This window comes from Jaculus jaculus, chromosome 7, assembly GCF_020740685.1.
Source record: "Jaculus jaculus isolate mJacJac1 chromosome 7, mJacJac1.mat.Y.cur, whole genome shotgun sequence".
NCBI lineage: Eukaryota > Metazoa > Chordata > Mammalia > Rodentia > Dipodidae > Jaculus > Jaculus jaculus.
This window is the reverse complement of record NC_059108.1, coordinates 61,138,147-61,210,235: the sequence shown is the minus strand read 5'-3', so window position 1 is coordinate 61,210,235 and position 72,089 is coordinate 61,138,147. Positions and strand designations below refer to the sequence as shown.

The 72,089-nt window shown below is 38.1% G+C and overlaps 1 non-coding gene across 1 annotated transcript; it reads left to right on the top strand.

Annotated features, from left to right (window-relative positions):
* Positions 1-45,220: 45,220 nt before the first annotated feature.
* LOC123462608 lies at positions 45,221-45,384 on the top strand. The gene has a single exon (XR_006638400.1). It is a non-coding gene; the product is annotated as a U1 spliceosomal RNA (small nuclear RNA).
* The last annotated feature ends 26,705 nt before the right edge of the window (positions 45,385-72,089 follow it).

Sequence of the window (72,089 nt, the reverse complement as noted above, 5' to 3'; positions counted from 1 at the left end):
TCTCAACCCAACAAAGGCTATATATATAAAGTACATAAAGCCCAAATAGTTCTTAATGGGGAAATGCTCAAGGAATTCCCACTGAGATTGGGAACAAGACAGGGAAGCCCACCATCACCATTGCTCTTCAATGTCATACTAGAAGTACTATCCCAAACAATAAGAAAGGAGAAATAAATAAAAGGGATTCCAATTGGAAAGGAAGAAGTAAAGATAGGCCTATTTGCCAATGACATGATCCTGTACATTAATGACCTGAAAGTCCCCATCGCAAAACTTCTAAAGGTGATTAATTCATTCAGTAAGGTGGCAGATACAAAATCAATACAGAAAAATCAGTAGCATTCCTACATTCAAAGGACAAATATGTGAGAAAGAAATCAGTGAGGGTTTCCCAGTTTCAATAGCAACAAAATTTTTTAAATACCTTGGAATAACACTAACCAATGATGTGAAAGACCTGTATAATTAAAATATTTTTAAAAATCTCAAGTAAGAAATTGAGGAAGACTTGAGAATATGGAAAGACCACCCATGCTCCTGGATAAGTAGAATTTGTATTATGAAAATGGAAATTCTATCAAAAGCAATATACAGATTTAATGTAATACCAAGAAAAATACAAAAATTATTCTCCACAGAGATTGAAAATATTATCTCAAAATTTATATGGAATGTCAGCAGGTCTTGCATATTCCAACATAAACTCTGCAGAAAAAGAAATCACCTTTGATGGTATTGTCATACCTGATCTAAAGCTAAACTATAAAGCCATAGTAACAAAAATAGCATGGTACTGGAATAAAAACAGAATCATAGACCAATGGAACAAAATTGAAGACCCAGACCTTAGGTCAAGCTTAGGTCAAGTGACTACAGCTACTTGACATTTGACAAAGGTTTCAATCCTGCAGACTGTATAAAAGACAGCATCTTCAGCAAATGTTGGATATATTGGATGACCATATGTAGATAAATGAAATTAGACCTACTCATTTCTCCATGCCCCAAAATCAAGTCCAAATGGATTAAAGACCTCCATATAAGACCTGAAACTCTTCAACTACTGGAAGAAAAAAAAAGGAGGCATGCTCCACTATATAGGACTGGAAAAATATTTCCTGAACAAAACCCCAGTAGCCCAGGAAATTAAACAAGCTCTCAACCAATGTGATCTTGTAAATCTAAAAGGCTTTTGCACAAACACACCATAAGCAGAGCCAATAGATTGCCCACTGAATGGGAGAAAATCTGTGCCAGATATGCCACTGACAGAAGCCTAATATCTAGAATCTACAAAGAACTCAAAATAACTAAACAATTTAAAAAAACAAGCAGCCCACTCCAAAAAACAGGGCAGAGGACAAAATAGAAAGTTCTCAGTGGAAAAATTACAAATGGCTAACACACACATGAGAAAATGTCAACATCCCTAACCATTAGTGAAATGCAAAATAACAACTATGAGATTACACCTTACGCCAGTAAGGATAGCAATCATTAAAAAATCAAATGGAAGCAAATGTTAGCAAGGCTGTGGAGAAATAGAAACATTCATTCACTTTTGGTGGGAATGTAAGCTGGTATAAGTGCTATAGAAATCAATATGGAGACTCCTGAAAAGATGAATATAGGGTAACCAACAAACCCAGTTATTCCCTTACTTGGTCTTTACCTTAAAAGTGCCACATCTCAGTTCAGAGATATTTGTTCAACAATGTTTATAGCTGCTCAATTCATAATTGCTAATAAATGGAATTAACTCAAGTGGCTATCATTGGAAGAATGGATAACCAAGATACGGTAGATCTACAGAATGGAATTCTACTCAGCAGCAAGAAAAACTGACACAATGAAATTTGTAGAAACATGGTCAAAATTGGAAGAGATTGGAAGCAAAGTCACACAATCATGGAAAGACAACTGTCACATGGTTTCACTCATCTGAGGTTCCTAACCCATATCAGCCCAAGTTGCTGACATACCTGAATGGCATCGTGAGGCTTGGACAATAGGGAGGGTAGGGCTTGGGGGAAGGTGAAGCATGGGGGAGTGGGGACACAAAACTAAATCCAAATTGAACTGGTACCATAGAAAGCTATATTCTGGAAGTTAGACTAAATCTTTGAACCCTCAACATGCCCTTGGGGAAGCACCTGAATTGAAGGGCACTGGAGAGGGTGAGATGAAGCTTAACATTAAATTTCTCCTTTTTCTCTCTCTTTTTTTTTTTTTTTTTTTGTCTTTTTCTTTTCCCTTGGTTCTGGCCAATAATTCCCTATACTAGGAGGTAGTTAACATCTGCAATGAGCTGTTGATCAGGGAAGGTCTCCCAAAACAAACAAGACAGTCTTCTGTCAGAGCACTCAATTACCACCAGAAGTTAAGGGTAAACCCTACTGCTGAAGGCACCATATGCTGACAGAATGGACCATGGCAAGACCTGATTGGAATCCACAAGTGATCTAGGCCCCTGTTAGCCCATCTAGTGGTGGAAGGCACTAAATGAGTTACCAGGCGAATGTGGGCAATATCAGTCTGAGAAACTCAAAGTCTAAGCTTCTCAGAAGCATATTACCCGACTTGATGCTCACACAAGTGCAACAGTGGCACACAGCCATGTGGGTAACTAACTGCTCTTGTATTGGCTAATGAATCTCCTCAGTGGAAAGCAAACTATATCTGGAACTGGGAAACAAGTCAGAATCATACTCAGATAATAATTTTTCTTTTCAATGTCAAGTCCCCACTAATTTGGGGCTATAAGAGGGTCTATACCCTTTAAATTTTCACTAAATTAATAATCATTATCGCATTTAACCAGTTATGACTTTAATCTCTTTTAGAGATTCTGCTTCTCTTTTTCAGATTGGAGCAGAACCTGAGGAGATAAACAACCCAGTGCACTTTACCGTGGGCCCAAGTTGAAACCACACAGGAATTGGGGAAATGACCAAGAATACTGCTTTCTCAGTCAACCTGATATCAGCACATGCATGAAGGAGATAGACACTGAAAACACTAAATACCTACCAAAGCAGAGATCCAGAATCTCTTAAGAACCCATCACTGAAGTAGATTTAAAATGCACCCAACATGCTGGAGAGGGGGCATAATGATTGTTAGAGCCACAAGTTAGGACATATGAACAGAGACATTGTCTCTGCCCCATTAGTGAATTCTGCACCCACAATGCATGACCCACAATCCCCATGGGATCGGCCTGCATCCCCTATGAGGAGGGCCTCTTCAGAAAAGGGACACACATGAGGGAAATAATGGTACCAACATGTGTTGTTTACATACTAAGTATGTCCATACCTAATAAAAATAAATTTAAAAAAATGACTTTAATTCCAGCACTTGGAAGGCATAAGTAAGAGGATTGCCACAATTTCAAGGCTGTCCTGAGGGTACATAGTGAATTGCAGGTCAGCATGGGCCACACTACCTCAAAAAACAATACAAAACAAAACAAAATAACCAAAAACTAGGGGCTAAGCTCCTCAAATCAAAACCCTGTCAAAATGTACATACAAGTGCAATAGTAGCACTCAGCCTTAGTGAGTAACCAATAGCTTTCTGATTGACTAAAATATCTGCTCAGTGGAAAAGAACTCATCTGGAGGTGGAAACCAATCATAATACTATGAAGACAAAAATTCTGCTCTCCAATGTCAAGTTCCCACTAGTCTTTGGTCAAAACATGGTCTAGGACTTCAGGTTAAGATGGCGTGAGGTGTATAGGAAATTGATATGGCAGAGGAGAAGTAGAAGACATCCAGAGAATCCAGAGCCTGCACAGGCCGGCAAAAGTGGCCCCAGCCAGTCCACCAACCGTGGCAGCGACGTAACAGAAAGCTGCCAGGCTCAGCTTGATCCACAGGAAAAGCCAGGTGAGGGGAGCTTTGACTCACACCAGAGCTCTCCACAACTCAAGAAACGTGAAGGGAGAGCAGCAGTGAACAACGGAGGAGCAGACCACGAGGTAGAAGAACACATGGAACAGTGAGAGAACTAGAGAAGCTTCAGCTCCCTCCTCTCCCCCACCACCTGAGCCCAGCTCGAGTGAACAGAGCAGTGGTCAAGGGACCTGGCCTCGCCAACTTGAGCCAACAGCAGGACCCAAGCAGGAGCAGGGTCAGGAGCAACATCAGCAGTTCTGGCACCAGCAATAGCGGCCCCAGCAGTGGTGGATCCAGTAGCAGCAGCTTCAGAGGCAGCAGCAGCAGATCCAGCAGCTTCAACACTCCACTCTAATCAATTGACAGGTCATCACGAGAAAAAATAAACAGAGAGACATCTGGACTAAATGAGGTCATAGAAGGAATGGACCTAACAGATATACACAGGACATTTCATCCAAATGCTGCAGAATATACATTCTTTTCAGCAGCACATGGAACATTCTCTAAAATAGACCATATATTAGGAAACAAAGCAAATCTTAACAAATTCAGGAAAATTGAAATAATTCCTTGCATTCTACCTGACCACAATGGAATTAAACTACAAATCAGTAGCAAGAAAGACTATAGAGCATACACACAATCATGGAAACTAAACAATACACTACTAAATGATGAATGGGTCAATTAAGAAATCAAGAAGGAAATCAAAAAATTTATAGAGTCAAACAATAATGAGAACACAACATAGCAAAATCTCTGGGACACAATGAAGGCAATTCTAAGAGCTAAATTTATAGCCATAAGTGCCTATATTAAGAAATTAGAAAGATCGATAGCAAACAACCTAATGCTTCACCTTAAAGCCTTGGAAAAAGAAGAACAAGGCAAACCAAAAATCAGGAGATGGGAAGAAATAATAACGATTAGGGCAGAAATTAATGAAATAGAAACAACAAAAAAATCCAAAGAACTAATGAAACAAAGAGGTGGTTCTTTGAAAGAATAAACAAGATTGATAAACCCTTAACAAATCTGACCATAAGAAAGAGAGAAGAGACACAAATTAATAAAATCACAGATGAAAGAGTAACATCACAACAGATTCCAGAGAAATTCAAAAAATCATGGGGACTTACTATAAAAGCATATACTTCACAAAATATGAAAATCTGAAAGAAATGCATTATTTCCTTGATTTATATGACCTACCTAAATGAAATCAAGATGAGATTAATCACTTAAATAGACCTATAACAAGCGTGAAGATCTGAACAGTTATCAATAATCTCCCAACTAAAAAAAGCCCAGGCCCAATTGGATTCACTCCTGAATTTTACCAGACCTTTAAGGATGGGCTAACACCATTGCTTCTTAAGCTTTTTCAGGAAATAGAAAAAGAAGAACTTCTACCAAATCCCTTCTATGAAGCCAACATCACTCTGATACCAAAACCAGGCAAAGGTGGAACAAAAAAATAAAATTACAGACCAATCTCCCTCATGAATATAGATGAAAAAATTCTCAACAAAATACTGGCAAACAGAATACAAGCATATATCAAAAAGATCATTCACCCTGACCAAGTAGGCTTTATCCCAGAGATTCAGGGATGGTTCAATAAATACAAATCTGTAAATGTACTACATTATATAAATGGGTTGAAGGACAAAAATCACATCATCATATCATTAGATGCAGAGAAAGCATTCGACAAAATCCAACATCCCTTCATTATAAAATCCTACAGAGACTGGGAATAGAAGGAACATATCTCAATATAATAAAGGCTATTTATGACAAGCCTACAGCCAACATATTACTAAATGGGGAAAAACTGGAAGCTTTTTCACTAAAATCAGGTACAAGACAAGGGTGTCCACTGTCCCCACTTTTATTTAATATAGTTTTGGAAGTCTTAGCCATAGCAATAAGGCAAGAGACACATATAAAATGGATACAGATTGGAAAGGAAGAGATCAAGTTATCATTATTTGCAGATGACATGATTCTATACATAAAGGACTCTAAAGACTCCACTAGCAAACTGTTAGATAAAAACCTACAGCCACGTAGCGTGATACAAAATAAATACACAGAAATCAGTAGCCTTCATATATGCTAACAATAAACACACAGAAGATGAAATCAGAGAATCATTCCCATTCACAATTGCATAAAAAAAAAAAAATAATGTGCCTTGGAATAAACATAACCAAGGAAGTAGAGAATCTCTACAATGAGAACTTTAAAACACTTAAGCGAGAAATTGCAGAAGACACTAGAAAGTGGAGGAACACCCCTTGTTCCTGGATTGGAAGAATCAATATTGTGCAAATGGCAATCTTACCAAAAGCAATCTACACATTTAATACAATCCTTATCAAAATTTCCAAAGTCATTTTTCATGGAAAGAGATAAAACAATCCAAAAATTCATTTGGAATCACAAAAGACCTCGAATATCTAAAATAATACTGAGCAACAAAAGTAAGGGTGGTGGTATCACCATACCTGATTTTATCCTGTACTACAGAGCCATCATAACAAAAACAGCATGGTACTGGCACAAAAACAGACATGTAGATCAATGGAACAGAATAGAGGACCCAGATGTAAGTCCAGGTAGCTATAGCCACCTGATATTTGATAAAAGTGCCAAAAATACTCATTGGAGAAAAGACAGCCTCTTCAGCAACTGGTGTTGAGAAAACTGGATATATATCTGTAGAAGGATGAAAATAGATTCTTCTCTCTCTCCATGAACAAGAATTAAGTCCAAATGGATTAAGGACCTTAACATCACACCTGAAACTCTGAAACTGCTAGAGGCAAAAGTAGGGGAAACCCTTCAACATATTGGTCTTGGCAAAGACTTTCTGAATACAACCCCAATTGCTCAGGCAATAAAACCACAGATTAATCACTGGGACCTCATGAAATTACAAAGATTTTGTACTTGCAAAGGACACAGTGCAAAAAGCACAGAGGTAACCTACAGAATGGGAAAAAATCTTCACCAGCTATATAACTGATAGAGGATTAATATCTAGGATATACAGAGAACTCAAAAAGCTAAATAATAATCAAACAAGCCAATCAAAAATCGGGCTATGGATCTAAATAGAGCATTCTCAATGGAAGAAATACAAATGGCATATAAGCATCTAAAAAGATGTTCTATGTCACTAGTCACCATGGAAATGCAGATTAAAACTACATTAAGACTCCATCTCACTTCTGTCAGATTGGCAAACATCATGAAAACAAATGATCATAAATGCTGGCGGTTTTATGGAAAAAGGGGAACCTTTCTACATTGCTGGTGGGAATGCAATCTGGTCCAGCCATTGTGCACATCATTGTGGAGGTTCCTAAAGCAGCTAAAGATTGATCTACCGTATGACCCAGCTATTGCACTCCTAGGCATATATCCTAAGGACTCATCTCATTTTCTTAGAAGTACTTGCTCAACCATGTTTATAGCTGGGAAATGGAACCAGCCTAGATGACCCTCAACTGATGAGTGGATAATGAAAATGTGGCAGGCACACTTATACAATGGAGTTCTACTCAGTGGTAAAGAAAAATGAAGTTATGAAATTTTCAGAAAAATGAATGGATCTGGAAAGGATTATACTAAGTGAGGTAACCCAGGCCCAGAAAGCCAAGTGCCACATGTTCTCCTTCATATGTGGATCCTAGTCACAGATGATTGGGCTTCTGCGTGAGAAGGAAAATACTTAGTAGCAGAGGCCAGTAAGTTAAAAAGGAGATATAAAGGGAAGAGAAAGGAAGGGAGGAGGGGACTTAATAGGTTTGTATTGCATATATGTAAGTACAATGATTGAGATGGGGAGGTAATATGAGGAAGAATGGAATTTCAAAGGGGAAAGTGTGGGGGGGTGGTATTACCATGGGATTTTTTTAATAATTATGGAAAATGTTAATAAAAATTGTGAAAATAAAAAAAAAAACTTGGTTTACATTCATCAAATTCTTACTAAATTAATAATGCTTATCCCATTTAACCTGTCCTGACTTGACTCACTGTTGGAGAATCTGCTGTCCTTTTTCAGAAGGTAGCAAGACCAGAGGAGAAAAACTACCCTTGAACTTCAGCTAGGTCCCAGCTGAGACCACAGAAGAATTGGGGAGAAGAAAAAAAAATACGAAAACAGGTGATTTTCGAAAAACAAATTAGAATACACATTTTAAAATTTTATTTATCCTAAAAGTATGTATAATTCATTTATTAGGAAAGTTAAATTGGGCTAGAGAGATGGCTTAGTCATTAAGGCATTTGCCTCTGAAGCCTAAGCACCCAGGTTCAATTCTCAATACCCACGTAAAGCCAGATGCATAAGATGGTGCATGCATCTTGAGTTCATGTGGGAATGTTACAACCATTCTCTCTCTCTCATTCTGTATGCTTCTTTCTGTCCTTCTCTCTCTCCCAAATAAACAAAGTATTTGAAATAAAAGGAAAGCAAGTTTGAATACCTCTTTTTCAGGTTAATAACATTTATCACAACCTTCCACTTCATGAGTAGTTTTCAAACATCATTTTAATTGATGCAATGTACTTATAAATTGAATTAAACAAATGAATGTTTTTATTAAAATTAGTGTTTATAAATATATTTTATTTATTTATTTGAGACAGAATGAGGCAGATAGAGAGAAAATAGTCATGCTACGGCCTCCAACCATTGCAAACAAACTCCATATGCATCTGCCGCCTTCTGCATTTGCCTTTCATGGGTACTGGGGAATCTAACCTGGGTCCTTAGGCTTCACAAGCAAGTGCCTGCTAAGACATCTCTCCAGCCCTATAAACAGAATTTTTTTAAAGGAAGGCTTCTGAAGTGTTCAGGTGTGCTTCCTGTATCAACTGGAAAGTATTAGAAAATGTTTTATGTTTTCTTTTTGTTGTTGCTGGTGGTGTTGGTGGTGGTGATGGCTTTTGTTATACTTTTTGAAATAGGGTCTCATTCATGTTGATCCTACTACCTCAGTCCCCTGAGTACTGGGATTAAAGGTGTGAGCCACCATATGTGACTGACAGAAAATCTTTATGCAAATATAACTGCATGCAAATTATATATTGTTTGTTCAGCAGAACTGCATGAAATATTTTAAGTTACTGATTTATAGTCTTAGCAACACATGAAGAAATACATAGGTACTTTTAAAAAAAAATATTTATTTGACAGAAAGAAGGAAGGAGGGAGAGAGAGAAAGGGACAGATAGAGAATGGCATGCCAGGGCCCATAGCCATTGCAAGCAAACCCCAGACCCATGAGCTACCTTGTGCATCTGGCTTACATGGGTACTGGGGAATTGAACAGTGGTCCTTAGGCTTTGCAGGCAAGTGCCTTAGCCAGTAAGCCATCTGTCCAGACCCACCATAAGTATTTTCTCAGCATTCTTCTGTGATTAATAATTATAGAATAATTTTACTTACTGACTGATGCACAGAGAAATATGTTGCTGTCTGAACATCACAGACAAATCCTTCATGGAGTTATAAGGAGGTTGATATGCCAAATGATATAAGATGGCATCCTCGGATATGCTTTGTTGTGCACCCTGCTTGTGTGCTTGTGAATGCCTCCATGATGTGACATACTACTTAGGCACTTTTCAGTAAAGACAGTAGACATAGAACTGTCCACGTGGAAAATATCTATCTCTTCTTCTGAGAGAATATTAAAAGCTGATGAAATAATTTTGGTAGAATGATTTAATATAATTGTAGCATCTAGTTTAATGTAAAGGAAAGGGAGACACCAAATGTATAAGAGGAGTTCTGGGTTGCTCATGATTAGACAAACTTGAGATTTCTTTAAATGGGTCAGATTCTTCATTTTGTCTTTTAGGCATATGTTTGAGGTTTCTGTACTGAAAAAAGAATAAATATTGTGTAACACATATTACTTGCTTAGAATTAGTTTTGTAAAGTGGCTATAATTTTACTTCCAGTTTCTGAGAACTAAATTTTGGTTATATTAAAAAATAATAAATCTCAGTTTGTAAGGCAAATCCTGAAAAAAATAAGTTTTCCCTGACATATATCTAGGTACAATTTTCCATCTCTATTATATATAGATAAGATCATCTGAGGCACTCATGAATATTTGGCCATTCCTGTGGAAGTCTGACATTTCAGTGTTTCCTTCTGCACTCAAGAAGAAAGCATTTCAAAAAAATATTAAAATAGTGATAGGCAAAAACTTCATTAACTATATAGTCTATTGCATTTCCAGGTCCTGTACTTTAAATTTTCCTATTTTATCTAATATTAATTTTCAAGTATCATGAAACATTTGAAGTCTGAAAAAAAAGAGAGATGAAGTTAAAGACAAGATAGGGAAAGAAAAAAAGGACTTTATCTATAGTACATCTCTTCTCTACAGATCACTTCCCCTTTATTTAATAATTAATACCAGCTACACCAGCATGTTTAAATCCTCAACAGAAAAGAAATCATTATGCTAACATCACTTGAAATGATGTGTAACATCTCAATAAGTGAGAACCTTTTTTTTAATCTTAAAAATATTTTATTTTATTTATTTTTTTAAAATTTTTATTAACATTTTCCATGATTACAAAATATATCCCATGGTAATTCCCTCCCTCCCCACCCCCACACTTTCCCATTTGAAATTCCATTCTCCATCATATTACCTCCCCATTACAATCATTGTAATTACATATATACAATATCAACCTATTAAGTATCCTCCTCCCTTCCTTTCTCTTCCCTTTATGTCTCCTTTTCAACTTACTGGCCTCTGCTACTAAGAATTTTCACTGTCACACAGAAGCCCAATCATCTGTAGCTAGGATCCACATATGAGGGAGAACATGTGGCGCTTGGCTTTCTGGGCCTGGGTAACCATAAGTGAGAACTTTTAAGTGGTATCAGTGAGAATTAAATTATTGGAAGCAGCACGGTAGGACCATTTTATTTTTCATGGAAAGTTAAAGGCACAGTCACACACATGCAAGAAATACTGCACTTCAGTGAAACTGTTGTATCTTCTGCTAATACATGTCATGCTGCTGTCAGTAATGTAAGAATGCTCAGGGGCACACAGATACTAACCACCTGCATTTTGCTCTTCTAAACTTGAAAAATAGACATTTTTATGGACATTATACCTCCCCTCACCTTAACAATTCTGTCAATAAGAAATTGTTTGGGTGAAATAAAAAAGTTTAATAGTTCCAATACTACTTTCAGAGCTGAAGGAGAGTAAAGAAATCTGCCTCCCATTCTCGCCCTCACATTCTCTTCTCTTTTACATTTATTCAAATGCTGGAGAAATCTCTCCCTCTCAGGTCATGTTCATATGTGTGTACACACGTATATTTCTTTTACCATCAATTTGCTGAGGCAGCTATTTGACACTTTAACCTAAAAAGTACACAGGTACCTTTGACTGTGGGTATATGTAGAAACATATAAATGGATATATGACTGAGAGATGAGCATGAGTGAAGATAATATGTGCAAACTCTAGTCTTCTTGAAATTTCAAACCAGCAGTTAAGGTCCAAGTATTGACTTTGATAGTGACTTTATATTTGGTTGAGCCAGACAATTTTTGATAGTGACTTTCTAAGAAATAGGGGAAATGGCATGAAACACAAAAGTCTACCGCAAGCTATAGCAGAGAGCAATCATTTCCTCTTTTAGTTGCAGCTGTCTATATGTCCCAGCACATGAGTGCATCAACACTGTCATACTTAGGTTCACGAAAGCAGATAACATGCCAGAAACATCCCTAAATCATTTCTGAAGAAAACGTGTCATGATTGTTCTTTGGCTTTCCATGAAACAGCTTAGGCATTCCAGCTTGCTAGCCAAGTGGTTGAATTCCTAAGATGACCTGAAGTGCTGTTACTCCCTTCTGACCCTGGAGAAAGAACTAACAGTGCACTTTAACCTAACACTACCACACTAAAGTACAGTCACTATCTGGACCCTTTCAATTATTTGCAAGACAACTTCACAAGCCAACAGAGTGTCACAAAAAATACCTTGGGCAATTCACAGAGCAGACTGATGTGTGAGTGGCAGCCAGTCTCTACTGGTTCAATTTGAGATCGCTTAAAAAGGAAAGAATTGAAGCTTTCCCATGGAACTAACACACCAGTGTGGGCAGGTATGCTTGTGACATAGCCCTACCAAGCCCAGTTGGGTCCCCAAGCACTAGGGCAACGCTGACATGGTTTCTCCAAAAAGGATGTTGTTTAGAGAAGAGAAAATGTGTTAAACATGGTTCTCAAATTAAAAACAAACAAACAAACAAAAAACATACAAATAGAACCACTAGGATTTTCTTAAAGAGACAGTAAAAAAATGGAGAGAGAATTTAAACCAACGAGCTCAGTTGATTTGGCAAGTCCAAAATTGTTAGCATGTTAAATTGTAAGGGTCTAAAATCTTCTTTGGGAAGTTAAAATATGAAAACAAGGACACAGATCGAAGTCTGTTTCTCTTAAAACTTCAAGTGGTTAATTTGGTCCATTCACATTAACAAAAACACCTATTAATTTAAATGTTTAGCTCATCTAAACAACATCCTTATTGGAGAAACCATGTCAGTGTTATATTCATTATCTGGGCATTTGGACTTAATAAGTTACCTCATAAGATTAATTACCACACAAAATGTCTGAAGGAGAATATTAGAACTTTTTTAAAGTGATTCAGGTTTTGTGAAGAAAAAGGTATGGAAACAGTTGTTTTAAAATCCAGAAGCTTGCTAAATAAACATTGACAGATAGCTTGTGAATCTTACTTTTTGTGCATCCACTCATCCTGAATTTGAGTTTGCAAACTCAGAGAAGGTTGCTGTATGCCTGCGTTAGTCAAGCAACCACAAATCTTCAATAGAGTTTTCTAATTTCTGTTACTTCTCAGCATGTACCCCTACTCCAGAGAACTATTGGTCCATAGGAAAATTGTATCTCCCTTAGATTTTCAAAGTCTTGGCCTTTCTATTAAAATTCCAATCAAGATTCTGTTCAAATGTCATTTCTTGGAAATGTTCCATAAACACTTATACAGAATATCAGTTTCCTGTCCTTGTCTATGCATCCAACATATGACATATGCCTTTAAGAAAACAGTTACTTTTATTCAAATTATATTTATCTATATTCTTCAAAAAATTGTTTACTCTTCTTTATGAGTGGGCAAATCCCAACCACTCATCCTCAAAGCCTGCCTATGAAATTAGCAACACTGATAAACTTGAAAGAAATGCAGAATCTCTGCTTATCACAGACCTTCTAAAAAGTTATGCATATGTTTAAGTGATTCTCCAGGTGATTTTATATTATTATAGGTTAACATGCACTGTTATAGCTGGTGGTACTAACAAAAATCACTAAATCAAGCTTTCTCTCTCAGTGAGGAAATCAATATGGCTGTCTAGGATATCCATACTCTTTTCCCACTGGAAACCTGAGATCTATTCCATGTCCCAACAACTTCATAGTCACCTTGGTCTTCCCATCAACTTCTTGAGTTCTTCATATTTTCTGTGTTATACCTGAGATGTCAATTATTAAATAAATTCAAAGTAAAACATATGATAAAATGAAAAGTAAATATAAAGAAATGCAATACATTTATTTTGCCCTTCCCACAAACCACTGCCTAATCAAGCATTACCAGAAAAGGGCAAACTCCTTGCATATCACCTTGCTTTGTTTTGCTTTTTGGGCTAGTGGCTAATGTCCAGTCACTGGGATGGGACAGTTTACTGAGAAGCCATCAATATTTTCAACATAAGAGGAGTGGAAGCATCCCCTTTGATACTGCCATAAAGAACGGCAAGTTCTATTTGCTACTGCTTTTCTAGTTGACCAGTGACCATTATGTGAGTAGAAATGGATGTGTTCTTACAATTTTACTATCAGGGTCTAATTCAAAATATTCAGCCTGGAATCTCTAAGAATTATTTGCTGATTTTGTGAATAAGTGGTGAATTAGATATTGAGAAGTAAAGGGTTGATGGAATAACAAAAAGTGCCCCTATAGTTCACAAATGGTCATTATCTGAGGCAAAAGTATTCTTTCTCACTCTCCCTCAGAATATAACAGGGATTTTAGTTTTTATAGTAGGAAACAAATGTAAACTTGACACTGACTCCATCGTGCTTCTTGCCACTCCTGAGACTGATTATCAAGAAGAGGGAACTGAAGAGAAGGGAGGGGGATTGGACATGTTATTGGTGAGACCAGCAGAATTCCACTTTGACATGCTGTTTTCAGTACAATTTACAGTCAGTCTCATGACTACCTCTCTTCTTCAGTCATCATTGAAAGAAATTCTTGACCAGGGTTGAATAAACGTCTCCATAGTTGTGCTCAAGTATTTCCATCTTAACACTGAAACATTGTCAGCTTGATATTTTTCTCCGGTGCTTGCAGGGGGCTTAGTTTTAATATTATTTTTCTTAACATGTTAGCTATTATTTTACATAAATAGTTAAGCAGCAGGCTATGTATTAAATCCTGAAATGCAGTGTATTCTTAGTATTTGTGAAAATACTAAAAGTATACAGAAGAAACATTTATGAAAAATGACACACTTTCCTGTATATGCAGCTGAAAAAATAGAAGTTTATTAAAGAAAACAAGAGATGCTTTTTAATGCACAGGGATAACACCTCAAAATAAACATGAATAGGATTAGCTATTTGAAAATAATTCTGGATCTATTATGGTCAGCTTCAGCAGCTCTGGTGTAAACTTTAATGATGGATTAATTATAGCCAAAGTTTTATTTGTGCAATATTTTAAAGGAAGCACAAAGTTTTACAGAGATGACATTCATGTGACAGCTGACATGGGGGAATGAATGAAGAATGGCCACTATCTGCAGGCCTGTGTAGAATATGACCAAGTTTAGTAAGCCATGGAGTCAGTTCTATCCAAAGTCTTCCCATGGCACCACAGAGATGACCATCACCACTGCTCCTTTCAGGCTTAGAGAAATATATTAGAAAGCCAACCAAATTATCTTGACCTAAATAACTGTAATCTAAACTGAGGCTGTATTTTATGTGCACTTGGGTCTGGCTATTTTCAGCACATAATGATGAGTTCTTCTTTTGTACACACTTCATATTGTTACATTTGCAAAGTATTGAAACACATTGGGATTAACTTTTCTTATTAAAACTCAGTAATTTTTAATATTCCCATGGTATACATGAGGAAACTGATGCATGAATAAAGTGGCTAACCCTAGCTATATCAATACTGAGAAAGACATACATGACTATCATACATAACAGCAGAGGCTCAGGAACTTTCCATGGCCAGCAATCCTTTATACACATCTGTTGATATTTCTACACTGAGGAGGCATCCAATTCCAGAGTAGTGTTATGCAGATGAGTGTCTGAAATTCTCACTTTTCTTCCTTAACGAGAAACATGAACAAGAAGGAAAAGCTATACATAACTAATAATCTAATAATTGAGTTTAAATGTGTCACATTTTATTTTCATGTGAGTTAAGTGGCATTTTAGAGATTTATGTATCATTGATTTGTGTATGTCATTTAACAATTTTTTTTTCTTAGCATCCCATATGTAAGAATTACAAAGTACAATTATTTACTCAATAGTTTAGGAAAGTAGTTCACAAAATTTTAGCAGAATGTGATATTAGAAGGTCTTTCGTAACATTTTGAATGGAAAACCCTGAATTTCAATTTCCTTTTTAATTAATTAATTTATTTTTTTACTGACAACTTCCATAATTGTAAACAATATCCCATGGTAATTCCATTCTCCCCACTCCACTTTCCCCTTTGAAACTCCACTCTCCATTCTATCCCCTCCCCTTCTCAATCAGTCTCTTTTTTTATATTTTTTTTCCAGGCTAAAAGAGGAAGTATTTATTTCAGATCACCCTTCCTGATAATCTTAAATAATAGTTAAAATTGATAAGGAATATTGGCAGAGAAGGCATGACAAGTGGGACTGGTCTCTTTTGTGCCAATACCGAGGCAGTAGAGCCTAGTGAGGTTTTCACATGCACATCTATTTCTCTCACTTTTATACAGTACAGAATCTTGGCCCTGGAATGGTGCTATATACAGTTAAATTGGATAATCCCACCTCAATTATCTAATCAACATAATCCCACAGGAATGCTGCCTGGAGTTAACCTAATCCAGAAGATGCCTCTTGTCAAGTTGATAACATAAAATTCCTTATTTAGAAAATATTTTCCACCCATTGCCTCAAAATTAGCATCTCTGTAATGGCATGGTGAAATTTTTTGAGATGAAGAAATATTCCTCTTTTCTGATCCAATTTTCTACTTTGAGTCTTTTTTTTTAAAATTACTTATTTATTTATTTGAGAGCAACAGACACAGAGAGAAAGACAGATAGAGGGAGAGAGAGAGAATGGGCGCGCCAGGGCTTCCAGCCTCTGCAAACGAACTCCAGACGCATGCGCCCCCTTGTGCATCTGGCTAACGTGGGACCTGGGGAACCGAGCCTTGAACCGGGGTCCTTAGGCTTCACAGGCAAGCGCTTAACCGCTAAGCCATCTCTCCAGCCCCCCCCTTTTTTTTTTTAATCCAAGCCTTGGCTCTGAAAATTTTCTTGTAACAATCTATGGTTTATGGATGTGCTGTTATTAAAGAAAGTATATTTTCATATGTCTTATTCAGAATATCTTGAATTTTGATGGACCCTCCCCCCTTCTTTTAATACAATTTCTTCCCCTGACCTAGCTTAGGTAATAAGAAGAGTCATTAGAGTATATGCCTAGGACTGCTATAGCTGGATCACATGGTAAATCTATTTTTAGCTGTCTCTAGAAAGTTCACATTGAGTTCTACAATGGCTTCACCAGATTATATTCCCACTAACAGTGTAGAAGGGTTCTCCTTTAATGTATTCTCACCAAGATTTATTGTCATTTGTTTTCTTGATGGTAGTTATTCTGACAGGCGAGAGATGAAATCTCAAGGTAGTTTTAATTTGCATTTCCCTGATGGATAATGATGTAGAACACTTTCTTAAATGATTATATGCCATCTGTATTATTTCATTTTTTTAAATTAATTTATTTTATTTTTTATTTAAGAGTGACAGACACAGAGAGAAAGACAGATAGAGGGAGAGAGAGAGAATGGGCGCGCCAGGGATTCCAGCCTCTGCAAACGAACTCCAGACACGTGCGTCCCCTTGTGCATCTGGCTAACGTGGGACCTGGGGAACCGAGCCTGGAACTGGGGTCCTTAGGCTTCACAGGCAAGCGCTTAACCACTAAGCCATCTCTCCAGCCCACATCTGTATTATTTCTGATGAGAACTCTATATTTAGTTCAACAGCCCCTTTTTTAATTGGGTTGTTTGATTTCTTATTGTTCTGTTTTTTTGAGTTCTTTGTATATTCTGGATATTAATCCTCTGTCAGACGTATAGCTGGTAAAGATTTTCTCTTATTCAGTAGGTTGTCTCTTTGCTCTATTCACGGTGTCCTTTGTTGTACAAGGGCTTTGTAATTTCATGACATCCCAGTGGTTGATAGTGGTTTTATTTTCTGAGTAATTGGAGTTATATTCAAAAACTCATTATCTATGCCAATATTTTGAAGGGTTTCCCCTAACTTTTCCTTGAGCAATTTCAGAATTTCAGGTCAGATACTGATGTACTTGGACTTGATTTTTGTGCACAGAGAAATAAAAGAAAATATTTTCATCTTTCTACTTATAGATATCCATTTTTCCCAGCACCACTTGTTGAATAGGCTGTCTTTCCTCTAATGAATATTTTTGGAATTTTTGTCAAAAATCAGATGGCTCTAGATGCCAAGATTAACATCTGGGTCCTCTATTCTGTTCCATGTCTGCCTTTGTGCCAATACCATGCTGTTTTTATTACTATGGCTTGGTAATACAGCTTCAAAGTGGGTATGGTGATAACACCAGCCTTATTTTTGTTGCTCAAAATCTTTTTGGCTATTCAAGCTTTTTTTGTGCTTCCAAATGAATTTTAGGATTGTTTTCTCTATTTCTGTGAAGAATACCATTGGAATTTTAGTGGGGATTGCATTTAATGTGTAAATTGCTTTTGGTAAGATTGACATTTTCACAATGTTTATTCTTCCAATCCAAGATCATGGAATATCTTTCCATTTCCTTTTGTGTTATGTAATTTCTCACTAGAATGTTTTAAAGTTCTCATTGTAGAGATCCTTCACATTCTTATTTTTTTTAATTTTTATTAACATTTTCCATGATTATAAAATATATCCCATGGTAATTCCCTCCCTCCCCACCCCCACACTTTCCCATTTGAAATTCCATTCTCCATCATATTATCTCCCCATTACAATCATTGTAATTACATATATACAATATCAACCTATTAAGTATCCTTCTCCCTTCCTTTCTCTACCCTTTATGTCTCCTTTTTACCTTACTGGACTCTGCTACTAAGTATTTTCATTCTCACGCAGAAGCCCAATCATCTGTAGCTACGATCCACATATGAGAGAGAACATGTGGCTCTTGGCTTTCTGGGCCTGGATTACCTCACATAGTATAATAGTTTCCAGGTCCATCCATTTTTCTGCAAATTTCATAACTTCATTTTTCTTTACCACTGAGTAGAACTCCATTGTATAAATGTGCCACATATTCATTATCCACTCATCTGTTGAGGGACATCTAGGCTGGTTCCATTTCCCAGCTATTATAAATTGAGCAGCAATAAACATGGCTGAGCATGTACTTCTAAGGAAATGAGATGAGTTCTTTGGATATATGCCTAGGAGTGCTATAGCTGGGTCATATGGTAGATCAATCTCTAGCTGTTTTAGGAACCTCCACACTGTTTTCCACAATGGCTGGACCAGACTGCATTCCCACCAGCAGTATAGAAGGGTTCCTTTTTTTCCACATCCCTGCCAACATTTATGATCATTTGTTTTCATGATGGTGGCCAATCTGACAGGAGTGAGATGGAATCTCAATGTAGTTTTAATCTGCATATTCCTGATGATTAGTGACGTAGAACATTTTTTTAGATGCGTATATGCCATTTGTATTTCTTCCGTTGAGAATGCTCTACATAGCTCCATAGCCCATTTTTTGATTGGCTTGTTTGATTCATTATTATTTAACTTTTTGAGTTCTTTGTATATCCTAGATACTAATCCTCTATCAGATATATAGCTGGCGAAGATTTTTTCCCATTCTGTAGGTTGCTTCTTTGCTATTTTCACTGTGTCCTTTGCAGTGCAAAATCTTTGTAATTTCATGAGGTCCCAGTGGTTAATCTGTGGTTTTATTGCCTGAGCAATTGTGGTTGTATTCAGAAAGTCTTTGCCAAGACCAATATGCTGAAGAGTTTCCCCTACTTTTTCCTCTAGCAGTTTAAGAGTTTCCGGTCTGATGTTAAGGTCTTTAATCCATTTGGACTTAATTCTTGTGCATGGCGAGAGAGAAGAATCTATTTTCATCCTTCTGCAGATATATATACAATTTTCCCAACACCATTTGCTGAAGAGGCTGTCTCTGCACTGAGTATTTTTGGAATTTTTATCGAATATCAGGTGGCTATAGCTACTTGGGCTTACATGTGGGTCCTCTATTCTGTTCCACTGATCTACATGTCTGTTTTTGTGTCAGTACCATGCTGTTTTTGTTACTATGGCTCTGTAGTATAGGTTAAAATCAGGTATGGTGATACCACCAGCCTCATTTTTGTTACTCAGTATTATTTTAGATATTCGAGGTTTTTTGTGATTCCAAATGAATTTTTGGATTGTTTTTTCTATTTCCATGAAGAAAACCTTTGGAATTTTGATAGGGATTGCATTAAATGTGTAGATTGCTTTAGGTAAGATTGCCATTTTCACAATATTGATTCTTCCAATCCAGGAACAAGGGATGTTTCTCCACTTTCTAGTGTCTTCTGCAATTTCTCGCTTGAGTGTTTTAAAGTTCTCATTGTATAGATTCTTTACTTCCTTGGTTAGGTTTATTCCAAGGTACTTTATTTTTTTTTTTTTTTTGATGCAATTGTGAATGGGAGTGATTCTCTGATTTCATCCTCTGTGTGTTTGTTGTTAGCATATATGAAGGCTACTGATTTCTGTGTATTTATTTGGTATCCTGCTACATTGCTGTAGGTTTTGATCAGCTCTAACAGTTTGCTTGTAGAGTCTTTAGGGTCCTTTATGTATAGAAGCATGTCATCTGCAAATAACGATAACTTGATCTCTTCCGTTCCAATTTGTATCCCTTTTATGTGTGTCTCTTGCCTTATTGCTATGGCTAAGACTTCTAAAACTATATTAAATAAAAGTGGGGACAGTGGACACCCTTGTCTTATTCCTGATTTTAGTGGGAAAGCTTCCAGTTTTTCCCCATTTAGTAATATGTTGGCTGTAGGCTTGTCATAAATAGCCTTTATTATATTGAGATATGTTCCTTCTATTCCCAGTCTCTGTAGGACTTTTATCATGAAGAGATGTTGGATTTTGTCAAATGATTTCTCTGCGTCTAATGAGATGATCATGTGATTTTAGTCCTTCATCCCGTTTATGTAATGTATTACATTTATAGATTTGCATATGTTGAACCATCCCTGCATCTCTGGGATAAAGCCTACTTGGTCAGGGTGAATGATCTTTTTGATATATTCTTGTATTCTGTTTGCCAATATTTTGTTGAGAATTTTTGCATCTATGTTCAGGAGGGAGATTGGTCTGTAATTTTCTTTTTTTGTTCTATCTTTTCCTGGTTTTGGTATCAGGGTGATGCTGGCCTCATAGAAGGAGTTTGGTAGAATTCCTTCTTTTTCTGTTTCCTGGAAAAGCTTAAGAAGCAATGGTGTTGGCTCTTCCTTAAAAGTCCGGTAAAATTCAGCAGTGAATCCATCTGGGCCTGGGCTTTTTTTAGTTGGGAGATTATTGATAACTGTACGGATCTCCATGTTTGTTATAGGTCTATTTAAATGATTAATCTCATTTTGATTTAATTTAGGTAGGTCATATAGATCAAGGAAATCATCCATTTCTTTCAGATTTTCATACTTTGTGAAGTATATGCTTTTATAGTATGTCCCTATGATTTTTTGAATTTCTCTGGAATCTGTTGTGATGTTACCTTTTTCATCCCTGATGTTATTGATTTCTGTCTGTTCTCTCTTTCTTTTGGTCAGATTTGCTAAGGGTTTATCAATCTTGTTTATCCTTTCAAAGAACCAACTCTTTGTTTCATTAATTCTTTGTTTTTTTTGTTTCTATTTCATTAATTTCTGCCCTAATCTTTATCATTTCTTCCCGTCTACTGATTTTTGGTTTGCCTTGTTCTTCTTTTTCCAAGACTTTAAGGCGAAGCATTGGGTCGTTTACTTGCGACCTTTCTAGTTTCTTAATATAGGCACTTAAGGCTATAAATTTACCTTTTAGAACTGCCTTCATTGTGTCCCAGAGATTTTGGTATGTTTTGTTCTCATTATCATTTGACTCTATAAAGTTTTTGATTTCCTTCTTGATTTCTTCATTGACCCATTCATCATTTAGTAATGTATTGTATAGTTTCCATGATTTTATGTTTGCTCTATAGCCTTTCTTGCTAGTGATTTGTAGTTTAATTCCATTGTGGTCAGATAGAATGCAAGGAATTATTTCAATTTTCCTGAATTTGTTAAGATTTGCTTTATTTCCTAATATATGGTCTATTTTAGAGAATGTTCCATGTGCTGCTGAAAAGAATGTATATTCTGCAGCCTTTGGATGAAATGTCCTGTATATATCTGTTAAGTCCATTCCTTCTATGACCTCATTTAGTCCAGATGCTTCTCTGTTCATTTTTTCCTGGGATGATCTGTCAATTGATGACAGTGGGTTGTTAAAGTCACCCACTACCATTGTGTTTGGTCTTATCTGTGACCTTAGTTCTAATAGTGTTTGTTTGACGAATTTGGGAGCCCCCATGTTAGGTGCATATATGTTTAGGATTGTAATGTCCTCCTGTTGGAGTGTGCCCTTAATCAATAAAAAGTGACCTTCCTTACCTTTCTTGACTAACGTTGGACTAAAGTCTACCCTGTCCGATATTAGGATAGCAACCCCTGCTTGTTTTCTATGCCCATTTGCTTGAAACACCGTCTTCCAACCTTTCACCCTAAGGTAATGTCTATCCTTTGTAGAAAGGTGAGTTTCATGGAGACAACAAATTTTAGGATCCTGCTTTTTAACCCAGTCTGTAAATCTATGTCTTTTCGTTGGGGCATTGAGGCCATTGATATTAAGAGATATTATTGAAAGGTGTGTATTTATGTTTGCCATTTTTTATTTTTTGTGATTCTGGTTCTACCTGTGCTCTCTTCTCTTAACTACTATTTGAGTATTGCTTGTTTTTTCTAGGTTCCTCATATGAGTGCTTTTCCTTTTCTTCAGCATGGAAGATTCTATCAAGTATTTTCTGTAGTGCTGGTTTTGTCTTCAAATACTCCTTTAACCTGCTTTTGTCATGGAATATCCTTATTTCTTTGTCTATTTGAATGGATAACTTTGCAGGATAAAGTAACCTTGGTTGACAGTTGTTATCTTTCAGAACTTGGAATATATCACCCCAAGCCCTTCTGGCTTTAAAAGTTTGTGTTGAATAATCTGCTGTAATCCTGATGGGCTTACTTTTGTAGGTAACTTGATTTTTCTCTCTAACTGCTTTCAATATTTTTTCTTTGGTGTGTGTATTTGGAAGTTTGATTATAATATGGCAAGGAGAGGTTCTTTCCATGTTTTGTCTGGCTGGGGTTCTAAAGGCTTCCTGTATCTGTATTGGCACCTCTTTCCCAATTTGGGGGAAATTTTCTTATATGATTTTGTTGAAGACACCTACTATGCCTTTGGATTGGAATTCTTCTCCTTCAACTATGCCCTGATTTCTAATATTTTATCTTTCCATAGTGTCCCGAATATCTTGAAATTCCCACTCATACTTTTCTATAAGTTTGTCTTTCTCTTTGTTGGCCTGTATTAGATCTGCCACCTGGTCTTCTAGCTTAGATATTCTGTCCTCTCCTTCATCCATTCTACTGGTGAGATTTTCTACAGTTTTTTATTTCATTAACTGTGTTCTTCATTGCTAGTAATTATGACTGGTTTTTCTTTATTATTTCTATTTCCTTATTTATGTCTTGTATTGCCTTCTTTATTTCATGAAATTGGTGTCCTGCATCTTCTTTGATTCCTTTGATTTCCTCTTTAAGTTCCTCTTTGACTCCTTTGATTTGTTCTCTGACTTGTTTGAACATATTTACAATCATTCTTTTGAAATCTTTTTCAGGCATTTCCTCTAACTCGTTCTCACTGGAGGTCATTTCTGATGCATTAATATTTTTAGGTGGATTTATATCTTCTTGCTTTTTAGTGTTTCTTGTGTTATAATGTATATATTTTTGCATCTTGGATTAAATTAATGCTTGGATTTTTTAGCTAGCTGAGTATTCTTAGCTGTATCAATTGATTTGATGTTATATATTTTTAGGGTAGGCTCTTAAGGTGTTAGATGTGGCTCTTAAGACTCTGAGAGTATCTACAAAGGTGCTCCTAGGGGTTGAGTTTCCCTGCTATGGGAGTATTCAAGTAGGCTGAGTGGAATAAAATACCGGTAGATTCTAAAAGTTAACTAAACACTGTACCCATTCAGTCAAAAACAGCCCCAAGTATGTATGCCAGAGTAGTTATTATAACAACCAGATCCTTTATCAACACAGAGGTTAAGATTTCTGGTCTGTTGAGGGATCCCAGTCAGCTTGTGACCAAGTGAGACCCTTCCCTGGTGCAAACCCAGTTACCTTGGATGATTTTGGTCTCAGTCAAGTTGCTGCCTGGGTCGTCGGGCTGCTTTTCTGATTTCTGGAGCTGGGCACTGGCTTTTCCTGCAGGGCAAAACAAGCCTGGCAACTGTGGCCCGGCAGATCAGCACCCCCACTGCTGGAACTGCTGCTGCTTCTGGGTCTGCTGTTGTTGCCGCTCCTGGGTCTGCCGCTGCTGACGCTCCTGGATCTGCTGCTGCTGGGGCTGCTGGTACTGGTTCCGGAGCTGCTGATGTTGTTGCTGAACTCTGCTCCTGCTTGGGTCCCGCTGTCGGCTCAAGTTGGCATGGCCGGGTCCCGGGACGCTGCTCTGTTCACTGGAGCTTGGCTCAGGCGGTGGGGGAGGGGAGGGAGCCGCAGCTGCTCTGGTTCGCTCACTGTCCACGTGTTCTTCTACCTTGCAGTCTGCTCCTCCGCTGCTCACTGCCGCTCTCCCTTCACATTTCCTGAGTTGCGGAGAGCGCGGTGTGAGGGGAAGCTCCCGCACCTGGCTTTTCCTGTGGCTGGAGCCTAGTCTGGCGGCTTTCTGGTGCGCCCTGACACGGCAGCGGCAGTTGGCAGAGCTGCCAGGGCCGCTTTTGCCAACCTGTGTGGGCTCTGGATGCTCTGGATCTCTCCTATTTCTCCGCTGCCTCTTCAGTTTCCTATACACCTCACTTTTTAGTAAAAGTGTGCATTTTGCTGAGGTTTTTTGGTCTTTTTTCCCCCCAGGCTGCTTTGGCATGGTACCTACGCCACCATCTTAACTGGAAGTCCCTCCTTCACTTTCTTGTTAAGCTTATTCCAAGGTACTTTTTTTTTTTTTTTTTTGATGCAATTGTGAATAGGAGAAATTTCCTGATTTCATCCTCCACATGTTTGTTGTTAGTATTTGGGAAAGCTATTGATTTCTGTGTATTTATTTCTTATCCGGCTGCATTGCTAAAAGTGTTTATCAGCTCTAACAGTTTGCTGGTAGAGGCTTTAGAATCTTTTATGTATAGAATCATAACATCTGCAAATACTGATAATTTGATATCTTCCTTTCCAGTTTGCATCCATTTTATGTGTGTCTGTTTCCTTATTACTATAGCTAAGACTTCCAGTACTATATTAAATAAAAGTGGAGACAGTGGACACCCTTGTTTTGTTCCTGAATTTAGTGGAAAAGCTTCAAGTTTTTCTCCATTTATTATTATGTTGTCTGTAGGTTTGTCATAAATAGCTTTCATTATGTTGAGATATGTTCCTTCTAGTCCCAGTTTCTGTTTTAACATTAAAGGATTTTGGATTTTGTCAAATGTCTTTTCTGCATCTATTGAGATGATCATGTGATTTTTGTCTTTCTGACCATTTATATAATGTATTACATTTATCATTTTGCATATGTTGAAATATCCCTGAATCCCTGGGATAAAGTGAACTTGGTCAGGGTGAATAATCTTTTTGATATATTCTTGTATTCTGTTTTCCAATATTTTGTTCAGAATTACTACATCTATATTCATGAGGGATTTCCGTCTGTAATTTTCTTTTTTTGTTCTAGTTTTCTCTGGTTTTGGTATGAGGGTGATGCTGGCTTCATAGAAGGAGTTCAGTAGAATTCCTTCCTTTTCTATTTTATGGAAAAGTTTGAGAAGCACTGGTGTTAGTTTTTCAATGAAGGTCCACTAAAATTCACCAATGAATCCATCTGAGCCTGGACTTTTTTTACATGGGAGACTTTTTATAGCTTTTTAGTTCTCTGTACTTGTTATAGGTGTATTTATGTGAATATATGTTTAGCCTTGTAATATCCTCCTGTTGGAATGTACCTTTCATCAGTATAAAATGACCTTCTTTATCTTTCCTCATCTTGATTTAATTTTGGCAGGTCATATGAATCAAGGAAATCATCCATTTCTTTCAGATTTTTAAACTTAAAGACAAATATATTCTTAAAGTATGTCCTTATAATTTTCTGAGTTTCTTGGTATTTGTTGTAGTAGTGCCTTTTTCATCTCTGATCCTATTAATTTTTGTCTCTTCCCTCTTTCTTCTGCTAAAAAATTCTAATGATTTATTAATCTTATTTATCCTTTCAAATAACCAACTTTTCATTTCTTTGATTCTTTGGATTTTTTAAAATTAATTTCTGCCCTAATCTTTATTACTTCTTCTCATCCACTTATTTTTGGTTTGCCTTGTTGTTCTTTTTCCAAGACCTTAAGGTGAAGCATTAAATTGTTTAATTTCAAGTTCTCTAATTTCTTAATAGAGGCATTTAGAGCTATAAATTTCCCTCTTAGGACTGCTTTATGTCCCAAAAGTTTTGGCATGTCGTATTATCAAAATTTGATTCTATGAATTTTTTATTTCTTCAATGACCCATTCATCATTCAGTAGTGTATTGCTTAGTTTCCATGAGATTTTATATGCTGTGTAACTTTTCTTGTTGCTTATTTACATTTTAATCCTATTGTGATCAGCTAGGGTACAAGGCATTATTTCAGTTTTCCTGTAATTGTTGAGATTTGCTTTGTGTCCTAATATATGGTCTATTTAAGAAAATGTTCCATGTGCTGCTGAGAAAAATGTATATTCTGCAGCATTTGGATGGAATGCTCTGTAAATATCTGTTAGGCCATTATGTCATTTAATTCAGATGTCTCTCTATTTATTTTTTGCCAGATGGTCATCAATTGATGAGAGTGGGTTATAGAAGTCACCCACTACAATTATGTTTGATGTTATCTGTGACTTTAAGTCTAATAGTGCTTGTTTGATGAAACTGGGACTCCACCATTTATGTGAATATATGTTTAGCCTTATAATATCCTCCTGTTGGAATGTACCTTTAATCAGTATAAAATGACCTTCTTTATCTTTCCTCAATAATGTTGGTTTGAAGTCTATCCCATCAGGCTTGAAACCCCTGCTTTTTACCTAGGCCCATTTGTTTGAAATACCATTTTCCATCTGTTCACTGAAAGACAGTGTCTATATTTTATTGAGAGATGAGTTTCCTGGAGGCAACAAATGGTAGGATCCTGCCTTTTAATCTAGTCTTCAAGCGTTTGTCTTTTGGTGGGTGCATTGAAGCCATTGATATTAATAATTACTAATGAGAAGTATGCATTTATTCTCCCCATTCTTCTTATTTTGTAATGTTTCCTATTTTCCCTTTACTCATTTGTTTTAACTGTTATTTAAGTGTTGTTTAGTTTTCCCATTTCTTCTTGTGTGTGTTTTGCTTTTTCTTCAGCATTAAGAATTCCTTCAAGTATTTTCTGTAGAGCTGGTTTAGTTGTCATAAATTGCTTTAGCCTGTTTTTGTTGTGGAATGTACTTATTTCTCCATCAATTTGGATGATAGTTTTTCAGGATAAAGTAATCTTGGTTGACTGTTGTTATCTTTCAGAACTCAGAATACATCATTCCAAGCCCTCTGGCTTTTAAAATTTGTCTTGAGTAATTAGCAGTTATTCTAATGGGCTTGCCTTTGTAGATGATTTGCTTTTTCTCTCTAACTGCTTTCAATATATTTTCTTTGGTTCATGTGTTTAGTAGATTAATTATAACATGGCTAGTAGAGGTTTTTTTTTTGTTTTTTTTTTCCATGTTTTACCTGTTTGGTGTTCTAAAAGCTTCTTGTATCTTAATTGGCATTTCTTTCCCAATTTGGGAATTTTTTTTTCTATTATTTTGTTGAAAACTAAGCCTCTGGATTGAAATTCTTCTCCTTCTATTATGCCCTGAATTCTTATGTTTGGTCTTTTCATAGTGTCTGGGATATCTTGAAATGCCCATCCATACCTTGCTATGAACGTGTCTTTCTCTTTCTTGGACTGTTTTAGGTCTTCCACCTGATATTCTACTTTAAATATTCTGTTCTCTTCTTCATCCATTCTACTTGTGAGACTTTTCACAGTTTTTGTATTCATGGAACTGTATTTTCTTGAGTCTTTGTTTTTCTTGTATTATAATGTACCAACTTTTGCATCCTGAATTGATTTAATGCTTTGGTTTTCTACTTATCTGCAGTGTTCCCAGAGGTGGCAATCCACCTCTATATACCCTCAGAATATGAGTTCAAAGTGCCTTGTACCCCAACCCAGCCACAGAAGCAATCTTAGGTATTGAGTTTACTTGCTAAGAAAGTATTCTAGTGGACTGGGTAGAACAATTTCCTGGAAAATTCTAAACTCCAACTGAGCAACCTACACAATCAATAAAACCCAGTGCAAAGTATGCAATTATGGGGATTAAAAGAAATAGATAGTTTTATAAAACCAAAATCCTTAAGGGTATGTATTGTTCTACACCCTTTATCTCACCACCTGGAAGGTAGAGATTTCTGTTCTGAATTGGGTTCCAGGTCAACCTGGATCTGGATGAGACCCTGCCCCCAATCACAACAGAAGCCAAAGTCCCTATATATATGAAAGCATAAAAGGCAACAATATTCAACCCCGAATACAGGTTATTTGAAAATGGTAAACCCAACCAAGAATATATACCCCATAACCTGCCCTGACATGGAAAGAGAGATTAGCTCTTCCAAAGCAGCCCTACCTCCTTTTTTTTTTTTTTTTTTTTTTTTTTTTTGTCAGTTGGCCTCCTTACCTTTTGGGGTGGCTTCTTATCTCACCAATGCTGAGTTCCCACCTTCATCCTTTCATGTTGTGCTGCAGATCTGGAACTCTGATCCACTCTGCTGGCTGCACTGCCACTGGGGGTTGAGCCAGTTCTGATTTTGGGGGCTGGGTGAGTTCAGACTTCTGCAATTGCTCTCACAGTTACACCTGTATCCCTCTCAGTAGCTCTTCTATTGATCTTAGCTGTCTTTACTTCTGTCTGCTTGACATTGTAAGGAGGCTGATGAAATTGAAAAAGCCCCTTATTTGGTCTCTGCAGCTGCTGCTGCTTGGAGCACCTGACTAGATGGTGACAGGTAGGTGTGCAGAGCATGCAGATTGGGCCATTTTCTTCCTTTTGGTGGATCTTGGTCTCTCTGGCTTCTCCACTTTGTGTAAGAATAACCTATACTCCTTCAGTTTTCAGAAGAAGAGTGTATTTTGCTGGGGTTTTGTTTCAATCCCTCCCTAGGTTAGTTTGGCATGCCACCTATGCCGCCATATTACCTAGAAGTCCTCTTTTTTATTTTGATGTCATGATCTTTAAATCTCAGCAGTTCTTTAGTTGTCAAGGAGAAGTATGGAAAGTATTCTTCACCAATTTCTTTTATCCTTTTTAAGGTTCCAGAAAGGATATAATCGAGCTTTTCTGAAAGCTTGCTTTACTTGTCAGTGATGCATTATCTGCAGAAACCAAAGAAAAAATTGCCTTTCTGAGGATGTCATTCCTAAAGGAAAATATCAACATATACTGTCCACTATGCTGGGGTAAATGGCAGCCCTGGTATGTGTTTCTATTCGATGGATTTTGTTATGTTCCAAGGATGGCTGTAAAAAACTCACTACAGATGCTTGTAAAGACAGCCCTGCAACTTTTACTTTTAACAGTGGAGAAAGCTGAAGCCTCCGGGCTCTGAGGAGGTACACAATGGACACTCAGTTTGGTGAGGGGACAGAGGCAGGATTATATTACATCTACAAGAACATGGCAAAACTCATGCTGAAATGGCTATGAAATACTGTCTCTCAGGAAGAGAGTGTCTCATGATTCACCTTTAATTTTTCAACTGAGGATGAAACATCCTTCCCAGTAGAATTAATAAATCTGCTCCAAATCTGCTATTCAGGTATTTTAGGCCTATATAGAATAATATTAATATTTATTTTGGGTAAGATTGTATAATTTGGGCTGGAGAGATGGCTTAGTGGTTAAGAGCTTGCCTGTGAAGCCTAAGGACACTGGTTCGAGGCTCAGTTCCCCAGGTCCACGTTAGCCAGATGCACAAGGGGGCGCACGTGTCTGGAGTTCGTTTGCAGAGGCTGGAAGCCCTGGCGCGCCCATTCTCTCTCTCTCCCTCTATCTGTGTTTCTCTCTGTGTCTGTCGCTCTCAAATAAATAAATAAAAAAAATTTAAAAAAAAAAGGTTGTATAATTTGATTCTGGTAATTTCTGAAACTTGTTAATTCTCAAGGTCACACTGTATTTTGATTTTGTCCTTCAAGGTGCTAAATAACCCTTCCCCTTTAGCTGAGTAAATGAGCATGTTTTGAGATGATTGATGAAATTAGTAAATAGCACTCATCCTAGCACTGACCTCATGTGTCACATTTCCCAACTCTTATATTGAAGTATTTGGAAAACAATGTGAAACAGATTATATGCACATGTAGTGAGTTCTTCATCTTTCTCTCACCCTTTTTGGGTGGAAAGAGATATAAAATATTTCAAAACCTATAAACATTCTCAATTCATTTTTATGAGATTGAAAGATCAAGCAAAAAGCTTCAAAGACTTATTACATATTTAATTATAGTAATTATTTATCTTTAAATTCTTCATGTTAGCATGTAGAGAGGAAATCACTTGACAGTGTTTTCAAATAAAATTATTGTCAATATTTAATAGTTATGTATGGATGACATATATTTATATATGTGATAAGAAAAAAAAGATATAAGTTCCTCAAATGTCCATTTCTGGTATTACTGCATGAAACAATTTCACATCTTGTGAAGAAAGCTGATGAGATCCTCATTAAAATAATGTCAAAATAAATACATTTTTCTCTTTTATCAAAATTAATTTAAGTTTTTATAATGATACTTGAAGTGTACAATATTAAAGAAAATGTTAAAATTCCCTTGGCTTTCTTATTTGATGGTGTTGCTTTTATTCATTTATATTTTTATGTGTTGATTTTGATTTGTTTTGCCTTTTATTCTTTTTACTTAGCTAGAAATTCATGCATTCTCTCCCAAATTCCCTGTATCCTTCTGTACTTGACAATTATACCACTTTGCTAAATCAGTAATTCATAAGCTGCTTTGCTCTCTATATTTTTGTACAGCTTTTCATTGTAATCTTATGGTCAGAGTTTGTCAAAAATGATGATGGTCCAAAAAATAATATGATACCGTGATTCCTATCTTTTTTAAATATTCATTTATTTATTTATTTGAGAGCAACAGAGAGAGGAAGAGAGAGAGAGAGGAAGAGAGAGAGAGAAGAGAGAGAGAGAGAGAAAGAGAATGGGCACGCCAGGGCCTCTAGCCACTGCAAACAAACTCCAGATGCGTGCGCTCCCTTGTGCATCTGGCTAACGTGGGTCCTGGGGAATCAAGCCCAAGGACCAGGGTCCTTGGGTTTCCCAGGCAAGCGCTTAACCTCTAAGCGATCTCTCCAGCCCACCGTGATTCCTATCTTTAGTAAACTGGAATTGAATTGCACCTGTTTCCACACTACTACAATTAATTTCAGCACCCATGTATTCTGACACCACCACTTTTTGTTTTCTAGATGGGACAGAACAAAGGTTGGAATAGGACTACTACATGACACCCAATTAGAATTTAATTAATCGCAGAGTTAAAAGAGAGGGCAGTGTCCAGCAAGGTGGGAGTGAGAGTTGTGGCTGTTTTTAGCTTGATAAGAAAGAAAATGGTCCTTTTAAATTGAGACCACTACCAGCATTGCCATGGGTTTCAATAGTGACAAACTAGTTAAAGATTCCAACAGCATCACATGAAAAGCTGCTCTCATGCCATAATGCTTTATGGAAGAGCAGCATCTACATGAATAGTATTTTCAAAGCCATCATCACAGCACTAGAGTAAAGGGCCAGAAAGAAAGAAAAAAATAGAAAGATTCTGGTAGGGAAATAAAGACATCTTAAGCTTGACTTCAAAAGCTCTCTATAGCAAACAGTAGCTGCGGAAATACCATTTCATCTTTGCCTCTGGGATATTATTAAACTTCTCTAGTGGTGCTAACTGCAGGAGAAGGGATTACAGAGTTGCTGCAGTGGGGCTGCCTGACACACTGATATCTGGAAAGGCTGTGATCAGGGATGTGTTAGGTAGGGGCAATGATTACCCAACCCAAGAACTGGCCTGTAATGAACACCACACACTCCAGTTCATGCCATGCAAACAAAACGAAGCAAAACAGTTGATTTCTTGTTGTAATGTCAGACTTTTCTCTGGTCCAAATTTGCAAAACACACCAGGGGCAGATCTGACTGCACCTGCTAATCTTAGCACACATAGGCCAGCAATGCATTCAAATGTATCAGTTACATCTGAAAAGCATTCCTTGAAATTGAAATTCCACAAAGTTTGGAGCTTTTATGTGTATGAAATGGCAACAGAAGCTGCAGTGATGCATGCTGTCTTGGAATGGATGCTACGGACAGAGTTTAACGCAGAGTGCAGGAATTGAATGAAACTTAGAAATCAATGGTGCTTTCTGATTACTGCTTGCTTATATGATTTGACCGTTTAATGTGATTTTTTTTCAGTATCATTTTTCATCCGACTGTAAGTAATGTCCATTTGATATAGACTGATTACTTGTTATTTTTCCATAAAGAAAAGCAAACCAAAATTATTTTTAATGAATGAGTATATGTAAAATGCATTTAAACATGCCTTCCAAACTTTGAAGGCTGGGATTGAGTACAATTTACTTTCTTAAAATAAATAATAGTTACCATATAGCTAAGTATCCTAATAAAATAAAATTAGTTATGGCTATTAAATAATTTCTACATTTGTTTACAGCCAATGTATGTTTTATTTTTATTTTTATTTTTTTTACAGATTAGAATGTGAAAATGAATGCAAATAGTAAGGCCCAGGCATATACATTATGTGATAAACAATGCATTTACATATTTTTTCTCAATAGGGAACAGTGTTAGTCTATGAGATGATGGACCTAAAATAGATAGTCAAGATAGTCACAGATATTTCCAAACATAGAATAAAATCATTTCTAAGCATCAATACTAACTTAATTAGCTTTTGGCAAAAGCTGTTACATTTGTTAACCCTTCTTTAGACATAAAGCAATGTAATATACTGATGTTTTTAAAAAGCTTCTAATAGTCCTCCCAATAGCAGTTTATAGTCCTAATTTTTCTATTCTATTGAAATCATCCTATGATCATTCTCTGATTCCATGACTTACTGAAATTATCAATGAGATACTTTAGGGAAGTTTTACCATTATTATTTTCTTTAATCTTATGTTTCTCCAGGTCATTTTTATTTTAGTGAATCTAAAACCTTTTATTAATTAGTTTTATAATCAGTGAATACAGTCAAGTTGGTACCACTTTTAGCCTCCTGCCTGTCCTCCCCCCTCCTGTGTTTTCTTTCTTTATAATATTTTGCATTTGACCTAGTCAACAAATAGATGAAAACAAAAATAAAATATTTACTATAAATATATATACATTTATACTCATCGTTCCTATATTTTCTGGTGAGGTATATAAATCCCATATTATGTGGCACATAATTATTCTGCAATGGCATGTTATAATAGGGTTACCTGTAAATTGTAGTGGTGATTTCTAGAACAATTTTACAAATTGTTTCTTATGGCAAAAAAAAGTAGGATTTTATTCCCCAGAGGCTTTTGCAGCAGAATCAAGTTTAATGCTGCTCAGGACCTGGCAGGAGAGATGCTCCTTGCTGTTTGCGTTTCACTGACTCAGAAGAGCTCCATAAGAGGACGATTCAAGGGATTTCATGTCTAAGGATCAAGGCATGGTAGCAAGTATTCTATGGCTCTGAACTAGAAAACTTCAGAGAAAAGAGCTTATTTGTATGATATACTAGGAAAGACAAGATATATATAATCAGAAGTACAGACTCCATCACTGATTCTCTGTTTAGCTGGGAAGGTCAGGAGTCAGGCTGATGAAATGTAAAAGCAGAGAGGTAAAGGTTTCCTCCTGCTGTGATCAGATGTTCTTAGGATTCCAGCTGAGGTAATCTTTAAAGGAAGCATGGCAGAGCTTTGGACAGCTTTGTGATCATGACCTTCCAGTAGCCCACTGGCTCATTGGAGGGGCCAGTACAAACTAGCCTGCACTCATTTTTTTTAATCCTTCTATTCTTAGATACTCTAAAATTACAGACCTTAATCTCTATGGTAGGACTTTAACTCCCAGTATGCAACAAATTGAAAAATAAGTCATAAATTATTTTCTCTTAAAGAAAGATAGAAAGAACTTAGGTTTTACTATATTTTATAATGTTCTGAACTCATTAATAACTTCTACTTGAAGATTATTTACAATTTATCAGGGAAATACAAATACTACCTTACTCAATTCTCCAAACTACCATAGAGTTGATGAAGAAATATTATTAATATCCCATCTATTTTTAACTTTCTATGTCAAATAAACAAAAATGCAGAAGGTTCTTGGCCCTGATCATCTCAAAGTATGGTAGAATCTTAAAAAAACTCAGACTGTTCACAAAAGCCTTTTCAACAAAGTATTTGTTGCACTCATAAACAACACACCAGTTCACATAAAAATGAAAAATCATTTACCACACCTTAGGGCACATAGAGTAGAGCAATTCCTAACAAACATGCAAATGCAATATTGAATGACTTCTGCTTTTATGCACTGCATCCTAGTGCACATTAATAGCTATTATAGTAAATAAATAAAAGTAATTCTATTTCTAACAACTAAGAATAGACAAAAACAAACTCTACTGAATTTCAGATGAATGATATAACCACACCACAGGAGAAGAAAGCAGGACAAAACAAGTGCAGATTAAACAAATGCTCATAACTTTTGAATACAACCTTTTAGCTGTATGGTGACTAAATAGCTGTGACTAAAGGAAAGCAGAGCTTCAGGCACATGTTGATCCTTTTCATTAAGGCTGTGTTTTCATACTAGAGTGAGACTAGCAATTCTTGATCTTTTCTGTGTATTACCAGATTGAATATATGAACAATGTATTGTAATTGAATCTATGGTTCTCAGTATAGAATAGGAAGTACACATACAAATTCAGGCTGAGAATAGGCCGCTGAGAACCAGGTTTAAACTGTAAATAACACTATGTATCTGTTATGCATATATCCACATCCACACATACGCAGGGATCATAACTCCACGAACAAAATAAAGTTGCCATATCATTTGGGTGATTGTTGCAGTCAGGTCTGCATAGCTAGTAGAAATCAACCCAATCAAGAGCAGCTTGTGGGAAAAAAATAGAGGTTTATTTTGGCTTACAGACTCAAGGGGGAAGCTTCACTATGGCAGGGGAAAACGATGGCATAAACACCACCCACTGTCCCACATAAGGTGGACCATACCAACAGGAGAGTATGCCAAATACTGGCATGAGAAAACTGGCTATAACACCCATAAGTCCTCCCCCAACAGTACATTGCCTCCAGAAGGTGCTAATATCCAAATCTCCATCAGCTGCTAACCTAACATTCAGATCAACTAAGTTTATGGGGGACATCTGAATCAAATCACCCCATTCCACCCCTGGCCCCCATAAACTGATATCTATACATGATGTAAAATGCAATGCATTCAGTCCAACTTTAAAAGTCCCATATTTTTTTTAATCAATCCCAATGATGTTCAAACATCCCCATAGTCCAAGATCTCTTAACTGAGACATAATACCAAAAATCCCCTCCAAACCCATAATGGCACAGTATAAAAATACACACTGCAAAAGATGGCATTGGGCATGGCAAAGAAACATTCAACCAATACAAGATTCAAAACAATCAGGGCAAATATCAAACTCTGTAAGTTCAAGTCCAACAACTGTAGCCAGTGAAAATCTCCAAGTCCAATAATTCTAACCAGCAATAAGTCTTGGGAATTCCAATTCTGCCCCTACAGCTAGGCTACTCACAGTCCCAGGAAACTTCATCCGGGATGGCAGCTTTCCTCAGCAGCCATCTCCTGATCCCAGAAGCTCCACTGGGTCTCCACTGCAATCCAAGGTTCATCCTCATAGCCCCATGGGGTTTCCATGCAGGCCTCCAGCAAACTGGCTTCACACTGCCCATGGCCATTTACAAAACACAAGGCCTCATTACAAACTCAATGACCCTCTCTTTCCTCCATTTCTTTTCTTTTTTTTTAAATTTTTATTAGCATTTTCCATGATTATAAAAAAAATCCCATGGTAATTCCCTCCCCCCCCCCACTTTCCCCTTTGAAATTCCATTCTCCATCATATTATCTCCCCATCCTCCATTTCTTATACTCCACAATACCAAGTAGTATGCCAATTTGTTAATGCAGGAGGGAATAAAGCATACTTTGAAGAACAGGGCACTCCTTGAGCACTCAGGCCCTTTCAAAAGAGTCTACATTCTTCCTGTTGCCCAATGCAGGTCAGCTGACCCAATCTCAAAGGTTGTAATCTCTCAATTGCAACTGAACAGGCAACAGTTCACTCAAAGATTTTTCTTTCTGTGTCATATCCCTCTGCTCACAACAGTTTATTTCTACTTGAAGCAACCATGCTCAACTTCTCAGGACACAGGCATAATAGCAAGCTTCTCAAACAAACTGCTAGCCCAGTACAGGCAAAGCTCTTTTTAACCTTCATTCGGCAAACCTCACAGTCCAAAGTTCTTACCATATTCAGATCTTTCAGCTCTCACTAGAATAATCCACCAAGCTGTATTTATAGCACTTCAAGCCATCTCTTAGGGCAAGGTTTCAAATCCTTCTACATTCCTCTTGAAAATCAGCTCCAAAAGGCCAAATCCACGCAGTCAAATGCCTAGAAACAATACTACTCCTCGGTACCACTTCACTGTTGCAGTCAGGTTCTCGTTGCTGATAGAAATCACCCAACCAAGAGGAGCTTGTAGGAAAAAAAAAAAAAAAAAAAAAAAAAAAAAGGTTTATTTTGGCTTACAGGCTTGAGAGGGAAGCTCCATGATGGCAGGAAAAATGACGACATGAGCAGAGGGTGGACATCACCCCCTGGCAAACATAAGGTGGACCGTAGCAAACATTGGCAAGGGGAAACTGGCTATAACACCCATAAGCCCACCCCCCAACTATATGCCTCAAGAAGGCATTAATACCCAAATCTCCATCAGCTGGGAACCTAGCATTCAGAATAACTAAGTTTATGAGGGATACCCACATCAAACTTCCACAATGATCATATTAAAGGTAATAATCATCTGTATAATTTTGAATGATTTTATTAAATGTCACAGGAAAGTCATAAACATCACAAATGAAAAAAATAATCTTACAATAATTTGTGATGAATATAGTGATGGTGCAACAAATTTGTATTACAGTGAGATAAAACATAGAATAAAGTATGATCTTAAAGTGATAACTCTTCTTTCTTCATATGAAAGGCTCTGATTCTGGGAAAGTGGTGTTATATTTCCTTTTAAAATGTATCAATATTATATTATAACATATCAAAACCTATGACAGGTTAAAGGAATTCTGACAGATCTCAAACACTGCATTACAATAGGCTCAAATTTCTCTAGAAATTCAAATGAACTGTTAGTCATACCTTTAACAGTGTTACATGTTATGTAATAACTGAACATGACTGTAAAGTAATTTTAAAATTTGCATTTTATCTTATTGAATAATGATAAAATCTATGAAAATTTCTGTGACTTCTCAAGTGCGATGGAAAATTTAGGATGAATATTTACCTGATCCTTAACTCAATAAACACTTTCAAATTATAAAATCCATATTGAGGGATGAATGAAAGGGAAACGTAAAAAATGTCAGTATATACAATGAAGTCCATCAAAATAAAATTAAAAGGCCAAGATAAAAATTATAAAATACTTTGAAGAAACAGAAGTGAGAATAATTGATGACCACAGTTAGAAATTTATAATCTGTTTGATAACTACTTAGATATTAATACAGTGCAGCATAAAACTCTGTGAATAGATTCCAGAAGAAATACATAGATTATCCATAGACATTTAAAAATATTTAGATCTTCGTATTAGTTGGACATTTTCAAATTAAAATATTCAAAGCTCCTATGGTTTACCATCAAGTTGGTAAACAATATAAAAGCCATATCTCATACGTGTGTACTGCCAGGCTCATCCATACACTACAGTGAGAGTGCAAATTGTTACAACCTTTCTGGAAAGCAATTTGTCAATACAAACTAAGGTCACTAGGAAGTTCAGACCCTTTAGTATAGTAATTTCTCTTTTGGAACTCTATTTCAAGGAACTTAGGCAAACATTTTAGTTCAAAGATGAAAATCAAGACACACTTATGACAAATCTTTACTGTAAGCAGCATTAAGGCATAATGTGTATATAACAATTAGTATGATTTAGTATGGCCATAAGAACATGTGACATAATTAAATGTATCTTTTAAGCAGTCATTTAATAGCATAGGATAAAGTTTATGATTGTAGCAATTCGAAACAATGTAATTCTGTATAAAGTCTACCTAATATAACATATGTTGATATAGGTGAATAAAACCTTAAGATGTGAAATATATGTTTAGAGACTTAATACCAAAATATCAGTAATTATAATAACTTGCTATGTAAGGCAGTCTTAATATATGTTTCTATTTTTTCTGTAAGTCTTAGATTCCTTACCATGAGGACATATTTCTTGAAAATAGAAAATATATAATTATAAATATATAATTTTCATGTATTTTGTTACATTTTCAGGGTGAAAATAACATTTCATATAGGTACTTGAAATTATTTTTATGTAAATAAAAATGTACACTGTATCTTTCAATATTTTTCTTTCTCCAAGAAATTATAATTCATTGTAAAAAATATTTTTTACTTGATAGTATACTCTGTGAAATTCATTATTTGTTAACTATCTCCTCTCAAACATTTTGTGTTTATGGAGCTACAAGGGACTAGACTAGACATCAGTACTAAGACATTCTTTTTCCATTTTCAGTTTGCAGTTTCCAACTGAAATTCGTGAATAACTCACAAACAACATAATATTTGTATTCTTCCCAACATACCCATATAAATGTATCTCATAAAGCAGCATATGGAAGCATAAATAACAAAAGTTTATCCAACATCTTCACTTTAGATTGGTCAAAAGCATGAAGAAAGGCTGTCTCCTCCTTAGATTTTCAGCAAACCTAATAGCCTTCTTCTATTTTTCTTTACTAAACAATGACAAAGCATTTACTATGTACACAAGAGCACTGAAGTCTCCATAAAGAAAGAAAGAGGATTGTGGTTTTCCCTGAAAAGCTTAATCTGAACCAAGGGAATAACTATGGAGTGTTAATGATAAAGAAGGATATATAGATTGGATATACATTTGAGTATGAATAGGGACTACAAAGCAAGTAATTCTTTATTTTTTTAAATGTTTTATTCATTTATTTGAGAGAGAGAAAGAGAAAGTGAATGGATACACCAGGGCCTTGTATATCTGGCTTATGTGGGTCTTGGGGAATTGAACCTGAGTCCTTAGTTTCACAGGTTAAGCCTCTTAACCACTAAGCCATCTCTTCTGCCCATTTCTGTTTTAAGCAGGAAAGGCCCTTGAGCTTTTAGGGGGAAAACTGGTCATTATTTTTCTTTTTCCCTGAAGGAGTTCCCCTTTCCTAGACATGTAGATAAGATGACTCTCTTTTATAGAACCCTGACAAAGCTCCTGGATACTTTATATTGGAACTGGACTAGGCGCCAGCTCAGCTTCTATCTGGCAAATTCCCATCAAAGAACCTGATGAGAGTCACCACATGGATTCACTGTCTCTGGATCACTCCCTACTTGGGAGCTTTCTGCTGTAATTTCCTGAATATCAGGCTTTTCTAATTTCTTGAGAAAACCTTCTGGTTTCCTTTTTCCTTTTTTTAATCTCTATAATAAATTATTTCTAAACTTTACCTTCTATGGTCTGTATATTTCATTTTTTTTAAATTCCTAGGATAAGAAACTACAAGCCACTGGCTCAGTGGAAGGTTTGTGTGCCCTTAACAGTCTGGCAGTCTACCTATTGTGATAAAGTCCAACCAAGAGCCAAAAATGGCTCCATCAATCTCAGAACAATGGCAACTTCTCATATCATGAACAATCACATCTGAGCAGCTGTCCATTCTCTACCAGCATCCATGATTGACATGAGAACACTGTGGCCAGCAGCAAGGAGATGAACTCTTCTTTCTGCCTATTCACCTTTAACACTTTATATTTCATTTTCTTTCTTCTTATTAAAATACTTTTCCAGTGACAGTAGACAATGAAATGTGTTTTATTGTGACATTGTCACAAATATATTTAATTATAATCTGTTCTAATCTATCTCTAATTGCCCACTAACACTCATGTCAAACTCTGGCTAATCATCTTTTGTAAGGTTTGAGGCATAGGACTGACTCAGATGAACTGTTTCTTAGGATCTCCAGATTTATTTAATGTCAGTAAAAGGAACGTCAGGGTCCAAACATAGAGAAAAGGACTTCAAATCACTCCAAAAGGGTAGCATGGGTGACATTTGAAAGGCTCCCCAGTGAGAGGAGGTTGAATTTTGCACTATGAGAAGGATTATGTGGGATGTGAGGTGAAGTTGCTTACCTGTGACTCAAATTTATATGACTACGCTCAGTCTTTTTCTAAGTTGGAGTCTTCTGGTCATTTGGTAGGGTCCAGTTGTCTGAACCATGTGCTAAACCCTTTCAGGGAAAGTGAGGCTTGGGATATCAGATATATACCTAGGATCAGGAGAAGAAACATACACTTTGATTGGAAGAAGGTAGCTTTCTTCTAACAAAGCCTGGCTACTTCACCTTGGAGAAGTATGGCTTTGTGAATGGCCCTAACAGGGAGGATTACAAAATCACAGACCTGGGCATATTGTGGGTGCCTGGCCAACCTGTGGCAAGGAGGCTTGCCTAAAATGAAACATGCTCTGCTTCCAAAACAATTCCCCTTTCTGCGTTTAGTACACACGTATTCCATTAGCCCCACTATTTTTTTTTATATTTGTCTTTTTCATTATGGCTTATTTTACTCAATGATACTCTCTCCAGTTCTATCCATTTTAATGAAAATTTCATGATTTCATTCTTCTTTATAGCCATTGTGTACATACACAATATTTTCTTTCTTTTCAATTTTTAAAATTCAAAATGTATTTATTGCATGTAATTATGGGGGTGGATCATGCTGCTAGGGTCTCTTACTGCGTTCCATTGATTTCTAAAGTCGTGACTGGGGTATTGAACCTGGGCCAGAAGGCTTTGCAAGCAAGTTCCGTTAACCACTTAGTCACCTCTCCCGCTCACTCCCACAACCACATTTTCTCTATCCATTTTTCTGCTTCTGGACCTCTGAGCTGGTTACACATCTTGGCTATTTGGATAATGCATCAATCAACATGGAGGCACAGTTATTGATGTGGTATATGACTTAGTTCAATTGGTTAGAGACTCTAGATTGGTGTGTAGCTGCATAAAATGGTAGCTGTATTTTCAGTTCTTTGAAAAACCTCTATTCTAATTCCATAGTGACTATAAAAATTTACATTCACACCATCAGTGCATAAGGGCTCCTTTTCTCTTACATTCTTGCTCATATTTGTTGTCATTTGTTTTCCTGACAATCAATAGCCATGCTGAGTGAGATTAGACAGATTTTCAAGAATTCTCCTCCAGGCATTCTCTTTATTAATAGGATGTAGAACACTTCAAAATCTTTAAGTTGGAGTTTTGTTCTTTAAATAATCATTAAGTGATTGTTAAATGAATATTCCTGTGCACATGCTTGCAAAGCTAATTACCCCAACATATTTTTACACAACTCTGAAGAAATTGTCTCCTTGCCCTCAATGAAGTAGAATGCAAGGACAAGTAAGACATTTCACCAGGCATCCCTCTGGTGCTTTCCTGTCTGATAAGAATCTAAAAACCAGTGCATCAGCTAGAAATCGCAGTGTAAGACCAAATAGACCTTTTATTTGTTGTTGTTATTAGTCTTCCTAATCCTTTTTCAAGCTGGAGCACCTTTACCAACCCGAAAACACTTACTTCTTTTTGCCATAGGAAATAAGAATAATACAACTGTGCCCTTAAAAAATATAGGATAGAAGACAAATATGTGTTGAAAGCACAGTTTGTAAATGAAGATGCAATCTATTTGGTAATGGGTGAGTGAAGAAGACACGGAGATTCACTGAATAAGCTGCCTACTATACTGCTCTTCTGAGACACACTGAGCCCATGTGCAGTTCACCTACATGACAGAAACAGCCAGAAGAAGTGATGGCTTTAAATGTAGGCATAATTTGTAAAATCACCAAGAATTATAATAATTGTTCAAAGAATTAATGAATATGGCAGTGTTGACTGGGTACATTAAAAAAATCTCTGGGGATAACCTAAAACATTTAATGAGAACCTAATTATTTCAAAGTAGTTCAAAGATATTTAAAGCAACACAAAGCCATAAATGTTGATGTAGTCAAAGTAGTCAACACCCTACCTTAGGTTGAGTAATTTTTGACGGACAAGGACTTATTTCAAAGACCAAGGTTTATTTATTAACAGGTCTGGATCATGGAAGTATACAATCAGTACATGCTTAAAGCTTTCATGCTGGGGTAGGATATGGAAATGTAGAGAAACTATGTGGACATGGAAAGGCAAAAGAATTCTTCACTTGGTAGCGTAGTTAACGTCTTCAGCACAAGTAATGTTTACTGTGAATGTTTCTGGCAATAAAATAAAACTCTTGGTTGATAGAAGGTGGGTATAAAAAGTCATCAAAATTGAAGAGAGTAGTGTTGAAAAGAAGCAGTTTAGTGAAAGATGATGGGTAAGGTAGAGAACAACAGAAGGTGTTGGGAGGGAATTATGATAAAATTATATTAACTTTATGCATGAAAATTTTCAATTAAAGACAAGCATTTGATAATGGCTTATTCCTGAAATTCTCTGTGCTGAAGCTTCAAGTCCTAGGTTTGCATGAGTTGAGGTATCTGAAAGTTTTGGGTGACTCCTCAGGCTGCTAAGAGTGACAGGGGAAGCTGTGCCTCTTTCCCTCACCATCCTGCCAATACTGCATCATGCAATAGTGAATGTACAAGGTTAGGAAAGGGCAAGAAGGAAAGAACATGAAACAGCTAAATGTTTCTTTATATATAAATGAAATCCATTCTCATAATATGGCATGAATCCAAACATTTTTAGATTTATGGGTTAATAATATCTCTTACAAACCTCATAAAGTTTCTACTATTTATTTATTTATTTATTTATTTTTAAATATTTTATTTACTTATTCATTTATATAAGAGAGAGAAAAAGAAAGAGCAAAGGAAAAAAGAAAGAAAGAGAGAGAGAGAGCATGCATACCAAGGCCTCTTACCACTGCAAATAAACTCCAGATTCATGGCCCACCACTTTGTGTATCTGGCTGTAAGCAGCAACTGAGTAATTGAACCTGGGCCACTACACTTTGTAAGAAAGTGCCATTAACCACTGAACAATCTTCTCAATTTACAGACCTCCACTTTTTAAAATGAACAGAATAAGCTATCTCTAATTCACTTTGAGGTGAGAGCTATGATTTCTGCATTCGCAATATGCAGTACACAAAATAATTTTTAATTAAAATGTTACTCAAAAGTGTGACTGAAGGGGCTGGAGAGATGGCTTAGCAGTTAAGCACTTGCCTGTGATGCCTAAGGACCTCGGTTCGAGGATTGATTTCCCCAGGAGCCATGTTAGCCAGATGCACAAGGGGGCGCAGGTGTCTGGAGTTCATTTGCAGTGGCTGGAGGCCCTGGTGCGCCCATTCCCTCTCTGTCTGTCTCTTTCTCTTCCTCTCTTTCTGTTGCTTTCAAATAAATAAACAAAAATGAACAAAAAATATTTTTAAAAAAGTGTGACTGAAGGTATCAAATAACATGGCCAATAAATATGTGCTGCATGGATTTCTCTGTTATCATCTCTCCCCTTTGTTTCTTCCTCCTCTTTGCAATGATAAATATTACAAATGTGAAGCTTACATCAGGATTATTCAATCATTCTGAAGAAAAAAAGTTATTGAAATTTGACAAACAAGTTATAACCAATCATTGAAGCAGCAAGTTTACGCCAACTAAATTAGATCATAATGAGCACAAAGGTAAATATAAAGTTCTAACTTATACTACTTCACAAGGCTACATTCAAGTGAAAAGACAAGGCTTGCATGTTTTAAATGAACAGTTTATATCTGCATATTTGCTTGATTTGACTAAGTGTAAGAATGGCATACATGATGACATAGCATTAAGCTGAGAAAGGTTTATAACATTTTAATGGTAAACACTGCAGTAATGCTTCACTGAGTAATACACCACCATGTGGACTCTATGTTCTCAACTATTGCCAAAGCCATACCATTTTTTTTTTTTAATTTCCCCTCAACCTCTCACTCCCCTCTCTGCAGACCTTCACATCCCTACTTTTGTGCCTTGAGTTGCCTGTCAGGTATGCCAGCAACTCCAAGTTTTCCAGGTTAGGAACCACAGAAAGTGAGGACATACAGCATTTGTCTTTCTGTGTTTGTTTAAGTTCAACAAGTATGATCTCTTCCAAGTTGTGGTGGTTTGATTCAGGTGTCCCCCATAAACTTAGGTGCTCTGAATGCTAGGTTCCCATCTGATGGATATTTGGGAATACCTCCTGGAGGCAGTGTATTGTTGGGGGCATGTTTATGGGTATTATAGCCAGTTTCCCCATGTCAGTGTGGCACAATCTCATGTTCCTGCTGTCCATCTGATGTTGGTCAGGAGGTGATGTCCACCCTGTGTTCATGCCATCATTTCCCTCTGCCATCATAGAGCTTCCCAAGCCAAAATAAACCTTTCCCCACAAGCTGTTCTTGGTCTTGTGATTTCTTCCTGCAATACAAACCTGACTGCAACCCAAGTGCATCCACTTTCCAACAAATTTCATGATATCATTTTTTTCTTAATGCTGAGTACAATTTCATTGTATAAATGTACCATATCTTCATTATCTGGACCTGAAGGGAGAAGAGATAAAGAAAGAAACTGGAGAATTCTCATTTCTTGTGTGATTCTCTCATTCACTTGTGCTGAGATCTTGTTCAACAAAATTAATCCAAGCTTTAAGTATATCAAAGTAAAGTCACTGATGCCATATTTACTAAGTTCACTGAACTGTGGTAAATTAAATAATGCCTGTGGAACAATTTTGTAACAGGTAAGAATGTCAGAAAAATGTTTTAATGATGGCAAAATGACAAAGAAAGACTCTAAGGGACAAATGCTCTCAGTTTACACTACTTAAGATAAATTTACTTCTAATGTGAATATTGCAGTGCCATGAATTGTCAAAAAGTTTGCAACGAATCATTACTAAACAAGACAAGCAAGACTCTTTTCATGGTTGTTGCAGTGGGGTCAGGACTTTTCCAATAGAGGAGAGATGCTGAACTAAAATTCCCTAATACAGAAGACAGAACATCTAAAAAAGCTCTTTTAAAAATTTTATTAATATACTTACCTGGCAGGGCAGATACCATGATCAGGAAGGTGGTTTTCCCAGGGCGAGGCTTATCCATTGCACTCCGGGTGTGCTGACCCCTGCGATTTCCCCAAATGCGGGAAACTCGACTGCATAATTTGTGGTAGTGAGGGACTGCGTTCGTGCTCTCCCCTGCCTAAAAAAAAAAAAAAAATAAATAAATAAAAATTAATATTTATTTATTTGAGAGAGAGAGGGACAGAGGAGGAAGTAGAGACAGAGAGAGAGAGAGAATGGGCACTTCAGGGCCTCTAGCCACTGTAAATGAACTCCAGACACATGTGTCACCTTATGTATCTGCCTTACCTGGGTACTAAGGAATCAAACCTGGGTCCTTAGGCTTTGCAGGCAAGTGCCTTCACTGCTAAGCCTCTTTCCAGTCCTAGACTGAAGATTTTTAAACACTGGAGCAAACTATAGTAAAATTACATAAAGAATCTGATGGGGAGGGTAAAAATTTAAAAAAAAAAAAAGGTGCCTCCCCTGTTCACCACTCTCAGAAGATATGCCCCACACCAGATGATCCATATCTACTGTTAAGGAAATTTATTAAACCTTACTATTTCAGGGCTTCAACGAGGAATGGGAATTCCTCCTACCCGCTACCAGTGGTCGTGCATGGGTCTATGGCAATCCAAACCTGACAACCCTGAAGATTTGTCAGGCACCCCAGGAAACCCTATTAAGTGGGCATAAGATCCAGATGCACAAAAGAAATGATGTCCCATAATGTAGGCTTGAGTTATGGGTGCCCAAACCCTCTACCCATGCCATGTAGCCAACTTCCCCTTCAAAAAGTCCTCAGAGCTTCCTTTCTCCTTTCTCCTCTTGGAGTTCTAAGGTTTCCCTTTATTTTGCTTTCGAACTCTGCCAGTCTCTCCAGTCAATAAATTAAATTTTAGTCCCAAGAAATTGTCTCTCTCAATCCTCTACTGTGAACCCTGAATCTGACAAGGAGGCTAGTCAGTATGATGTTGAGGTAATAGGACCCCAAAAGTAAAGCAAAAGTGGCTGAGGTGAGAAATGTTGAGCCTGGAAGGGAGAATCTGCCCTCCCCCCTCTCTCTTTCTGCCTAAAGGAGTTCCCTTCCTAGATATCTCCTTCCTTAAACTAGAGTCCCTCCCTAAATCTCTTCCTTGAAGAAGTTTATCTTACTCTAAAAATCCTGGATCAGAGTGAACAGACAGATTTCCCATGCAGGAGCTAAAGCCCACCACAGGGGAAGTACTTCACTGGGTATGTTGTGACCACTACAGACCAGGTCAAAGATGAGGGTGGACTTTCCAATCACTGGTATGCCCAAAAGCTGAGCTCTACACACATACAAGAGCATGAGTCCTCACAGAGGAAAAGCAAACCACCATTTACATTGATTCCAGGTATGCCTTTGCCACCATGAACATTCATGGAGCAATATATTGAGAGAGGTGACTTCTCACCTTAGGGTCAAAGAAATCAAAAACAGTGACCGAATCCTCCAATTTCTAGAAGCTGTCAGGCCACACTAGCCATGGCAGTGTCACATTGCCAACCTCACGCCAGGAATCAGAATGTGTTAAGTTGGGGAACCCAGCTGGTGGACCAGACAGCCGAACAAGAAGCCTTCCATGAAGATGCAGCCCTATGGTCCCATCCACTACCTCTCAGAAATATGTAGCCCTACAGTCCCCTCCCATGACTTCTTTGTAGGTGTGTTTCAAACTCCCAGTACACCCAGAATGGCCTGTATATACACAGAAGAAAGCAAACACCAGAAAACCAAGGAGCAACCAAAAATCCTGAGGGCTGGTTAATCACCTCAGATGGGAAAATAATAGTCCCAAGGGGGACTGTACCCAGTTTGGTTCTGGCAAACCCATGAAATCACTTGCCTGGGAAAGATGGCTTTGCAAGACCTGTTGCAGATATACCTGGTGGCCCCAATTGACAGTGTTAGTGCCACAGGTCAGCAGAGCCTATCTTCCATGTGTACAAAATAACCCTGAGCAAGGGCTCCAGACCCCACTGTTGCCATAAAACAGGTGTCCTGTCCATTTGAATATCTAAAAGTGAACTTTGCAGACATCCAGCCCAGTAAAAGATATTAGTACTTGCATCCGGGCCTCTACACTACAAAAGAAATTTCTAGACATTTAAATCTGCTCCTTCCCCTAGTGAATCAGGACCCCTATATTCCTGGAACTCAGGAGAGTGGGTCTGGATAAAGAGCCCAGTCCAGGGACACTTAGACCCCAGGTGGGAGGGGACCATATCAAATTATCCTTACTACTCCTTCAGGTCTTAAAGTTGCAGGTGACAAGACATGAATTCATAAAGGCAGCCACTGACCAGAGCAGTCCTGGTCTGTGTTGTAAACTCCCAAGATCCCTTGAGGCTAATACTGTCCAAGAAGAATATGTATGATGAGGACCCTGCCTACACCTCAGATTCTGTTGATGATCAGCCTTATGATTACATAGACCATAGCTGATGATGCCTACATTATCTTTCAAGCCATTCTGTCTTGTGGTGATAGGGACACATGGACTGCAGTGACTTCAGGAGTTGTCCCATAAATATGCCCTGCTCCCTCATATTTAGGTGATGTTTGGAGAGTCCTGACAATCTCACAGTCATTGGAGTAAACCAGCACTATCCCAGCCAGCATGAGGGGTGGAAACCTATTGGGCAAAGCTGAACAAATCCATCTTCAGTGGAGTGGCCTGGCCAGAGGATAATGATTGTTGGGGCAGAATCCTGGCCTTATCTAACACACTAATCTTGTGTTGATTTAGCCAGAACTCCTTGGGAGAAGATACCAACTGCTGGACAGGGAGTGCAAAATATCAAGATTTCCCTAGATCAGAAAAGAGGTATATAGGTGGAGTTAACCCTAAGTAATCCCATCACCTGGGGAACCTACACCCTAGAGCTGGGAACATGGCTGTATTTTTAAAATTTTGTTTGTTCATTTTTATTTATTTATTTGAGAGTGACAGACAGAAGATAAAGAGGCAGATAGAGAGGAGGAGAGAGAGAATGGGTATGCCAGGGTCTCCAGCCACTGAAAACGAACTCCAGACATGTGTGCCCCCTTTTGCATCTGGCTAACATGGGTCCTAGGGAATCAAGCCTTGAAGTGGGGTCCTTAGGCTTCACAGGCAAGTGTTTAACCATTAAGCCATAGCTCCAGCCCACATGGCTGTATATTTAAAGGGTCCAAAACCATGGTTGCCTGCCTGACAATGAAACAACATATCATAAATATTCCAGTCAGAAGAACCAACTCTCTGGACAAGCACTGAACCCTTATACCAAAGGAAGCACAAAATAATCAGTCTAGTCCGGAACAATTTGAACCCAGTCCACCCCCCACCAACTTAAAAATGCTGGCCCTAGTAAATGGCATTCATTAACAGCTCAGATGAGCCAATCCCTCCCTGGACAAGGATTGCTGGATATATCTCAGGGCCAACCAAGTCTCTTACACTGGGGTGAGAATAACTAAACAGAACCTAGGTAATAAAACAGGAGAGACCTGCTTGTCCAGACCACCAGTGCAAGTAATAGCAGAGGTTCAGTGTGTTAGAGCAGGGGAAAACTGCACTAGGACGGCTGCCAAGGCAGTGGCCCCCAATGGAACATATTTTGCCTGCCATAAAGGTACCCATACTTGTTAGCCAGGAGGACACTGTAAGCTAGTATTCCTGGTCCCCTAATTGGATGTATTTCTCATAGATAAAGTCTGTCAGTACCTACAACCCAGGGAGGCAAGATAGAAGAGAGTCCAGGTTCTCTTACCTATTTTGTTAGAATTTGCCCTGGCAGGATCCTCAGGCACTGGTGCTAAACTGGTAGGCCTCCAACAAGTACAGTGTAGTCAACTCTAGCCAAATACAGAATGATCTGACCATTGTTCAACAGAGCATAGTCACTCTCTAGAACCAAATAGACTCACTGGAAGTCGTGGTCCTTCAGAACCACAGGGGATTAAATTTAATCACAGCAGAGAAAGGGAATGTATGTTCCTTGGAGAAAAATGTTGGTTTTATGCCTATCAATTGGGATTTTAGAAAGAATTAAGGCTAGGAGCAAAAAGGAAGGTACACAATAGAAAGCTGATGGACAATGTGGGAACCTTGGCTTGTGCTCCTAGTGGGGCCCCTAACAATGATCTTACTGGGTCTGCAGTTTGGGCCCTACATTATCACTTCTATTTCAGTTTGTCAAGAATTGGATAGAGGGGCTGGAGAGATGGCTTAGCGGTTAAGCGCTTGCCTGTGAAGCCTAAGGACCCCGGTTCGAGGCTCGGTTCCCCAGGTCCCACATTAGCCAGATGCACAAGGGGGCGCACGGGTCTGGAGTTCGTTTGCAGAGGCTGGAAGCCCTGGCGCACCCATTCTCTCTCTCCCTATATCTGTCTTTCTCTCTGTGTCTGTCGCTCTCAAATTAAAAAAAAAAAAAAAAAGAATTGGATAGAGGTAGTAAAATTGCAAGTGTTATACCAAGAGTACCAATGGGCTCACACAAGATAAGGTAAAGGACGTAAGGTGCCATGTAGGTGAAGAGGAGGGAACATAGTGAAACAATGGAAAATTACAAAGCTTCTAGGAAAGAAGGCCTGAGGCTGCCGCATTTGTGCATAGTCAATCCCCTTCCTGCCCAAGGGTATGAAGTTGGCCAGTCCTGCTTGTGAAGGATAAGAACTACACAATTGCCACATACTCAGTTTTTGAAATCTCCCTTTTTTTTTTTTTGAAAACATCAAGTTGTAAACTTTTTATTACAACTTAAAAATGAAGTTCTTAAAAATCTCAACTTGACTAGATATGAAACAATTTAAAAACCTTTAAAGGTATATTGAGAAAAACCAGGCTTTTTTAAAAAACACGTTAGTCATTACCAAAAAGAGACATCTTTAGGTAAAAATAATAAAAACCCCATGCTGCATAGTCAATGCAGATAGTTCTAGTTTATCTGGTCAATGGGCAAAAAGTAAGCACTTAAGGTCTTCAGCTCCAATCTTTTGTTCATTTCTTATTGCTGGAATTTCATATTCATTTCTTCTTGTTGGATGACTAAACCGGATGATGGTGAAGATGGTAAGCCGGCATTTACTCAGCCCCGCCCTGCTCAGCCTCGGGAGCGGACGAATTTTCAGCTGGTGGATCGGCTGCTTTTGTCTCTTTGCCATCTTGTGGTTTAGGGTTCTCTGGGTGTCTGTCGGTAATTGAAGTTGCAGCGGTACCAACCTTGAGGTGGCTGCTGACCTTGGGTGTCATTTCCTTGATTTTCCTTGTCCTCTTCATTGCCATCCTCTCTGGGCTGCCTTTGGCGAGGAGGACCCCTGCGGAATCATGGTCTATAACCCCATACATATTCTGTCTCACTGGTCTGCCTTGCTCTTCTGCACCCTGGTTGTCAGCACCCTCCATCACTTCTCCCGGCACAGGAGGGTTGGAATACTGTGGTCGACGCCCATAGGGCCTCCTCATGTAGTAAGGTGGGAACCTTCACCTGCGGTAGGGTCAGCCTTTTTGGGCCTGTCCTTCAGGAGCGCTCTCCGATCCTTCATTCTTTTCCCCACTCTCACTATTCTGGTAATTCTGCTGGTAATTGCGTGGAGGACCCCCACGACGTGGATAGGGTCTATAATGGTTAAGGTCTGCTGCATATTTACTGCCTTGAACTGGTGGAGTTCCAGTTCAAGGCAGTAAATCTCCCTTTTGTATACCCCTCCCTACTTATGCTGATGGCAATTGCTAACCATCACATATCTGCTTTTGAAATGTCAGTTTGCTTGCTTCTGCTTTTCAATGAAACTATAAATTGGAAGTTCATGCAGTACTTTGGGCCGGAGACTTTCAGGAGCTATCCTGACTCCGAACTGTGCATAAATAGAACATTTTCCCACCCGGTTTGGTGTCAGGTCAATTTCTAGGAGGGGCATTTTTCCATATTATATGCATCTAGAGTTAATTTGTAGTGGCTGGAGGACCTGGCATGCACATTCTCTCTCTCTCTCCCTCTCCCTCTCTCTCTCTCTCTCTCTCTCTCTCTCACACACACACACACACACACACACACACAAACAAACACACACACATCTCCTGTCAAATAAATAAATGAATAAAATATTTAAAATAGTATTTAAAACAATGCAAATACTGTGAGCCTGAGCTTCCAAACTAAAAATTCTTTTGGTGTTAGCCACTCTCAGTTGCTGGCTTACAGTGGACTCTAACAAAACCAAATCTGCACTGTCTCATTAGATGTCTAAATTTTAGATGCTGTGGTAGTGATAAAATTCCATTTTCCATACAAACATTTTTTCATCTCATGCTTTTTCTAAAAGCTAACTTTCTGTGAAGAAAGTATAAGAGAAAAGATAGAGAGAACATAGACTTGATCTCTGCAGACAGACTGGTTATTGAGAGATACAGTGAGGAGTAGCAGCCTTCCTGCAGGATGAACACTGAAGCACTGACTCAGCCTGGGATTCAAATTTATAGGGAGGATCATAAGACAAACAAACTGAACCAGCTGCAGGTCCAAGAGAAGAAGATGAGGAACTGAAGTTATTTTTCTAACCTAAGGGAAGATTATCAATCAGGAAGTTGTTGGGCCTGTCAAGACCGCTTATTTATGGCCTTCTAATCTTAAGGTTAGTTATTAACTCTTTAGTTCCCTCTTTTTATTCAAAGAAGGATATTAATCCTTCTATTTTACCAAATATTTTTTAAAATGTAAAATTTGAATAAGCTAGTCATATTGTAATGGAACTTGGGGGTTCAGAAAAAAGTTCTTAAACACCAAATCATAAGTTCATATCTGTTTTTAGCAGATTTGGAATAAAATATATTGAGAAGGATAATTATTAAATTATTACATTTATTCAGAAGTTAGGTGGGGGTGGTGACAAATCCAGGAAAGGGGAGTGGATACACCCACATGGTCAGAGAGTCCATGTGGGAGTTGAGCATAGGTCTGAGAAAAAAATCAATAATATTTAGAGTGGAAAAGAGAAGAAAAAATACAGAAAGTTCCTGCCATGTGGAAGGCAGGAGAGGTAGTAATGAGGTTGGAGGTCCTCCCATCTTGGCCATTCAGGGCCAAGATTGGGGCAGGGAGGACTACCAGAGCATAGACATGAAGTTCAAGAGAGGTGAAAAGCAGACAAGAGAGCTTGTCCACATGGTAAGGATCTATTTATAACCTTACCTTAGTGGATTTCACACTCAGACCCTAGGCGGTCTAAGAGAAGGCTTATTGGTCTGGGTTCAGAGGGCTGGATCAGGAAGAGTTCAGCACACTTGAGCAGGAGGTGAGAATAGTCGGGCTGATTAGGCAGATGCTGAATTCCAGTTTTGACGCTGCAATGGCAGCAGATAGCAGGGAGAGTGTGTGGTATAAGCAGCTGTTTGTTTTCCAAGCCACAGACAGAAATCAATTTAAGATGTCTCTTATGAGTCTTTTTGTAATGATCTTTCTAATAATTATCTAATTAGTTATCTCTCAACATACACAAAGGGTTGTCTTTGCTTACAAACATATATGCAGACCTTGTTTTTATTTACTAGTTTCTATTTGCTAATTTATTTCATCAGTTTATATCCAACATCATAGAAGTTCCCTTTCCCATCATTGCACTTCTTCCTACAATTTTGTTTTAGTTTTTTTGAAGTAGGGTCTCACTTTGAAGTAGGGTCTCACTCTAGCCCGGGCTGACCTGAAATTTATTGTGTAGTCTCAGGGTGGACTCGCAGCAATCCTCCTACCTCTGCCTCCCAAATGCTAGGATAAAAGTGTGCACCACCAAGCCAGGACCTTCCTATATTTTTTACTATTGATGTGTATACCATCTTTCAAGGGCAGCAAAGTCATTTTTAAATATGGACAGCCTTCAACAAGCAATATTTTGCTCACTTCATCATAACAATTTGATGTGGACACATTCTCTGTGAAGATCTAAAGAGCAAAACAAATTGAAATTTCTCCATTGTCAATATAGTAACATTTCAGGCACCTTGAAGACCCATATTCAAAGGCAGCCAGGAGGTTTAGATATCCCCCACTAATTCAATTTAGAGGGGCTGTTTTAGAAGTCTTGTATACTCTCAAAAGAGAATTGGCTGCATAAGGTGATGGGGTTACCTGCAAGACACTCAAGACTGCCTTTAATACTTATCTTTGAAAAAATTCATGGAAGTAACATGGAATATGTATGCTTTATATAGATGTCTGTTCTGTTTAATTTCTGTTATTATATTGCTTTGTCACATTAAATATAATTTAACCTATTTGGAAAAACATACATGATAGTATGAGTGATGGATAGCTAAACAGATTATTAGTAGTCTTGGAAGTCAATCAAAGGAGGAACCCCCACCTCCTACAACATTGTCCAGAGAGACAGCATAATTGCTCCTTCATAGGAATTAAAATACAATAACAAAGGGAAGCTGTCTACTTCCTTCTGCTCAGGGGATCAAAGTCCATATTCTCCACTGGATCTGAATAGAGGCATGACATTCTAAGATAACCCAAACAAGACACAAATATATACTATTGACTCCTCCTGTCAGCGCTAATGCAACTGGGCCTGTCAATCACTCATCTGTTCAGAAGACCATCTCTCAACCTAAAGACATGCTAAGGTGACAGAAGGAATAACTTCACCTTAGTGAGATAGTATGATATATACCTAGCTGCAAGCACCTTGTCAGCAATACCAACTCTCTTAGGGACCCATCTCCACATCCCTGTATTTTTTTTTTTTATTTTGTTAATAAAATATACTCCTGCCATTCTCGTTGCTTGTCTATAGTGCAAACTCAAAAGCTACTGAACTCACAGTGGCTCTGATCACCTACTAAGCTGTTGGAAACTATAGCCATTTGTGTTAGTTCACTAAAGCAGAGAAAGAGAATGCTATTAGCAAACTCTCTGTCACTAATATGGAAATTTAAATATGAAAGGTCTAAATAAAGTCTGAACTGAAGCTATTTATTTATTTAGTATTACATTTGGTGGAGGTTTTTAGAAGTAATAAGTATCCTAAATTTCATGTATATCAGTATCTTCTCAGAGTCTTACAACTACTATATTTATTAATCTTAATATTATGTTTTATAAGATTTTTTAAATTACAAATCACTAACTTTAGACATTTTGTGCTTACCCCAATCAGAAACATTCTTCTGGGACTTTTCTGCTCTGTTTATTATATTTAAAATTTATTTTCATTGATTTATATTATTTCAAGGTCTGACTTGAAGATTTTAGGTATTTCATCTTGCAAACAACGTAATAAAGGTCAGGAAATAGCAGTCAATAGCTTAGGGTACCAGATCTCTAAAAGTTTTTTAGCCTCATTAAAAGCAGAAAATGTCAGGCTGGAGAGATGGCTTAGTGGTTAAGTGCTTGCCTGTGAAGCCTAAGGACCCCGGTTTGAGGCTCGGTTCCCCAGGTCCCACATTAGCCAGATGCACAAAGGGGGCGCACGCGTCTGGAGTTCGTTTGCAGTGGCTGGAGGCCCTGGCGCGCCCATTCTCTCTCTCTCCCGCTATCTGTCTTTCTCTCTGTGTCTATCGCTCTCAAATAAATAAATAAGAAATTAAAAAAAAAAAATTAAAAAAAAGCAGAAAATGTCCTTGAGTTTGTAAGGGAGGAATCACATGTTCTCTTATCTGTCTTTACTAAAAGTGATGGCTTAGCACTTAAGGTGTTTGCCTGGAAAGGTGAAGAACAGAGGTTCAAGTCTCCAATACCCATGTAAAGCTAGATGCACAAGGTGGCACTCACATTTGGAGTTTGTTTGTAGTGGCTAGAGGCCCTGGTGTGCCCTTTCTCACCCTCCCACCCCCATGTCTATCTCTCTCTTAAGAAAATAAAATGTATTTATTTGTGTATGTGATGGGGATGTCAGGGTCTCTTAACAGGGTGAACAAATGCATGTCCTACATTAGGTGATTGGATGAGAGGAATTGCACCTAGACCAGCAGGCTTTGAAAATAAGCATATGTAACTGTGGAGCAACTCTCCACATCTCTTATATCTCTAAATGAGTTCTGAACAGCTTTCACCTTGCTGGAGGCCATAAATGACCAAAGAAAGGTTATTAGTTTTTCCTTATCTCTTCTTCCCTAAAGAAATTCCCTTTTCCTGCAAATCAGACAGAAGGATACGGCTAAGAATACAAGGTGTCTAGATACTTAGCAGGGAAATTGGAATGGCCAGTTTATCTTCACATCCAGTAAAACCTTATTCCCCATGAAATCCTGATTTGAGTCATCTCACAGGTTATCTGTTGAACTGCTATTCCAACCTGGACACTTTCTGCTTTACTTTCTTTATACTGGAGTGAAAACCGGAGACAGAAATTGGCTAGTCAGTTTAGGGTTAACAGGACCTCAAAAAAGAAACTGAAAGTAGCTTAAGATGAGAAATATCCCTAAGCCTAGAGGGTGGAATCTGGATTTTTCATCATCTTTCTTTTTCCTCTAAAACCTCATTGGATGATGTAAATAGGTGCCTAAACATATGACAGGGAACCTGTCTTTCCTTATCTCTTTCTTACTTAGAAGAGAAAAATTAAACTCTTCTCTGAGAACCTAAGGGATTATTCTCTTTCTTGAAAACCAAGCAGTTCCTGGACACTTAGTGGCTAGACTAAGCAGTTCAGCCTCCAACCTGTAAATTTACATCATAGACAAAATTTTGGACTCTAAATGGGATTTACTTTTTCTAGGAACACTTTACTGCTATATAGGAGTTCTGAATTCTTTCTGTAAGGTCATTACCTATGCAAAAAGGTTGAGTGGTTTCCCATGCCTTTTCCTCTAGCAATTTCAGAGTTTCAGGTCTGATATTAAGGTCCCTAATCCACTTGGATTTGATTCTTGTGCATGAAGAAAGACAAGGATCTATTTTCATCCTTGTACATATTAATATCCAGTTTTTCTAGCATGCTCCCAATATGACTGTAGTACACTGTGTACATAACTAATAAAAAGAGTTATTATTGAATTGTATGCATTTATTCTTGCCATTCTTGTTTTGTAGTACTTCATGTTTTCCCTTTACTCACCTATTTTAACTGTTATTTGGGCATGGCTTCCCCCCCCCGCCATTTCCTCATGTGCATGTCTTGATTTTTCTTTAGCATGAAGAATTCTTGTATTTTCTGAATAGCTGGCTTAGTTGTCGTAAATTCCTTTAGCCTGTTTTTGTTGTGGAATGCCCTTATTTCTCTATCAATTTGGATAGCTTTGCAGAAAAACATAATCTTGGTTGACAGTTCTTATCTTTTAGAACTTGGGATACATCATTCCAAGCCCTTCTGGCTTTTAAATTTTGTGTTACATAATCTTCTGTTATTCTGATGGGCTTGCCTTTGTAGGTGACTTGCTTTTTTCTCTCTAACTGCTTTTAATATATTTTCTTGGATTACATGAATAGAGGTTTAATTAAAACGTGGTGAGGAACAGTTCTTTCCACGTTTTGTCTGTTTACTGGTCTCAAAGCTTCTTATACCTGCATTGGCATTTCTTTCCCAATTTGGGGAAAATTTTCTTCTGTGATTTTGTTGAAGATGCCTACTAAACCTCTGGATTGAAATTCTTCTCCTACTGCACCCTGAATTGTTTCATTTGATCTTTTTGATAGTGTCCTGGATATCTTGAAATTCCCATTCATACCTTCCTATTATCTTGTCTTTCTCTTTGTTGGACTGTATTAGGTCTGCCACCTGATATTGTAGTTTAGACATTCCTTCTCCTTTATCCTTTCTACCAGAGAGACTTTCCAGATATTTTTATTTGACTGTGTGCTTCAGAGCTAGAATTTTAGTCTTGTTTTTCTTTAATATTTCTATTCCATTACTCATGTCTTGTAATGACCCCCTTATTTCATTGAACTTGTTTCTCGTGTTCTCTTTCAGACGCTTGTTTTTCTACTTTGATTCCTTTGATTTCTTTTTTGGTTCCTTTGAGTACAGATAAAATCTTTTTTGAAATCTTTGCCAGACATTTCATCTAAAACAATCTCATTGGTGATCATTGATGATGGATTTTTTTGATAGTATTATATTGTCTTGATTCTTTGTGTTTCTTCTATTATAGTATAGTGACTTTTGCATCCTGAATTGATTTGATGCTTGGGTTTTCTACTTATCTGCAGTGTTATTAGATGTGGTTATCCAAATTTATATACTTTCAGGATATTCATTTAAGGTGCCAAGTGTATCTCTTGTACCCAAATCCAACTGCAGAAGTAATCCTAGGTGCTGAGTTTGCCTGCTAAGCAAATACAACAGTATTCAGTGCCTTCAATACCCTACTCTCATCAGTTGACAGGTTATCCCAGTAAAATATTAACAGATAATGATCTGGACTAAATTATATCATGGAACAAATGGACCTAACAGATATATACAGAATGTTCCATCAAATACTTCAGAATATAATTTTTTTCTCAGCAGCACATGGAACATTCTCTAAAACAGACCATATATTAGGACACAAAGAAAATCTTAACAAATACAGGAAAATTGAAATAATCCCAGATACTCTATCTGACCACAATTGGAATAAAATGCAAATCAGCATCAAGAAGAAGTACAGAGCATATACAAATTGATGGAAACTTCACAGTACACTATTGAATGATGAAAGGGTCATTGAAGAAATCAAAAAGGAAATCAATAAATTCATAGAAGCAAATGATGGTGAGAACATGACATACTAACCCCTTTGGTACACAATGAAGGCAGTCCTAAGAGGGAAATTTATAGCTCTAAGTACCTATATTAGGAAATTAGAGTGTTTACAAGTAATTAGTTTAATGCTTCACCTTAAGGCCTTGGAAAAAGCAGAGGAAGGCAAACAAAAAATGAGTAGACAGAAAGAAATAATAAAGATTAGGGCAGAAATTAATGAAATAGAAAAGAATATCCAAAGAAACAATGAAACAAAGAGGTGGTTATTTGAAAGGATGAACAAGATTAATAAACCCCAAGCAAATCTGACCACAAGAAAGAGAAAAGATAAAACTTAATAAAATTAGAGATGTAAAAGTCACCATTATTACAGATACCAAAGAAATTCAGAAAATCACAAGGACATACTTTAAGAATATATATTCCTCTAAGTTTGAAAATCTGAAAGAAATTGATAATTTTCATGATTCATATGATCTACCAAAATAGAACCAACATAAGATAAGACATTTAAATAGACCTATAGCATGTGCAGAGATCCAAAGAGTTATAAAACATCTTCCAACTAAAAAATGTCCAGGATCAGTTGGATTCACTGGTGAATTTTACCAGACCTTCATGGAGGAACTAACACCACTGATTCTCAAAATTTTCCATAAAATAGAAAAAAAAAATGGAATTATACTGAACTCCCTCAATGAGGCCTGCATCACCCTGATGCCAAAACCAGACAAAGACAGGAAAAAAAGGAAAATGAAAATTACAGACCAATCTCCTTCATGAACATAGATGTAAAAATTCTGAGCAAAATATTGGCAACCAGAATACAAGAATATATCAGAAATATTATTCACTCAAACCAAGTAAGCTTTATCCCAGAGACACAGAGATGATTCGACATAAGTAAAACAAGAAATGTAATACATCATATAAATGGTAGGAAGGACAACAATCACATTATCATCTCAATAGATGCAGAAAAGACATTTGACAAAAATCCAACATCCCTTCATGGTCAAATTATTACAGAAACTGGGAATATAAGGAACATATCTCATCATAACAAAAACTATTTATGGAAAACATATAGCTAACATAATACTAAATGGGGAAAAATTTGAAGCTTTTCCACTAAATTCAGGAATAAAACAACGGTGTCTAATGTGTCCTCTTTTATTTAATATAGTACTGGAAGTCTTAGCTATAGCAACAAGGCAAGAGCCACTCATAAAAGGAATACACGTTGGAAAGGAAGAGATGACATTATCATTATTTATAGGTGATATGATTCTGTATATAAAGGAACCAAAATAATCCACCAGCAAACTGTTGGGGTTGTTGAGCACTTTTAGCAATATAGCAGGATATAAAATGAACACCCGGAAATCAGTAGCTTTTCTGTATACTAGCAACAAACAAGCTGTGGATCAACTTAGGGAATCTCTCCCATTCACAATTGCTTCAACAAAAAATAATGAAAGTATCTTGGAATAAACTTAACCAAGGAAGTGAAGGATCTATGCAATTATAATTTTGAAACACTCAAAGGAGAAATTGCAGAAGCACAGGGAAATGGAAAAAACATCCCTTAATTTTGATTTGGAAGAATAAATATTGTAAAAATGTCAATCTTACAGAAAGCAATCTATACATTTTATGCAATCCCCATTAAAATCTCAAGGGCATTCTTCTCAGGAATAGAAAAAAAAAATCCTAAAATTCATTTGGAAGCACAAAAAAATCCACGAATCGCCAAAACAATTTTGAGCAATAAAAATAAGGCTGGTGGTATCATGATACCTGATTTTAAGCTATATTACAAAGCCATCTAAACAAAAACAACATGATAATGGCACAAAGACAAACACATAGGTCAATGGAACAGAATAGAGGATTCCGATGTTAATCCAGGCAACTACAGCCATCTGATTTTGGACAAAAATATTCAGTGGAGAAAAGGCAGCTGCTTCAACAAGTGGTGCTGGGAAGAATGAAAATAGATTCTTGTCTCTCTCCATGCATAAGAATCAAGTCTAGGTGGATCACAAACTTTAATATCAGACCTGAAGCTCTGAAATTGCTATAGGAAAATGTATGGAAAAGCCTTCAATATATTGGCATAGGCAATGACTTTCTGAATATAACTGAAATTGTTCAAGAAATAAAGCCATTAATCAACCAGTAGGATCTCATGAAATTACAAAGCTTTTCTATAGCAAATAGCACTGAATGGAGCAAATAGACAACCTAAGGAATGGGAGAAAATCTTTTACAGTTATACATCTGACAGAGGATTAATATACAGAATGTACAAAGAACTACAAAAATAAATAAATAAGAAATCAAACAAGCCAATTAAAAAATGGGCTATGGAACTGGCATTCTTATCAGAAGAAATACAGGTGGCATATAAACACCTAAATATTGTTCTACATCCTTAACCATCAGAGAAATGCAAATTAAAACTACTTCTAAATTCCATCTCACTCCTGTTGCAATGGCTACCATCAAGAAAACAAATGACAATAAATGTTGGTGAGGATGCAGAAAAAGGGGGACCCTTCTACACTGTTGGTAGGTGTTGGGCTCCTTCCCACACAGCTAGTGCCAAGGGAAGAACCAGGCCTGCTGGCTCCTCCCTAGAGGTTGAGGGGATGATGAGCATTGGACGACCCAGAAACCTCTCCTGGCCACCAGAGAAAAACCACACTGAGTCAGGAGTCCTTTCAAAGCAGGAACTCACTTTATTGTTACAGGCGGGTGTTTATATAATGTTGAGAATGAAGGTGGAGACTTCAGGGTGGGGTGAGATGTAAGGGCCAATAGCATACCGCGACCTTTGTGATGATTGGTTGTAAGCGCACATGAGCGGGGGACTCTAACTTCCTGTGCGGAAGTGGCAGGCCAGAGGCCATTTGGCCCCCTGCTGAATCATAGCTGGGCGGAAGCAGTTAGGCTCAGGAAGTTCCACTAGGCCACACATCTGGGCCTCTCAAGCCCCAACATCTCCCCCTTTTGTTTTTGTAAGAGCATTAGTCACCATGGCCCCTGTCTTAGGTTGTCCCCCTCTGGGGATCTTACCCATCATTGGGTACCATGTGTTTAGTTCGTTGAGAACCCATTCCATGGCCTGTCTTAGGTTGTCCCCCTCTGGGGATCTTACCCATCATTGGTCACATGGAGGGCAGAGGAGGTGGCAGTGGGTTGTCTGAGGAATTTAATTCCTGAATTGCCAGCCCGTGATAATGTATTTTGGCCTGATGAAGTTTTATTGTCTCCAGTTGCTGGTGAATAAGTTGTGTAATTTTGTTAATTACACAAGGCCCGACAGTGAGGATAAGGAGGAGGAGAAGGAGAAGGAGAAAAAGGAGAAGGAGAAGGAGAAGGAGAAGGAGAAGGATGGGGAGGGTTCCAGGTAGAGGGAGGAGGTAGGGTAAGAAGTCACGTAAGCCCATCTGCATCAGGTTGTCCTGGGGGTCCTGTCACCTCCTCTCCAAGTCTTCCTGGAGCTTCTTAATCTTGTCCTGGATGATTCCAGATTAATTGGCATGAAAGCAGCATTTTTCCTGTAAAAACAAAAATACGCCTCCATTTTTGGCCGTTAGTAGGTCTAGTCCTCTCCTGTTTTGTAGGACTACCTTAGCCAGAGAATCTAGCTTCCAGGAATGATATCTATATCTGGGATTAAGGTGGCTGGGGCACAAAGGCCCATCCAATTGGGGGGCAGAAAGTCATAGGCCATCCCACCTTGGCAAACATAAGTCATTCCAGAAGGCAGGCAGCGTTGAGCACTGGGCTCAGTTGTGTTAAAATTATAGAAGGAAGGATGAATGTATCTCTCACATCTATACTGGAATTATTAAGGGAAGGTGGGGCCCAAATTCCCAGAGGAAACATTGGGAAAAGCTGGACAGGGATGGGGAAGGTGGCTGAGCAGATTTTTAAGGTCGTATGTACAACTGTACTGTAATTAGCCAGAGAGGACCAGATCAGAGGCAAAGCCAGCAATCCTCCGCAAGGGAGGGAGTTATTTAATTTAGCAGGGTAAAGGACCATTTTAGGAACAGTCCTCCGGGGTGGGACACTCCCTAGATAAGTGATTGTCAGTGTCCCCTTGTTGGGACAAGTATTTTAGGTCTCTTGCTGGTACCCAAATGGGTCTTTTTTCATCTTGAGGTAAGACACATCCAAACCCTCTCCCTGCTGTGAGGAGTGGATCAGGCCCTCTCCAGGCCCCAGTCAATGGGTCCCTCCATCTTACCCAGATAGAACTGTAGGTAATGGATGAGGACCAATGTTTCTGAAAAGGGGATAACGGTTTAATTTCTTTAGAAAAGTTTTAAATGTTTAGGGTAAATAATGCCTTTTTAGTTGGTCATGTGGGGGTAAAGGATTCCCCCTTTTGTTTTTGTAATTGAGTCTTGAGAGTATGATTGTATCTTTCAACAATAGCTTGGCTCCAGGGGTTGTATGGGATGCCTGTGGAATGTGAAATTTTCCAGGTCTGGAGAAAGTCTATAAAGGCCTTGCTTATGAAGCAGGGGCCATTATCTGTTTTAATTTGATCAGGCATCCCAAGAGTGGCAAAACATTGAAGCATATGACTAATGGCATGTAGACTTTTCCCAAGCATGTGCTGATGCCCAGCAGGCAAGGGAGAAGGTATCGACTAAAAGAAAGATATATTTATGCTTTCCAAATGGAGAATAGTGTGTGACATCAATTTGCCAAAGATGATTAGGGCGGAGCCCTCGAGGATTGTTTCCTGTATTTTGAAAGGGGGGGGGGTACTTGGAGGAAAGGCTGACAGGACTTACAAGTCCAGACAATTTTTTTAAGGTTCCTGACTGGTACCTGTGGAAACCTGTGCTTGAGACCTCTCCAGTTGACATGGGTCAATAAGTGGAAGCATCTAGCTTCTGTAATAGTATTACATTGAGGCATAGAAGCCATTTTATCAGCCAAATTGTTTTCTTGAGAGAGAAATCCCGGTAAGTTTTGATGACCCCTGAGATGTTGAAGAAAAATGGGATTGATTCTTTGTTTGAGTAGGGAATGAGCTTGAATCATCAAAGGAGATATAGGGTTGGAGTCCAGTCTAATATGGGCCTCAACCAGGTTGGGTAATAAATTAACAACATAAAGACTGTCAGAAAATAAGTTAAATGGCTCTTGAATAGTGTCCAAAGCTAGAACGACAGCAAATAGTTCTTTGAATTGTGCTGACCCCTCAACCTCATGGGAGACTGACTTTATGGGGATAGGCTCTTTTTTCTGTTTTAAGGGAGGGTAAATGACTAGGGAAGCCCCCAGGCGCTCTCCATCAGTAAACACGGTAAGAAAGTCAGGGTTAGGTTGAGGCAGGAAAAGTCTGGGGGGCTTCCATTCTAACCTGGAGAAAGAACTCATCCATTTGTGGGAGCCATAATGGCAATAAATTTTACCTAGAAACCCCTCGAGAGCCATAGCAACTCTGTTATTATTTCTCTGAAGCCAGGTGAAATCAGTTATCTTAAAGGGAGTGACAATAAGGTGAGGTTCTGTGCCAAACAACCGGACAGAGGTATCTCTGCCCTTGCTAATGCAATCAGCAACCTGGTTGGTTATAGAATAAATTCTGGGGATCCCACCAATTGAGAGGTGGATCCATTGGATGGGCTCACCTTCCTGGGCCAACAGTGCAGTGCATAATGTTTCCCCAGGGAATATGTAGAGGGAGATGGGCAAATTAGGATTGAACCTCTTTAAGGTCACAGTATTTATAGCCTGTTGTACCTTATAAAAATTTTGTTGATGACAAGGGGACAAAATTACTTGAGAGGAGAAGTTAAGATCCTTTAGGAGGTCAAACAAAGGGGACAGCTCTTCAGTAGTTATGGCTATCCAAGGCCTCATCCAGTTAATTTCTTCCAAGAGCTTCTGGAGTTGAGGCAAGGTGTAAGAATCATGAATATAAAGTTGTGATTTAACAGGTGAAACTGTATCTAGGGTAAGGGTAGAGCCCAAGATCTTAAAGGGAGGCACAGTTTGAACTTTCTCAGGAGCTACTTTAAAGCTGTGAGTATGAAGGATAGTTAGACATTGGTGGGTAAGGTCTTGGAGTGTGGAGGAATCTAGGCACCCAAGAATAATATTATCCATGTAGATATAAAACAGGGTATTGGGGAGATTGATAAGAGAAGAGAAAATGGATGACAGGTAATATTGACAAATGGGTGGGCTATTAGTCATCTTTGAGGTAAGACAGTCCATTTAAATCTGGGTCACGAAAATTAATAGTGGGTATAGAGAATATAAATTTTTCCATGTCTCCTGGATGGAGAGGGATAGAGAAGAAGTAATCTTTAATGTCAATGATAGTAATATGGTATATATTGGGAATAGTTGGGATCCATGGGAGTCCCCTCTGGGGGGTTTGGAAGGGGATCATGTGTTCATTGATTTTTCTTAAATCATGTAAAAATCTTTAGGACCCATTAGGCTTTTTTATGACAAAGACAGGAGAGTTCCAGGGATTAGTGGAGGGACGGATATGTCCGGCCTCCAACTGTTGATCAATAAGTATGTGGAGTTGGTATAACTTAGAAGAAGGGAGAGGCCACTGCTCAACCCATATAGGGTCCCCCGGTCTCCACTGGAGTTTAAATGGGTGGGGGACTTGGCAGTGGCCCTTAGAATTGGGGGTGTTCATTGGAGTAGTTGTGATGACATTTCCTCCCTTCCTCAAACTGTTGTTGATATATATATATATGTATATATATATTTAACAAATCATTATAAATGGCCTTATGGTCAGTACTAATGAAAGCCTCGGCATCTCCAAGGATGTCTTGTCCTAGTAAGTTAGCAGTGAGCCCAGTCACCACGAGAGGATGGACTTTTCCCTTGTCTCCACCTGGGTCAGTCCAAGGGAGCCACATGGCAGTCTCCCAGGAGGTGGATTGCCCACCAACTCCCAGTAGGGGAGGGCCAGGCATAAGCTGCCAGGAGGGGGACACTTCCTCCTTTCTCAGGACCGTTCGGTCTGCTCCAGTGCTGATGAAAAGTTTGAATTTTTTATTGCCAATATTTAAAATAATTTTGGGTCTAAGGCCAGGAACCAGGGGGAAGGTCCAATGGGCTTTGATACATTCTTTTCTCTTATTTAATGGGGCTGGGGGTAGCCCCAGGAGGAATTTAAAGGCTTTCCCTGTATGTTAAACTTCAATCGGCAGTCCCTAGCCCAATGAAACCCCTTATTGCATTTAGGGCAGCGGGTGCAAGGGGCATTGGTCATCCCCCCAGAGGGGAGGGGAGGCTTTGTCTTGTTGGGGCATTCCTTTTTAAAGTGACCCACATGCCCACACCCAAAACATGTTGAGTTTTTAGGATTTAACTGTAATGTGCCAGTCATATCAGTTAAATCTCCCTGTTTATTTTCCTGAAGGGCGGCAGCCATGGCCCTAGCCTGATGGGAGATAGTGCCAACATCCTTGCTAGCTACAATCTATCTACTCATGGAGTTTTCCTTGAGACCTGCACAGGCGAGGCAGTGATTGGCCGTCATCCCTTCCCAGACCAACATTTTAGTAAATTGATCTCATAATGCCCCTGGGGGAAATTTTCTTTGGAGACTTTTTTCCACCCTATCCATAAATGTAGCCAAGTCCTCAGATGGTTTTTGAGTAATACTCATAAGGGGGGTTTCAGAGGGTCCCTCATCAAGCTTTTTCCATGCCGCCAAGCCCAGTGCCCTGACCTGGTCCCTATATGGGTCAGGTATAGCCGCCTGTTGAGTGTCTGTAGCATATTGATCAGAGATAACAGAGAGCATCCCACAAGTTATTGGAACAGGGGGCTGTTGATTTTGGTTTTGTTCTGCCTGTGCATGGCACTCATCTTTAAAATAGGCATACCACTTAAGGTATAGGGGACCTGACAAGACAGCCTTGATTAGATTTTTTTAAATCTTGGGTTGTACAAGGTTGATGGGCAAGTCCCTGTAATAGGGTCTCAGCCCAAGGAGAGTTGGGTCCATCTTCCGAGGCTGCCTTTTTAAGCTCCTTAAGGTCCTGAGCTTCCCACAGATACCAAGCAGCAGGGTGATTGCCCCCAGGATTTAGATTGATGGGAAATAAAAAAGTAGCTTTATTTTCTGGCGGCTTGGCAGCTGAATATGAAGGAGGAGCCGAGGGGGTCCAGAAAGGGTTAGTCGATGGAGGAGGTCCCCCAGAAGGCCAGGGAGCACTCTCAAAGGGATCTAGTGAGGAGTATAAAATGTATCCTCTTTCGGGGTTTTTAAAGCTGTATCTCCAGGAGGAGTAGCCAGATCAACCTGTATATTATCTTTTCCTTTTGTCTTTTGTTTATGTTTGGTTAGTCTTGGAGGGAAGCAGTCCTTGAGGGCCGAGATAGTAGGGAGGACCCCTGAGGGGAGTATTTGACCCTTCTCCACATGTGCCCAACAAACAAGGTCCTCTACCCTATCCCATGTGTCCCAATCAAAGAGATCTCCTTCTGGCAGCCATGGCGCCAGCTTGAAAAGGCAATCCCAGGTCTATCGAGCCTGATTATCAGTCAAATTAAGCCCTGTACTCTTTAGGAGTGCCCTGAGAGATTCTAAGGCAGGATTGGATTTAGAGGTAGACTGTCCCTTATTATAAAGTTGAGAGAGAGATGTCCATAAAACTAGGGCAATAGCAACCCACATACACACAAGTATAATACAACCACAAGGATCCAAAAGATAGGTAAACATGTTGTACAAAAGCAGCTTGTCTGCAAAATGAAAGAGAAAAGGAAGAGAAAGAGAATGAAGAGATGTCGACAAGTAACTACAGATTGTAGAAGCAAAGTTTAGTGCAGTAAATACGAAGACTACCTCATAACTTATGAGGGTATGCTCACCCGCACACACCAATTACCTCCTCAATGACTGCTTCTCACAGGGTGCACTAGTCTGTCAGGGTCCCAGAGCCCCACGTTGGGCGCCAGGTGTTGGGCTCCTTCCCACACAGGTAGTGCCGAGGGAAGAACGAGGCCTGCTGGCTCCTCCTTAGGGTTTGAGGGGATGATGAGCATTGGACGACCCAGAAACCTCTCCTTGCCACCAGAGAAAAACCACACTGAGTCAGGAGTCCTTTCGAAGCAGGAACTCACTTTATTGTTATAGGTGGGTGTTTATATAATGTTGAAAACGAAGGCGGAGACTTCAGGGTGGGATGAGATGTAAGGGCCAATAGCATACCGCGACCTTTGAGATGATTGGTTGTAAGCGCACATGAGCGGGAGACTCTAACTTCCTGTGCAGAAGTGGCAGGCCAGAGGCCATTTGGCCCCTGCTGAGTTCTAAGTGTCCACAGGCAGGAATTCTAATTTCCTGTGTGGAAATAGCAGGCCAAAGGCCATTTGGCCCCCTGCTGAGTCATAGCTGGGCGGAGGCAGTTAGGCTCAGGAAGTTCCACTAGGCCACACGTCTGGGTCTCTCAAGGCCCAACAGGTGGGGATATAATCTGATACAGCCATTGTGGAAATCAGTGTGGAGGGCCTTGAGACAGATAAAAATATATTTACCATATGATCCAGCTATAGCATTCCTAGGCATGTATCTTATTGACTCTTCTCACTACCTTAGAGATATGTGCACAATTATGTTATTGTTACTCTATTCACAATAGCTAGGAAATGGAACCAGCCTAGATGTCCCTTAATAGATGAATGGATAATAAGGATGTGGTACATTTACACAATGGGGTTGTATTCACCAGTAAAGAAAAATGAAATTTGCAGGTTATTGGATAGATCTGGAAAGGATTATACTAAGTGAGATAACCCAGGCCTGGAAATCCTAATGCTGCTTGTTCTCTCTCATAAGTGTATCTTATCTACAAATGTATAGACTTGTGTGTGATCTGGAGCTAAAAATTGGTAGCAGAGGCCAGTAAGCTAGAAAAAGGCTATAAGGGAGGGAGTAGAGGACTTAAGGGGATGGTATTATATATGCAAGTAGGAGAACATATTACAGGGAGGGGAAAGGCCTAAGCAAGGCCAGGAGATGAGATTGTGTAAAAGAGGGTTGGGGAAGGAAGGTCAATCAAAATTCAAGATATTCTGAATAAGACATTCCCATGTCTTAAAACCTACTTTTTTGAATAGCAGCACATCCAGAAGCCATAGATTGTAACTATAACATTTTCAGTGCCAGGGATGGGATACCTTACAGTGAATTGTTTGCCATGGAGGTCCCTGTTGCCTCCAAAACCTTACAGGCTATTTCCAAGGCCCTTGGTTTCCCTTTTGAAACAGATGATAAGACCCAGTATGTCTTCAGCAATAGCTGAAGACTTCACATGCCTGGGTGGCAAGGTCACTGAGAAATCAAGCTGATGCTGAATAAAAAACCTTCTCCCTGTAGCTTAGCCAATTGAAAGTTGGAAAAAGCTACACTGTATGCAGCCTTATGGGAGACAGAAGTCATGAGCAGTGGAAACTACAAGCCTCAATTTGGCCATATAGGCCAAATGACCAAATGAGTGCAATAGTGTCATGTCTGCCCTGGGGGAAGCCAACTGCTCTCTAGTTGGTCTGAAGGCCCACTCTATGGGAGGAAATACATTCCTGGTACTGAAAACCTAATTAAAAGCCTATGGAAGGGGAGGTCATGAGCCTTAGGAGTATAAATCTTGCTCTTGTCTGGATAAATGTATATATTATTCTCACCAAACTTCCCTGAAAGCATTACACTTAATGTTCATATTCACATATTAATGGTCCTCTCACCTCTGGTTAGAGATGCTTCTCTTTTCAGATGGTGATAACCACTGGTATGACCCAAAAGTCAACACAGGGCTTAGAAGAAGGGGTGGAGGAGTGTCCAACACTGAAACATCTCTATCACACCCTCCAAGGCTCAGGGTCTATTGTAGAAGAGGTGTTGGAAGGAATGTAAAAGCCAAAGGAAGGCTATCCTTCCTTACAATGCATCTGTCCAGACAGTTGATATCCTTTCCTTTATATCCATGACCTCACAGGGCTCAGAAGTCCCTTCACAAGCCCCTCAAAAGTATGATGACATCAAAATAAAAGCAAGACTAACAGAGAGAGGGAAAGGATATGATGGAGAGCAGAGTTATGAAGGGGAAAGTGAGGGAGAGGAAGGAAATATCATGGTTTATTGTCTGTAAGTACAGAAGTTTTCAATAAAAAAGGTAAATAAATTTTAATTTAATATAGTAACATTTATTTAATTACAGAACTAAAATCTAAAAAACTGACATCACTGAGTTCCATTCACATTATTTATCATGCAAGGGAATATTAATTTTATTTTCTTCATATTTACTTTATAATATTGTGAACTTTTAAAACTATTTTTATTGATTGATTGATTGATTGATTGATTTGACAGAAAAAGAGGAGGAGGAAGAAGAGGAGGAAGAGAGAGAGATAGAAAGAGAGAGAGAGAGAGAGAAAGAATGGGCATGCCATGGCTTTTTCCACTGCAAATGAACTCCAGACATGTGTACCCCCTTGTGCATCTGGCTAAGGCAGGTCCTGGGGAATCAAATCTGGGTCCTTTGGCTTTGCAGGCAAACACTTTAACTGCTAAGCCATCCCTTCAGCCCAATATTGTGAACTTTGATTATCACTATTAATCATCCAACATGTTAAAATGTTACTTACAAATATTTATATGGCTCTCCAGATACTTACTGACAGAGAAAATATTCAAGGATAGAATATTTTCACTGTCTTTCTTTCAGTGAAAGCAACTGTGTATTCTTAAAGCTCTTGGTAAACTATCATTTAATAAGAACTGAAGTCAAATTCACCTTTTTATAACAATCACATAAATATGAGTAGTTGATGTGGCTCAGAGATAGAACATTTATTTAGTGTGGATAAAGCTCTGATTCCCAGAATCACAAAATAATTTATTAAATAATAAATACACAAATAAAAGTAAACTAATATCAAAGTGTGGTGCCTCCTTGGGAAGACTGAGGCAGATTCAACCTGAAATAAATAAAGGATTCAAAGAGTTCTTAAGAACTTGTCAGATTTGAGAAAAGAAGCAAATTTTACTGTAAAAGTCAGTAGAAAAATTTCAACTAGGAATTAAGGGAGACATTAGAACATGAACTTGGATTTAAAATGAGAAATGATATTCATTAATGTCTGACTTGAAAATGTAAGAATTTGAAGAAATATTCTGAGTTTGATATAGAGGGCCCAAAATGTTCATTAAGGGAGGTATTATGCCACGGTGGCCCCACTAAAGTGGAAGCAAAGTAGACAGACAGTGGAGACATAAAAGATTGGCATTAGGGCTGGAGAGACAGCTTAAAAGTTAAGGCATATGCCTGCAAAGCCCAAGGACCCATGTTTGATTCTTTAGTTCCCACATAAGCCAGATGCACATGGTGGTTCTCATGCATGTGGAGTTTGTTTGCAGTGGCTAGAGACCTTGGCATGCCCATCCTTACTCACTCTGAATCTCCCTCTCTCTGTCTCTAATAATAAAAAAGAAAACCACTTGGAATTATATCACTTGCAGGAAACGTCATGAAAGTGAAGTCATTGTTAAGTGAAATATGAAGACACAGAAAAACAGATAAAGATTGCTTTCTTTCATATGTGTAACACAATTGGAAGGGGGATATTACCATTGTGAAAGGGGGAAAAGAGAGAAGGATAAGAAAGGATATGTAGTAGTAGATTTTCTATTTTAAAATGTCATAAGGAAGCCCATTACTTTGTAAAACTAAGTAATTCTAGAAAACATAAAAATAAAAAAATGGTATATACATACAATATTACTCAGCTTTAAGAAAGAATTAAATTCTATCATAAAGACACACAGTGAATAAAGATACATACCCAGGAAAATCAGCCCTGCTCACAGGGCCACACATGGCAAATTCAGTCATGTGACATACCTAGGATTCTAAATATTAGCAATAGCATGTATAGATTATTGAAATTTTAGGGTAAATTTGACTGTTTGGCTTAAAACCATAGTTAAGGTGATTTCAATGAAATAAAACTTTATTTCTCAAAAGAGTTACCTGGGTAATTTAGGGTGGGGATGTTTTCTATAGCAATCACAATCTTCCTTTCTCATCTAATCTAGTATCCTCAAAAGCTGGCTAGATCTCCTGGTTCAATATAGCTTCCTCAGTTTCCAGACATTGTATCTTAATTCTTTCTAACACAAAAAGAAATAAAAAGTCATGAGAAATAAATATACCTTTCATTTGAAGATCAATTGGAAGCTGTTAATATCACTTATGAGTATATTCTGTTATTATTTTAATTCTATGACCTTGCTTTGATGCAAAGGAGATTGAGAAGTCTGACCTATATCTGTCACTTAAAATTCAGACTATGGATTATTTCTAGACAAGAAGAGGAATATGGATTTGAAGAAGCATATGTATCTCTGCCACAATGATCAAACATTCTGCCTTGCCCAAGGGAAAAATAAATAAATAAAACATAATTTCCATCATCCAAATTCTCAAACTGAACTGTAGTACAATTGTAGGGAATACATGGCTGTTACCATAACAGGATGATTATCCAAGGTAGGGCTGAGCCTCCTGGAGCAGCAGGCATGAGACCTGGCCTATTTAAGCATTCAGAGAGGCTGGCCTGAAGCCAGTAGAAAGTGGCTGATGCAGGTAAAAACTGTGAGTAACTTCCTGCTTCTTGAGCACAGCCCACAAGTGGAAGCTTCCTGGAACTTCCTGGCCTAGCTGTCTGGCATGGGACACTTGCTATAGTTAGTGTTTGTGGGCAGCTTTGGGAGCTGCAGCCCTGAGTGCATTGGCATGATCTGTAGGCACTCAGAACCTTAACCCTTAACCTGAGACTGAAAATGGGGCGGGCGGGGGAGGGGGAAAGATCAGGATATAAAGAATTCCAAAAGAACTAATTTGAAAACAAACAATATTTTTTCCACAGACACATCTGCATGAATAGAATACCCTTCTATATATTGCCTACAGTTTGACAGTGTTCAGGTAATTTGTACTAATGGTATAGTGTTCTATAAAATAAAAGCTTATTTTTAAATCATTTTTTAAATTTCTGTGATAAGTTTCTACTTTCCTCAAATTCATCTACTTCTAAACATAAGCACACATTTCCATGGATAAGAACA